We start from the raw sequence: 72,089 nt of genomic DNA on the forward strand, positions 1-72,089 counted from the left end.
CTTTCAAAAACAGAGGGTGTGACTTAAAAATGTCCCCATCAATGAAATCATAAAAAAAAAACATCGTTGCAGGACTCTGGCCCCTCATTGATCATTTCAAGAATTTTTGGATGTGAAAGCAGCTGCTCCAAACTTTTAACTAATGGTATGTAGTAAAAACAATGTTTTTTATGGCAAGAACTCTGGAATCTCCACGCTTCACATAAGACACTGTTTGTTTTGCAGTAACAATTTCTGGTTCAACTGGATGTAACAGTTCTTTGATGGTCCTGATTGATTGTCCTGCAAATGTGTTGTAGCAATCGGGCTAAAAGGGTCAACAAACTGGTCAAATACCCTCATTGCATGACTCTTTAGTTCATCCAGGTCTCCAGAATGACTCTCAAAGATGCTCTTCTTTTGGTGACTCAGGTGCTCCAATAATGCTGTTTGATATTGCTGGACTCCACTCACCATCTGGTTAACAGCTCTCTAGGGAGGTGGAAAAAGCATCAAATAAATGATAACAAAAAGTAAACAAACAAAAAATACTACACTACAGACTTCACACAAAAAAAATCTGCAGAGCTCAACCCTACATAATGTCTGGCACATGCATTTTTAAGACACAAATGCATACATTACAGTACCTGTGTCAGTCTCTGGGTTTCTCTGGCCTGGAGAAGAAATGCAGTTGCATGTTTAGAAAGGTTAGCCTTCATGCAACCATGGGCAGGTTCTTGCAATTCATGCTGAAACAGATTAACAAGAATCATATTATAAAAGGGAAAATGTTGACCTTGAAAATGTGTAAAAATGATATCCAGTAATTTGATAACTGTATTTGTCCTTAGTTCTATACACGTTTCAATTAAGCGTGGTGACTGAAAAATATATCACAAATTTCTGATTCATATAAAACAAAAATATCTTACCAAAATATTTGATTATGTTTTTCTAATATTGGCAACTGTAAGATGTGTAAACAGAATAACTATTAGATGCTCATTATTATTCTTATTATTATCATAGCATAAATAGCTATTTGCACAAAAATAAACACTTGTAGCCACGAGTGCTCTGTCTTTGGCTAATGAAAAAATACGGACTTAATGTTCCATGTGTCCCATCAACCTCGAATGCAGGATTATTATCATCAGTCCGGTTGGTTGTGGCTGTCCTCTCCTGTGCCTCTGGTAAACGCTGGCCAGACGATCCGACCTCCTCGGTTTCTTGAACTTGGAGAAGATGGTGCGCGTGCGTTCGCTTTACGTGATAGTAGAAGGAGTTATACACCCGGTACTCACTCGAGCAGCCATCAATCCCACACACTACGCGAAAGTCCGGGCTGCGACTGTGCATGGTATTAATGTGACTCAACAACTGTTTTAGAGTCAGCGCCACAAATATGTAACACAAGAAACAACGCCAAATCATGTTGGACAAAAAGAGGATTCGAAAAGACGATAGGAAGGTAAGGATGTGTTGCTGCGGCAATTCTGACGGCCGTAATCCAGTCGTTGCTATGGTAACTCCCGCCGGCACCACTTTGCAGCAGGTCAACCGAGATCAACCATGGATTTACGGCTATGTGCGTCACCTTACCTGCGCGCCATTTACGCTGTATCGACGTCCACTAATTTGAACCGTTGGAACCAGCAACACTTAATTGGATGAGTGTCTCCTCAAGTAAGTAACGACGCTATGTCCTGTATTGTCAATTCGAGTTTACGTCGCCATATATGTCGCCTTTTAACTCTTATGTATGACTATATTTTGTGTTACAGAGAACTTCTTGTGCGCAAGTTAAATTTAGCTAAGCGAACCAGCTACCTTAACCATTAGCATGGAGGGACTGGATAATGTCACCGCATCAGTTTTAAGAGGTAATGTATTTTAAGAGGTAATGTATTCCTCTCTGAGCTGCAACTCCTCTCTGAGCTGCAACCTTATCGTGGTAGAGGAGTTTGCGTGTCCCAATAATCCTAGGAGCTATGTTGTCCGGGGGCATAAAGCCCCCTGGTAGGGTCTCCCAAGGCAAAAAGGTTCTAGGTGAGGGATCAGACAAAGAACAGCTCGAAGACCTTTATGAAAAAGAAAAAGCATGGACCCAGATTTCCCTCGCCCGGACGCGGGTCACCGGGGCACCCCTCTGGAGCCAGGCCCGGAGGTGGGGCACGATGGCGAGCGCCTGGTGGCCGGGCCTGTTCCCATGGGGCCCGGCCGGGCACAGCCCGAAGAGGCAACGTGGGTCACCCCTCCAATGGGCTCACCACCCATAGCAGGGGCCATAGAGGTCGGGTGCAATATGAGCTGGGCGGAAGCCGAAGGCAGGGCACTTGGCGGTCCGATCCTCGGCTACAGAAGCTAGCTCTTGGGACGTGGAACGTCACGTCACTGGGGGGAAAGAGCCTGAGCTAGTGCGCGAAGTCGAGAAATTCCGGCTGGATATAGTCGGACTCACTTCGACGCGCAGCAAGGGCTCTGGAACCACTTCTCTCGAGAGGGATTGGACCCTCTTCCACTCTGGCGTTGCCGGCAGTGAGAGGTGACGGGCTGGGGTGGCAATTCTTGTTTCCCCCCGGCTCAAAGCCTGTACGTTGGAGTTCAACCCGGTGGACGAAAGGGTAGCCTCCCTCCGCCTTCGGGTGGGGGGACGGGTCCTGACTGTTGTTTGTGCTTACGCACCAAACAGCAGTTCAGAGTACCCACCCTTTTTGGGAACACTCGAGGGAGTACTGGAAAGTGCTCTTTACTTGTCCTACTGGGAGACTTCAACGCTCACGTTGGCAACGACAGTGAAACCTGGAGAGGCGTGATCGGGAAGAATGGCCGCCCGGATCTGAACCCGAGTGGTGTTTTGTTATTGGACTTTTGTGCTCATCACAGTTTGTCCATAACAAACACCATGTTCAAGCACAAGCGTGTCCATATGTGCACTTGGCACCAGGACACCCTAGGCCGCAGTTCCATGATCGACTTTGTAGTTGTGTCATCGGATTTGCGGCCTCATGTTTTGGACACTCGGGTGAAGAGAGGGACGGAGCTTTCTACCGATCACCACCTGGTGGGGAGTTGGCTGCGATGGTGGGGGAGGATGCCGGACAGACCTGTCAGGCCCAAACGCATTGTGAGGGTCTGCTGGGAACGTCTGGCAGAGTCTCCTGTCAGACAAAGTTTCAATTCCCACCTCTGGAAGAACTTTGAACATGTCACGAGGGAGGTGCTGGACATTGAGTCCGAGTGGACCATGTTCCGCACCTCTATTGTCGAGGCGGCAGATCGGAGCTGTGGCCGCAAGGTAGTTGGTGCCTGTCGGGGCGGCAATCCTAAAACCCCTTGGTGGACACCAGCGGTGAGGGATGCCGTCAAGCTGAAGAAGGAGTCCTATCGGGTTCTTTTGGCTCATAGGACTCCGGAGGCAGTGGACAGGTACCGACAGGCCAAGCGGTGTGCAGCTTCAGCGGTTGCGGAGGCAAAAACTCGGACATGGGAGGAGTTCGGGGAAGCCATGGAAAACGACTTCCGGACGGCTTCGAAGCGATTCTGGACCACCGTCCGCTGCCTCAGGAAGGGGAAGCAGTGCACTATCAACACCGTGTATGGTGCGGATGGTGTTCTGCTGACCTCAACTGCGGATGTTGTGGATAGGTGGAAGGAATACTTCGAAGACCTCCTCAATCCCACCAACACGTCTTCCTATGAGGAAGCAGTGCCTGGGGAATCTGTGGTGGACTCTCCTATTTCTGGGGCTGAGGTCGCTGAGGTAGTTAAAAAGCTCCTCGGTGGCAAGGCCCCAGGGGTGGACGAGATCCGCCCGGAGTTTCTTAAGGCTCTGGATGCTGTGGGGCTGTCTTGGTTGACAAGACTTTGCAGCATCGCGTGGACATCAAGGGCAGTGCCTCTGGATTGGCTGACCGGGGTGGTGGTTCCTCTCTTTAAGAAGGGGGACCGGAGGGTGTGTCCCAAGTATCGTGGGATCACACTCCTCAGCCTTCCCGGTAAGGTTTATTCAGGTGTACTGGAGAGGAGGCTACGCCGGATAGTCGAACCTCGGATTCAGGAGGAACAGTGTGGTTTTCGTCCTTTGTCGTGGAACTGTGGACCAGCTCTATACTCTCGGCAGGGTTCTTGAGGGTGCATGGGAGTTTTCCCAACCAGTCTACATGTGCTTTGTGGACTTGGAGAAGGCATTCGACTGTGTCCCTCGGGAAGTCCTGTGGGGAGTGCTAAGAGAGTATGGGGTACCGGACTGTCTTATTGTGGCGGTCCGCTCCCTGTACGATCAGTGCCAGAGCTTGGTCCGCATTGCCGGCAGTAAGTCGAACACATTTCCAGTGAGGGTTGGACTCCGCCAAGGCTGTCCTTTGTCACCGATTCTTTTATGGACAGAATTTCTAGGCGCAGTCAAGGCGTTGAGGGGTTCCGGTTTGGTAACCGCAGGATTAGGTCTCTGCTTTTTGCAGATGATGTGGTCCTGATGGCTTCATCTGACCGGGATCTTCAGCTCTCGCTGGATCGGTTCGCAGCCGAGTGTGAAGCGACCGGAATGAGAATCAGCACCTCCAAGTCCGAGTCCATGGTTCTCGCCCGGAAAAGGGTGGAATGCCATAGCCCCCAAATGGAGGAGTTCAAGTACCTAGGAGTCTTGTTCACGAGTGAGGGAAGAGTGGATCGTGAGATCGACAGGCGGATCGGTGCGGCGTCTTCAGTAATGTGGACGTTGTACCGATCCGTTGTGGTGAAGAAGGAGCTGAGCCGGAAGGCAAAGCTCTCAATATACCGGTCGATCTACGTTCCCATCCTCACCTGTGGTCATGAGCTTTGGGTCATGACCGAAAGGATAAGATCACGGGTACAAGCGACCGAAATGAGTTTCCTCCGCCGTGTGGCGGGGCTCTCCCTTAGAGATAGGGTGAGAAGCTCTGCCATCCGGGAGGAACTCAAAGTAAAGCCGCTGCTCCTTCACATCGAGAGGAGCCAGATGAGGTGGTTCGGGCATCTGGTCAGGATGCCACCCGAACGCCTCCCTAGGGAGGTGTTTAGGGCACGTCCAACCGGTAGGAGGCCACGGGGAAGACCCAGGACACGTTGGGAAGACTATGTCTCCCGGCTGGCCTGGGAACGCCTCGGGATCCCCCGGGAAGAGCTAGACGAAGTGGCTGGGGAGAGGGAAGTCTGGGCTTCCCTCTTAGGCTGTTGCCCCCGCGACCCGACCTCGGATAAGCGGAAGATGATGGATGGATGGATGGATGGATGGATTTCTTTTAAACATGGAGTTGTATTTCAAGTCAATATCCTCTGCTAATAACAAGAAAGCTATCAAAACGATAAATCTATGCTCCCACTTTAATATATTTGATTCACTTTAATTTTCATTGCCCATGTCCCCTGGTGTATCTTACTTTTTTAATTTCCATCCATCCATCATCTTCCGCTTATCCGAGGTCGGGTCTTTTTTAATTTCTTTTTTTTAAATTATCATTATTATTTTTTATCTCTATCTCTTAATTATGTATGTATTTATTTTGTTGTTACATCTATCTGTTATCCAATTGTTATTAATGTGATGCTCATCATATGGCTTGTTGCACTGTTACTATTACTGTATTTTGTAAATCAATAGTAAAGTTGAAAAAAAAGTATTACTTTTAAACATATGTCTACAAGCTTTTAAGGTAAAATGCACAGTTAAGATGCTTTAGTATGATTAGTCGACCGACTTAAGATTAAAAAGCATAAGGCAAAATTATGCCGTTTTATTAGATTTTTTTTTTTAGATTCAACATATTGTCATATATGTACATATTTCGGGGCACTGATTCATTTTAATATGTGCTTTCCAATGTAGCTGCAAACATCAGCGAGGAAATGCTGAGCACCTTGTCTCGAGAAGACTTGCGGGATCTGTTTCCAGGCCCAGAGAACTTTTTTCGGAGAAAAGCAGTGTGGAGTTTGTGTCATGATGTGTCAGAGGATGTCAGTTTCTTAGTCATATGACTTAAAATAATCACCAATTATTATTCTGCATTGCTGTTCATCGTAACACAATTAAATTGTGCATTTTCCACTTCCACATTATCTTTCATGTTGCAGCAAACTGTCCAAGAACACTCTGGAAATTCCTCGATTAATGATTCACCAATGCAAAAAACATTGACTCCTTTTATAAGCAAAGCCTGCAAAGTACACAACCCCTGAAAAAGTTGTGAAGTTATCATTCCCGGAATATGTGTTGCACACCGACACTGAACTTGAGCAAGTCCGAAAACAGTACTTCGAGTTGTCTAAAACGGGCTTAGAAAGCACCTGCCATATGTCAAAGGAACTCAGATGCAGACTCATCCGAAACACCATGACCAGTATGATGGCAATTCTGAGGGCAAGAGGGGATGAAGGATCCGACAGATACCCATCAAAACCAGAAATTACAGCAATGGCAAAAAGAATAGTACAATATTACCCAATGCTGCAGGATAAAGGCCTGAAGAATACATGGGTATGTGACACACATTGAATTGATGACCAAAGAGACTCCGCCTGGCCACTTAATGTAGCAATTTGATGAACGTTTTAATTGTGTCTTGTCCAGGTCACTGTGTTTACACAGCTGTACAAACGACTGCAAAATGTGAGATCTCCCCAAAAACGCAAAAAAGATGGGAGTCATTCAAAGAGGTAAGACTGTAACTAATCATTATTTCTATTGAGGATGAGTCTACTTGTCCTTGTCTTAATTATTTGATTATTTCTGAATAATGCCTTGAAATTGTTCAACTTTTTCTCAAAGCTCAAGTGACATCCTCAGGTCTTACAACTTATTATGGAACATGTTGACTTTAAATTTAAAACAACAGTTGAAATTTAATCAATTAATTGGATAATCTTTGCAGCTCTACAAAGAGGCGTCATCTTGAACACCCAGATGACACTGATGAAATTGCTTCAAACGACTCAACAGTGATTCTGGATCTCTCCACGGAGGGTAGTAGCAGTTCAGACCCCAGCAATAAAGAAAGAGGTGATTCTCTTCTTAGGATTGAGACAATTATACAGCATGTGCCAGGTGCCAGTCAACAGTGTATTGGCCTATATGCTCTGCATCAAAACAAAATGAAGGCTGAGTCTAGTGGAAACCTTTTTATGACCCTCCATAAGTAACATTCAGCTGCTTCACTACTTAATATTTTGATCCAAATAATGCATTTCATTGTTTAATTTGGTTCCAGAAGAGTGAACTTATTCTTAAATTCTATTAGTCTGACAGCATGATGTTATTTGTTTTAGGAGCGAAAAACCCCCAATTGCTGCTTGAAGAAGTGACCCGTCTTACCTCCAGTCCTGAATGTGAGTATATCTGTCTGTCTCCCCCTTCACTGTGTGTGGTGACTTGTTATAGTAGACCGTACTTGCATGCAGTTCAATGTGATTGATTATATTAGCCAATAAATAATGGAATTTTGTATATACATTCTGTAAATGGTTGAAATACTGATATATGAATGATTATAACATAATGATCAGGGCTGAATGTAAAAGATTTACAAGGTGTACAATATTAATGGATGACATTCATTTGTAATTTGAAAACATCTTAATGACAGTATATCACTTTGTGCCTTACAGCTAACAAGCCTGCTGATAGTGCCAGTCCAGATGCAGCCAGTCAAGCAACCTTGGCCAAGCACTACAAGGCCCTACAGGCTTTGTTTAAAAGAAAAAATCCAAACTACCAGGATGTTTCTCATCTTCTGGATTTGAAATTTGCAGCCAGAAGATTATTCATTGACTCGGATACCATTCGTGAGGAGGACAGACCTGAAAAGATTCTCGAAGCTTATCCCTGTTTTAAGGACATTGGACATGTAAGTCATTATTGACTGTGCATAGTCAATACACAGTACTACACACTCACTGTGTTAGATTTGGATTCCCACCTCGAGAGCGATTTATTCATGTCAGTTTTGATACAATATTTTATAGGTGATGGACGAGCTTTGACGCATTTTGGACATGAGAAACTGCAAATTCATCAGTGAATTAAAGGAAAGATGGCATGACTTCTGCCAGAAGGTGCAGTTTTTTGGTGTGTCCAAAAACATGCTGAAACCACCAATGGGAATAGACAAAGGGAAAAAATTATGTTTTTTACTTAGTGAGGATGAAGCTTCGGGCTTGTTAATTATCAAGTTCATGCACTCATTTCTAGTCCTTTTTGTAAACTATTTTCTCCAACCTCCTCAATCCTATCCCAACTCAATTCTCTATTCTGCCCTGAACTGTGTGAACAGTCTCACTGATATAGTAGTATTAGGTTGATGTTATCCTTCTAGTTAGGGGCAAGCCAAAGATGGGGACATTTTCCTCAATAATTGTGCATGTTGTTCATATTTGAATACTGAATCTCTTTTTCAACAGTGCAACAGGCTGTCGAAATTCTGCGTGTGCTGCCATCACTGTTCCCCTCCATGTCTGGTCTGCCCGGCGAAAGTCAGAGATCTAAGTCAGGCTCTGGTGCATGTCCTTGAGGTGAGCAGTGCAAAATATACTGGACCATTTTGACTGCATTATTTAAAAGTTAAAACTGAAGGTGTATCCTCTGCCTGCTCCAAATGAGTTTCCTATTTATATGATTTTTCTTTCTTTTTTTTTGCATTTGGTATGGTTTAAAAGTTAAGATATAGCTTTCTGTATGCTGTAACCTTTATTATTTATTCGATTGCAACCAACCTCTTTGCCTTAAAGCCAATGTTCCAGAGATGTATAACTATTATCGTGACGGAAGGATGTCTTATGTGTTTTAGGAAAAAGAAGACCCCAATTCCTACTTGAGGAAGCGCCCTCTCACATGCCCGTCCAACTGCCTTCTAGCGGTAGGAAATGTGCCGATAACTACCTTTCCCAAGGACAAGGTCACCGAGGGTGCTTTATACCTGATGGCATACTACTACACCCTACATCTTACATACCCAAAGTGTGTCGCAACTCTGATGTCACTCATACAAACAGAGGTCCGACTGGACAACATTCATGAGAGTGATCTCACATCATGGTACAAAAAAAGCATGGCTGAGTGGAAGGCTTTTATTGGCCAGTAGGCTTGTGGTATGCAAAATAGCACCCACTTCTTCCCGAGGCTGCTATCCACATACAATGGTGGACAAGTTGGTCATATGTTAAGTTTGTGAGACCTTTTCAATGTTAAGCACTTGGCAAATGTTATGGGCTGAGCAAGTGTTTGTGTGATTTGTATATTTTATGTGTTTTGAAAATATTTTTTGTGATATACTGTTGTGCATACAGTGAGCCGTAAAGAGCTCCCCCCACAAAAAGCATGCCAGTGCAAACATTTATTGACGAATAAACGTTGAATGCGAGACTAATTCTCATTTACTTGCCTTATTTTGAGCTGATAATGTCTTAAATTGAGAACAATATTGCTAATAATTATGACTCAAAAACCCCTAATTGTAGTCTGTTATGCTAACTTCAAGAAATATTGTCTCAGAATGCCTCTTTCTAATCTCACTTCAAGTACAAGGCATTCTTAAATCTAGAACAATTTCTCAAATATCAGACTTAAAATAAGTGAAATACACTTGAAATGAAAAGAATGGTACCAAAATACATGCTGGCTTTCAGGATAAAAATACCACTTTCAAGCATCACAACCTTATTATGAGACAGAAAAATCTTACTATCCAAGTAAAATATAACTAAAAATGAGTTATTAAAACTTATTTTAAGACCTTTTTAGTCATGTCAGTCTTAGAAATTCTGTCTTATTTCAAGAAATCTTGTTGAGACAATTTTCACTTGTTCCATTGGCAGATTTTTTTGCTCAATTCAAGCAAAAATGTCTTGTTTCATGTTTTTTTTTACTCATTTTTAGATCAGCATTTTTTCCAGTGTATGAGACAGGTTTAAACAACTCTGTGAGTGGTAAAGGTGGCCAACCTCTGATGTAATTCAGCAGGCGGTTGGCGGGCGGGTACGGTCCTAATAGATCGTTGGTTCGGGTGGACGGCGGGGTGATGACGATTTTGGTGATGAGGATTCGGATAATATAATTGCCTATCCGCGCATCTCTAATATATATATATATATATATATATATATATATATATATATATATATATATATATATATATATATATATATATATATATGTATATATATATATATATATATATATATATATTTATATGTATATATATATGAGAAATACTTGAATTTCAGTGTTCATTTATTTACACATAAACACACACATAACACTCATCTACTCATTGTTGAGCTAAGGGTTGAATTGTCCATCCTTGTTCTATACTCTGTCACTATTGTTCTAACGATGCTGAACACCCTCTCTGATGATGTATTGCACAAAAGTGCTTTCATCAAATGCACTACTCTGGAATCTTCCATCTCTCCATAGCATGGCCCAAAACCGGTCAATCTTTGCTTCCTGAGGAAGATCTTCACTGCCAAGCAATTGGTAGTCCACTACTTCTTCCCGGAGGCTATTCAGGTCCAATCGCAGCTGTGGCTTGGAACTTACAAGCGTATTTCTTCATCTTACTCGTCGTCGGTGTCGCCATGGCTGTATCTGCCTCGTTCTTCTGCACTCTCTAAAAGCTGAAGATGTTATTGTCACATATGCATGTACAGTAGATGGCAGTATTGTCCTGTTTAAGAGTGTCACAACATTGCTGTTTATGGCAGACGAACTGCTTTACGGTAGACGAAAACGTGACTGCTGGTGTTGTGTGTTGTTACCGCGCTGGGAGGACGTTAATGAAACTGCCTAACAATAAACCCACATAAGAAACCAAGAAATTACTTCGATCATTGGGCAGGCTCGCTGATTATATCGTGGGAAAGCAGACGTGAAAACAGGCTGTCGACACGTTACTCAGCTGCGCCTGAATTTCCAGAGATTTTTAGGAGAAAATTTGTCCCGGGAGGATTTCGGGAGAGGCGCTGAAATTCGGGAGTCTCCCGGAAAATTGGGGAGGGTTGGCAAGTGTGCACTAAATCAGGGGTAGGGAACCTATGGCTCGAGAGCCAGATGTGGCTCTTTTGATGACTGCATCTGGCTCTCAGATGAATCTTAGCTGACATTGCTCAACACGATAAGTAATGAATAATTCCGCTGGTAATCACAGTGTCAAAAATAACGTTCAAAATATAAAACATTCTCATGCATTTTCATCCATCCATCCGGTTACTACCGCACCTGTTCAAGAAGTCGCATTAATAGTAAGAATCATTTTATTTATTTTTGGTTAGCCTCAGAATAACTATGTTATTAAAAAGAATAAGAGACTTTCTATACTCTAAAAGTGTTGGTCTTTCTTAAAAATGCACGCATATGGTTGTATTTAGTGTTAAAAAAAAAAATTATATTGCTCTCACGGAAATACTATTAAAAATATTTGGCTTGTATGGCTCTCTCAGCCAAAAAGGTTCCCGACCCCTGCACTAAATGGTCCCTAGTGTGTGAATGTGAGTGTGAATGTCTTCTGTCTATCTGTGTTGGCCCTGCGATGAGGTGGCCACTTGTCCAGGGTGTACAACGCCTTCCACCTGAATGCAGCTTATATAGGCTCCAGCACCCCTGCGACCCCGAAAGGGACAAGCCGTGAAAAATAGATGGATAGATGGGTATATGACATAGTTCCACTCCAGTCCTGTGGGTGGCGGTATCTAGGGTTGTGAACTGAACGACAGTTTAAAATATCCGCGATTTTAATGCATCATCCAAGACTTAAGCTGCGCTACAAACCCTCTCTTAATTTTGTGGTAATTGTCATGACTGGTCAGACTTTGTATAATATACTTCCTTTGCCAAGTCTGGAGCGCTGATTGAGTAACACATCTGTCGCTGTTTGGTGATTGGGAGACTCACCTGTGGACGATCACTAATTAGAGGGGTGTATTTGCCAGCACAGCATCTCAGACAGCGCTGATGATGCATTGATGAGTGTGCAACTTAGTTGTGTAGTTCATGTTAGTATTTCCTCTCATGTGTATTGCTGTCTTTTTGCATTTTAACCCCCGTGGTTGATTGCTTGTTTTTTATATATATATATATATATATATATATATATATATATATATATATATATATATATATATATATATATATATATACTGTATATATTAACATGACCTGTGCAGCCACTCAGGCAAATCAAATAGTTGATGTAGATCCTCATATCTGCTGTACACAATTGCTTTACAAAAGAGAAGTGGGGGTTACTTCACTTGTTGCCTTATTTACATTAGACTTTATTAAATGGATACAATTAATGTTTTGTGCAGTCGGACTGGTGCCAGTGGGGATGAAAAAATAAAAAAACAAAGACAGGGGGAATTTTCAGGAAGAGAAACAGAGAGACAACACTGCCCCATCAGATGGCCCCCGTGCAACACTGCAGCATGCCACACCACAGACGAGACCCAGCAGGCCCCACCGATGGGGGCCTACGGAAGTGGGCGGGTGGCGGGCCCCGAGCAAGCAGCCAGGCTACAGCAGGAGACGCTGGCCCCCTGTGGAGCAAGCAGGCTCCGAGAGCTAGACCAGTCCCCAACGCCCCAAAATAAATAAATACATAATTATATAAATACAATTTTAAAATCCATCCATTTTCTACCGCTTATTCCCTTTTGGGGTTGCGGGGGGGCGCTGGCGCCTATCTCAGCTACGATCGGGCGGAAGGCGGGGTACACCCTGGACAAGTCGCCATCTCATCGCAGAGCCAACACAGATAGACAGACAACATTCACACTCACATTCATACACTAGGGACCATTTAGTGTTGCCAATCAACCTATCCCCAGGTGCATGTCTTTGGAGGTGGGAGGAAGCTGGAGTACCCGGAGGAAACCCACGCATTCACGGGGAGAAAGCTCTCCAGCCGAGGATTGAACCCAGGACTGCAGGACCTTCGTATCTTGAGGCAGACGCACTAACCCCTATCCCACCGTGAAGCCCACAAAATAATGAATAAAAATGTAATAACTACATACAGTAGACACACACACACACACACACATATATATGAACAAAAAAATATATACATAAGCCGCGCACAAGCTTCCCCCCCAACCCCCTGCTCCGGGTACAACCCCCAACATGCAAATGGCCGCTGCGGCCGACTGGGAAGTTGTGCCCGGGCCGACACCCGACAAGCCAACCAACAAAATGATAAACGAAAACGAGCCGCAAATTCTGCCAGCCCCCCACAACCACCACGCATGCAATGGACCACAATAGCGGCCACCCTCTCACAACAGACTCAGAAGCAACGAGCGCCCGCACCACAAACAACCGGCAACCAAGACAACCGTCTCAAAACCCTCGACGGCCAGCCCCACCGCACCAAATCAGCCGCGACCGACAATCACACGCCGAAAATACCATAGAGACCAACCAGCGCCAGTCCGCCAGCCAGTGCAAATGGCAACATGTAAACAAACTGGCAAAAACTCACCACCGCCCAAACACATGAGCTACAGCACCCGCACCAAAATAAGGGCTGTGCTGCCCCGAACCAGGCCACTGATACAACCCCCACAGCTCGAAGACAAAACAGACGGACACAAATCCCGCCCAACAGGAAGAAAACCCACGCACCGCTACATAATCCAGAAGCAAACCACCCAATCTGTTGTGATCCGATATCCGGATCATACCATATTTTTTGCTTTGTTCCATTTGTGTATTATAGTCTGCCAATGTTTGCATTAGTTCCTTTCTGTATCACTCCCTGTCATTTGACTCCTTAGTTCCTGTTTAGTCTGTCACCATTGTTTCATATTATTTCCTCCTGCTACTCTCGGTTCCCGCAAAGCTGTTTCTCGTATCCACCATCCTTATATAAGCCAGCCCTTTCTGTTCACTCATCCTCGGACTCTAGTTTGCTTTCACACAACTGCTGATGACTTGTTTCTCATGCTTTTTCTCGCTAGCTTCCACGCTAAGCTTTATTTTATTCCTAGCTTTCATGCTAGTTGTTTTGTTTTTCCCTTTGTGCCTTTGTGCCAAGTTTAGTGTATCCGTTCGTTTTCCTAGCTTTTCATGCTAGCGCTTTTATTTGCCTTTCTGTTAGCACCAGTGTTTTTGTTGTAGCCTGTTTTATTACTTATATAAAAACGTATTTCTTACCTTACGCTGTGTTTTTGCCCGACGCATCTACGGAGGAACAAATCCGACATCGTTATGCCACACAAGCTTCACACGATCCACGTCCATCAGAAAAAAACACTCCAAAACTTCAAAAATCAAAACAAAAGAAGACAAACAATTCCAAACACACAAACAAAAAACACCACGGTCCCCGTAAAACCAGAACACCTGATGAGCCCTCTGCCAAGAAAGCCCAGCACGCGGCCTTCCAGCCCACTCATCAAAATAGGAAAAAATAAAACACTAACAAAAATAACACACAGCCCGCCTAAGAGATACTCTGCATTGTATCTGATAAAGACACCTTCTTCTTGCACACCACCTGCCTTCTCTGCACCTGTGGATCACGCCAACAACCGCAACAATGCTCCACCGTGACAGATGTTCCATTGACCAAATAAATTGCTTACGATATAACTGAAAACCTGTTTAAATGATATTTTTTAAATGATTAATGTGACGTTTTAAACTCAAAGAATTGTATTTTTCAAAAGATTTGTAAGAGTTTTGGACCGTAGGGGTTCCTCTGTTCTCTATCCTCAAGTTCTCTAAATCCTACTTCCTTATTCCAAAGACTCGGTTTTGAGATGCGAATCAAAAAAATCTCTCATCATAAAGGTTCTGTCAGCGCAAATACGTGGAAGGTGATGATGTCGACAGAAAGTTTTGCTGGAGGGAATATTGCGTCTCTTACCTTCATTTACCCCAACACAAAAAGAGCATTTAGTGGATTTACGAGGAGCAGCAGCTCCTTCAAACAAAAACTGCTTGGAGATTGCAGGTGGATTATGTTACACTAAATCCAAAAAGTGGCATTTTGAAGGTCCGGCCTTTTCTGGAAACAACGTTTATCTCTTCTATGGCATGTGTGTGGGAGGCAGCTTTCCATCGTGTCTCCAGCCAGACATTGTTTGCAGCTCCTGGAAATGGCAGCTGATCTAAACACTGACAGTATATAACGTGCGGTTGTTCGATAAGAAAAGAACCGATTCCATGGACTCAAATCCTGAACGTTCGAGAACCGTGGCGTGTCTTCGACAGTTGGAGAAGCAGCAACCTGCATCCCCAGTTCTAGTGATAGTGCCGGTGAGTAACTAGGGTTAACTGTTGCTGGTTCATTTCTACATTTGCTCACTTGTAGCCATCCATCCATTTCCTACCGTTTATTCCCTTTTGGGGTTGCGGTGGGCGTTGGCGCCTATCTCAGCTACAATCAGGCGGAAGGTGGGGTACACCCTGGACAAGTCGCCACCTCATCGCAAGGCCAACACAGATAGACAGACAACATTCACACTCACATTCAAACACTAAGGCCAATTTAGTGTTGCCGATCAACCTATCCCTAGGTGCATGTCTTTGGAGGTGGGAGGAAGCCGGAGTACCCGGAGGGAACCCACGCATTCACGGGGAGAACATGCAAACTCCACACAGAAAGATCCCGAGCCTGGATTTGAACCCAGGACTGCAGGAACTTCGTATTGTGAGGCAGACGCACTAAGCCCTACACACTTGTAGCCTTTAGGCTAAAATATTGTTACCTCTTATGTCAACCAGGACTGCAGTAATGTTAACTAGACTAATGTTACCTAAGCATAGTCAGTGGCTAAAGGTAACATTATCGTTAGCCTTTTTGTATGTGTCTGATCAATCAATCAATCAATCAATCAATGTTTACTTATATAGCCCTGAATCACTAGTGTCTCAAAGGGCTGCACAAACCACAACACAAACCACTACCACATCCTCGGTAGGCCCACATAAGGGCAAGGAAAACTCACCCAGTGGGACGTCGGTGACAATGATGACTATGAGAACCTTGGAGAGGAGGAAAGCAATGGATGTCGAGCGGGTCTAACATGATACTGTGAAAGTTCAATCCATAATGGATCCAACACAGTCGCGAGAGTCCAGTCCAAAGCGGATCCAACACAGCAGCGAGAGTCCCGTTCACAGCGGAGCCAGCAGGAAACCATCCCAAGCGGAGGCGGATCAGCAGCGCAGAGATGTCCCCAGCCGATACACAGGCAAGCAGTACATGGCCACCGGATCGGACCGGACCCCTTCCACAAGGGAGAGTGGGACATAGGAGAAAAAGAAAAGAAACGGCAGATCAACTGGTCTAAAAAGGGAGTCTATTTAAAGGCTAGAGTATACAAATGAGTTTTAAGGTGAGACTTAAATGCTTCTACTGAGGTGGCATCTCGAACTGTTACCGGGAGGGCATTTCAGAGCCGATAGGATGGAGCTAGACCGTGTAGTATTTTATACGTAAGTAGTAAAACCTTAAAGTCACATCTTAAGTGCACAGGAAGCCAGTGCAGGTGAGCCAGTATAGGCGTAATATGATCAAATGTTCTTGTTCTTGTCAAAATTCTAGCAGCCGCATTTTGTGCCAACTGTAATCTTTTAATGCTAGACATGGGGAGACCCGAAAATAATACGTTACAGTAATCGAGGCGAGACGTAACCTGATAACGTTAACGGTATCTTGTAGCCTACACCACTCCAGTTTGCAGGTCTGTCTCATAAACTAGTGCTTTCTTTACAAACCCCGTTTCCATAAGAGTTAGGAAATTGTGTTGGATATAAATATAAACGGAATACAATGATTTGCAAATAGTTTTCAACCCATATTCAGTTGAATATGCTACAAAGACAACATATTTGATGTTCAAACTGATAAACGTTTTTTTTTGTGCAAATAATCATTAACTTTAGAATTCGATGCCAGCAACACGTGACAAAGAAGTTGGGAAATGTGGCAATAAATAATGATAAAGTTGAGGAATGCTCATCAAACACTTATTTGGAACATCCAACAGGTGTTCAGGCTTATTGAAAACAGGTGGGTGCCATGATTGGGTATAAAAACAGCTTCCCAAAAAAAATGCTCAGTCTTTCACAAGAAAGGATGGGGCGAGGTACACCCCTTTGTCCACAACTGCGTTAGCAAATAGTCAAACAGTTTAAGAACAACTTTTCTCAAAGTGCAATTGCAAGAAATTTAGGGATTTCAACATCAAAAGGTTCAGACAATCTGGAGAAATCACTCCACGTAACCAGCAAGGTCGGAAACCAACATTGAATGACCGTGACCTTCGATCCCACAGACGGCACTGTATCAAAAATCAACATCAATCTCTAAAGGATATCACCACATGGGCTCAGGAACACTTCAGAATATGTCGCTACATATGTAAGTGCAAGTTAAAGCTCTACTATACAAAGCTAAAGCCATTTATCAACAACATCCAGAAACGCCGCCGGCTTCTCTGGGCCCGAGATCATCTGAGATGGACTGACAAGTCCACATTAGAAATTGTTTTTGTAAATATTTGACACCGTGTCATCTGGACCAAAAGGGAAGCGAACCATCCAGACTGTTATCAACGCAAATTTTAAAAGAAAGCATCTGTGATGGTGTAGGGGTGCATTAGTGGCCAAGGCATGGATAACTTTCACACCTGTGAAGAAACCATTAATGCTGAAAGGTACATACAGGTTTTGGAACAACATATGCTGCCATCTAAGCGCCATCCTATTCATGGACGCCCCTGCTTATTTCAGCAAGACAATGCCAAGGCACATTCAGCACGTGTTACAACAGCGTGGCTTAGTAAAAGAAGAGTGCGGGTACTTTCCTGGCCCGCCTGCAGTCCAGACCTGACTCCCATCGAAAATGTGTGGCGCATTATGAAGCGTAAAATACGACAGCGGAGACCCCGGACTGTTGAACGACTGAAGCTCTACATAAAACAAGAATGAGAAAGATTGCCACTTTCAAAGCTTCAACTATTAGTTTCCTCAGTTCTCAAACGTTTATTGAGTGTTGTTAAAAGAAAAGGTGATGTAACACAGTGGTGAACATGCCCTTTCCCAACTACTTTGGCACGTGTTGAAGCCATGAAATTCAAAGTTAATTATTATTTGCAAAAAAAAATAAAGTTTATGAGTTTTAACACCAAAAATGTTGTCGTTGTAGTGATTCAATTGAATATGGGTTGAAAACGATCTGCAAATCATTGTATTCCGTTTATATTTACATCTAACACAATTTCCCAACTCATATGGAAACGGGGTTAGTAGTTTATTTCGTACATGAACACACTTACAGCATAACACATCACAGTTTCATATAATTTCACTTTACATCATGTCCGAAAAGGAGTAGGAAGAAGTAAAGCTTATTTAATCCTACCCCTTTCCCACTACAGAGCGTTTACAAATATATACATCATTACTGACCTTTTTATAATAAAAAAACATCTGTGAATTAGTATAGAAAACAGTTTTGTAATACAGTATGTGATTAAATAATTCAGTCATTATTAAATATACTGAGATGAAAAATATCTTATTTTCAATAAGGTTGAAAGTATTCCTCATAATTCTTCTTTGTACTTTGTAAACACTATTAATTTGAACAACCTCTTATAGGCCTACTGGAATGAGATTTTCTTATTTATGTGTCATACTTAATCATTTTGCGATATTGCCATATTTTTGCTGAAAGGATTTAGTAGAGAACATCCACGATAATGTTTGCAACTTTTGGTCGCTAATAAAAAAGCCTTGCCTGTACCGGAAGTAGCAGACGATGTGCGTGTGACGTCACGGGGTGTGGAGCACCTCACATCTGAACATTGTTTACAATCATGGCCACCACCAGCTATAGCGATTCGGACCGAGAAAGCGACGATTTCCTCATTAATTTGAGGGAGGATGAAAGATTTGTGGATGAGGAAAGTGAGAGGGAAGGACTAGAATTTTTTTTTTAAAAGACGAAGGTAGTGGGAGCGATTCAGATGTTATTAGACACATTTACTAGTGTAGCCGAGTGTCCTGGGTTCGCCGATACAGTGTACTTATATAATAAAATAATAAATGGGAGACATTAGAGCAGGTCCTGTTGCCACCGCTTCTTTAATGTGAACTCCTTTACACCTCTCTCTCCACAACCACACACCCTACGTCACAGCCCCACGGCAACTCTGAAAGGACAAAACTCCTCCTCCTCCTCCTCCTCACACTCTCTGTTAACTTGGGACATTCTGAACTGTTTGTTGCACTAGGATAATTATCTGGAAAATCCCTTATATGCTTATTGTGTTACTAGTGTTTTAGTAAGATTATATGGTGGTACCTGAAAGTCGGCGGGGTGTGGCCATGGGTGTGGTGCCCGCCAGTGTCTCCGAGGGAAGCCACGTTTCTCGACGAGGCAATGCAGCCGGGCTCAGATTTTTTTTTTTTTCCTTCCTCCACAGTGTAAGCATCCGACGGTCGGGGGCGGCTGTTGGGAGGAGGCAAAAGAGTCCGCAGCTGCAGGAAAAACGACGCAAACTCTCCGCTCATGTCGACGGTAAGAACCGACTTATTGCCACCATTTTCTCACCAAAACCTGCCGGTTGACATGTGGTAGGGAACCATGTTCGCTTGACCGCTCTGTTCCATAGTAAAGCTTCACCGTCAGCTTTCGGGAATGTAAACAAGGAAACACCGGCTGTGTTTTTGTTGCTAAAAGCAGCCGCAATACACCGCTTCCCATCCACATCTTTCTTCTTTGATGTCTCCATTATTAATTGAACAAATTGCAAAAGATTCAGCAACACAGATGTCCAGAAGACTGTGTAATTATGAGATTAAGCAGACGACTTATAACTGGGATCGGTACTGGATCAAAATGTCCGCTACAATCTGTGACATCATGCGCACGCGTCATCATACGCCTCATCATACCGCGATGTTTTCAGTAGGATAATTCGCGCAAAATTTTAAATTGCAAATTAGTAAACTAAAAAGGCCGTATTGGCATTTGTTACAATTTTAAGATTTCATCGTTGATGTATAAACTATCAGACTGCGTGGTCGGTAGTAGTGGGTTTCAGTAGGCCTTTAGAGTGGATCATATCAATACAATGTTTAACTTCATTACTTAATCCATTCCATCATTTAATTCCACATACTGATATGCTAAAGACTTAATAACAGACCTCCTAGTCTTCACATTCAGCTAATTTCCCCCCTAATTCTATGCTATGTCTGTCCCTCATTTTCCCTCCAGGGCAAGGACTTGCAGTCATCCCTGGAGGAGGCCACACCGATGGAGCCCTGAAGGATGTTCCAATAGCAGCATAAGTGCACTTTTTGGAGAGCTGGATTATTTTCAGTTTTGTGCCCAAGTGACTAATTTTATTTAACACTATTATTATTTATACACCTATAGTGATCACAGAGACAGGTTTTTTTGTGTTACTGTATATATTTGTTATTCTGAAAAATCCCTCTTAATATACTTTGGGTGACAACAGTCAATATGTATTTATTTTATTTTTTTACAGAGGTAACAACAGTCAATATTGATTTATTTTATTTTTTTCTTATAAAATAAAAGTGACCATTCGTTAAACTAAATATTGTGTGTTTTTTTTCCATGTACAACAATCTATCTGGATTTCGATAAGAGAATCGATAAGGAATCGGTTCGATAATGGGCTCAAACTCAATCATTTCTTATCAAACATCATCCCTAAAGAAATGTACACACCAAACACATACAGTGGGGCTAAAAAGTATTCAGTCAGCCACCGATTGTGCAAGATCTCCCACTTAAAATGATGACCGAGGTCTGTAATTTTCATCATAGGTACACTTCAACTGTGAGAGACAGAATGTGAAAAAAAAAATCCTTGAATTCACATTGTAGGAATTTTAAGGAATTTATTTGTCAATTATGGTGGAAAATAAGTATTTGGTCAACCATTCAAAGCTCTCACTGATGGAAGGAGGTTTTAGCTCAAAATCTCACGATACATGGCCCCATTCATTCTTTCCTTAACACGGATCAATCGTCCTGTCCCCTTAGCAGAAAAACAGCCCCAAAGCATGATGTTTCCACCCCCATGCTTCACAGTAGGTGTGGTGTTCTTGGGATGCAACTCAGTTTTTTTCTTCCTCCAAACACGACGAGTTGAGTTTGTACCAAAATGGATACATGGATCATACAGCAGAGGATTGGGAGAATGTCATGTGGTCAGATGAAACCAAAATAGAACTTTTTGGTATGAACTCAACTCGTCGTGTTTGGAGGAAGGAGAAGAGACAAACCATTAAGTGCTTTAATATAATTTATGTGTAATAAAACATGTTAATTTGGATCAATTGGCACTTGAATGAAAACAGAATGGCAGACAAAAGAAGTGTTTGATGAAATATGAATGTTTAAATCCCACAAAATAATAAGATTAATTCCTGTGAGAATCACGGTTGGCAGGGCACATCGACTCACACCTTCTGACTCCATGGGGATCATCACAAAGACAAAGCATATGTTTCTATAAAAGGACAGCATGTGTCAGTAATGTTTGGGATGAAAAAAAAAAAAGTATGATTTTATTATTATTTTGTTTTATATTTTTAGGAGTAACAAATATTTAGGTGTTTAGGGCGCGTCCGAACGGTAGGAGACCATGGACAACACTAGGACATGGTGGAGAGACTATGTGTCCGGCCTGGGAACGCTTCGGGATCTCCCGGGAGGAGCTGGACGAAGTGAGAGGGAAGTCTGGGTTTCCCTGCTTAGGCTGCTGCCCCCATGACCAGATTTTGAAAATAGGATGGATGGATGGATGGATAGAACAAATGTTTATGAACTTAATTAAAAGGAAATATACATACCTTAACCAAAGGGTTGGAAACCCCAAAATTTGAAACAGCCATACTGGACTAAAAATACAAAAAAGTAATCTGTCTGGAACCGCAAAAAATTAAAAGATTGTGTCGCAGGCTGAAGCCAATCTTCGTTGACAGAAATGTTGAAATGTAATATTTATTCTACACATTTTTACAACATTAGAAACCATTAGTAAATCAGAGGCTACTCAGCAGGTGAGATAACTCCTGGAAATCACTGGCTTTTAATGGCCAAAGGTATAAATGTGTGTGTCCAAGTTAAAGGAAACGGCAGGCTGTTTTCTTTTAGTAGATTTATTACAATCTTTGGCAAGCTTGGTAATGTTTGCTGTGGTCTGGAACAACATGGCACACAAGCAACTATCTGAAATGCAGCCAATATTACACACAGATAATGTGTCATGAGACATGCAAAACTATATTACATACAAAGAGGATTAAAGTAAAGGATATTAAATGAGCTCAAATTTGCCTACAAATGAGGCATAATCAAGCACTATGTACATACAGCTAGCCGAAATAGCATGTTAGCATTGTGTAGCTTGTAATCATGTACTGACCAAATATGCCTCATTAGCACTCCAACAAGTCAATAACATCAACAAAGCACATTTGTGCATTCACACACAGCATAAAATGTTTGGTGGACAAAATGCGACAAAGAAGGAGTGGAACATTTTACATGTAAACAAACTGTTGCATCACAGTCCACACTATGGTGAGTTCAAGAACCGCCAAAATTTTTAGGAAAAACGATGTATACCAAATACTCTAATCAGTGAAGGCACACTGTGGACTTTCTAACAATTGGGAAGGTTTGTGTCATGTTTGTCCTCAAACAAAAAACATACTAAAACAAAAATAATATTCCCACCCTCCATCTTTTTTGTATTTTCAATCCTTTTTTAAAAATGCTCCAGGGAGCCACTAGGGCAGCACTTAAGTGCCGCGGGTTGCTGACCCCCGCTAACCTAACATAAATAAGAGGTAAAATTGTGTTTTGTTGAAACCATGTAAATAAAAAACAACAACAGAATATTAAACATGACAAAACATACGTGTGGGAACGTACATATTTATTTATTTATATTTCTTTTTGCCTCACCAGTAGTTTTTACAGCGCTCCACTTTTTCCACGTTTTCATGTCACACCCTTATTTCAAAATGCAATAAATCCATTTTTGTCCTTAAAATGCTACACACAATTTCCCATTATGGCAAGTGTATTGTGTTTTTCTTTTTTTAATTCAGTAAATGTATTTAAAAAAAATAAAATAATTACAAAAACACAAATACATAAGCAGGTTTGCCCCTAAACTGCCAAGATACCTGTGACGGTGGATGCGTGGTTATGGGTGTGGTCACCATGACGTCATCAAGTGGTTTGCATAATTTGCTATGATGATGTGATTTTCTTTAAAAAGGCTAAAAAAAATGTATACATACATTTAAAACAAATCTGTTTCTATTAATTAGTATTATTATTATTTTTTTTTTTTATCATTTTGCCTTATTTTCAACTGTTGCTGCTTTTTGTACTATGTACTTTGTTGAGATTTTTTTGAAGTGTTAACAGATTTTTTTATGACTTTTTTTACAGCTTTGTTGATGGACCTTTGGCAGCAATTACAGCCTCAAGTCATTTTGAATACGATGCCACAAGCTTGGCACACCTATCTTTGAATAGTTATACCTATTCCTTTTTGCAGCACTTCTCAAGGTCCTTCAGGTTGGATGGGAAGCGCTGGTTTTAATCCAGGATGTCTCTGCACATTGCTGGATTCATCTTTCCCTCTATCCTGGCTACTCTCCCAGTTCCTGCCACTGAAAACCATCCCCACAGCATGATGCTGCCACCACCTTAATTCACTGTGGAGATGGTATTGGCCTGGTGATGAGTGGTGCCTGGAATTCACGCCAAAGAGTTCAAGAATTGTCTCATCAGACCAGAGCATTTTGTTTCTCATAATGGCAAACTTTTTACTAAGAAATGGCTCCTGTCTCGCCATTATACCATACCGGTTTGAATAGTGGATTACTGCAGAGATGCTTGTCCTTCTGCAAGGTTCTCCTCTCCCAACAGAAGAATGCAGTAGGTCTGACAAGGTCAGGCGAAACATTACATCCATCCATCCATCCATCCATTTCTACCGCTTATTCCCTTTCGGGGTCGCGGGGGGCGCTGGCGCGTATCTTTATAGTCATGTTAAATATGTTACGGAATTGGAGAGTGGATCCCAAGGATGCAGAGACGTAGTTTGGTTATAGTTAAGTTCTTCCTTTATTTTGGTGGAAGTGGAACGTAGCCAAAACAAGAGGCGATGGTAGAAATACAAAAACACACCATGAAGAATAACTATATCAAACAACCAAGAATAGAACAGAAAACGCTAGACAAAGCTAGGAACAATACAGACTGGGAAAAATACAAAACAGGAGTACAAAGTACAAAATAAGGACGCTAGACGAAGCTAGGATAATTTACTTCAAAAACGAAGTAAAACAAAGAAACAAAATGTTAACTAAAGGCGCTAGACAAGGCTAGGGTATAAATAGGCAAACCTGAGAGGTGCACAAGACAGACTAGAAAGAATGCGAGTGTGAAGGAGGCCAAGACACATGCGAGTGAACTTGCAGTGGACACAAAGTTCCGGCACTGACAGGCCGTCAGCACCCAGACTAAATAGGCCACCTTAATCAACTTCAGGTGTGCAAGATTGCCCAGCGTCAGCTGCACTCCAGACTGTGGGCGGGAGCGAGAGTAAACATGACGTGCAAACCAACACAGAAAAACATGAAAAATTCAGTTCACCACAAAATAAATGTTACTCTGGCATTTTGTTACATTATCGCTTCATAAGGTGTAAAATATAATTGCATAAAAACACAGACATTAAAGCAAATATTGACAAAGCAGGGCTGAAAAAAGGAAACACAGCACATGAGAAAGACAACCTGGGGACATACGGAAAGATTGGACAGTACTAAGTACTGAAGTGCTTGTTTCAGTGGGTTCTTGGCCAAGTCCCTGACTAGACTAAGATGAATGCAGCAATGTACAGAGACATTCTGGATGAAAACCAACGCTTCCTATCCAACCTGATGGAGTTTAAAGGCCTAGTGAAATTAGATTTTCTTATTTAAACGGGGATAGCAGGTCCATTCTATGTGTCATACTTGATCATTTCGCGATATTGCCATATTTTTGCTGAAAGGATTTAGTAGAGAACATCGACGATAAAGTTTGGGAATTTTCACCCCGAAAATCTACCATCCCTGATTTTTTTCATTACAATTTAACCCTCGCAAGATTTCAACTTTGTTCTCGTTCTATGAATTATTTTGAATAATATTTTACAAGTAAATACTAAGAACACAGAAGCCTGCGTCAGGGTTTGGTCAGTGATAAAAATACAAGAGAAAGCTGGAAGAAGAGCTCTGTTTTAATGTGCAGGATCACAATGGGAGTTTCATATAACACATTTATATAAAGATACACTAGATGCACTATTGCACTATTGAACTCTTAAAGCAAGTCCTTCCAACTCCGGAATGGATTGTGTTGCGCAACATGACTGAAAGCGTCCTACATACATATATATCTATATATATATATATTAATATATATATATATATATATATATATATATATATATAGAGAGAGAGAGAGAGAGAGAGAGAGAGAGAGATATAGAGATATATACTGTATACATATTTCTTTGCTCTTCATTTATTCCCCCAGTCACATTCACTGAGCACAAACCCATAAACAAGCAGAATTTAATAAGCTTAGACCAAACCGACAGAAGGAAGATTTATTCATCAGGCCAAATGGATTCAAGACAAATGACTGTCCTACATTAGCGTGTGATTTTAAAAACAGTAGCTGTGCACAGCAATATGGTCACTGCATGTTAAAATGTGACTGATTGGAAACATAACTCAGACAAAACCAATAAAGTTTTTCTTTGAATATGAGACAACAGACCCTGAGATGTGGAAGACCAGGCAGGACTTAAAGAAACGTTGTATTTTAGTACTGTGGTCAATGTTGTGTTTTGTCTCTTCCCTGCCTTTTCCTTTTTTTTTTTTATGGTGTCTGTTTTCTTTAGTTAATTAGTCCCCAGAGAGGCACACCTGCTACTAATCCCTACTGAGGTGTATTTAAGCTCGTCACCGACAGCTGGGTCCTGCCGGTTATTGCATCCTGTACCTCCCACGTGCAGGCGCCTGTTTTACCTTTTCAGTCTTGGTACGTTGTTTTTCCTTATTCCTGTAATTCCTCACCTATTTGTGTTTACTTCCTAGCCTCCCTGAGGTAAAGAGGATTTTTGTATTGGACCTTTTTTGTGCTCAAGTGCGCCCAGGCCTATTCCCCTGCCGACCACTGAGGGACCTGTTTGTGTTTGTCAATTCATGGTGTGCACTTCTGCCCCATCGCCTTTTGTTACACTTTTTAGACTCATTAAATTTTCCTTTTGTTGTAATTCTACCTGGTCTCCTGTTTCTGGATCCTGGGGTCACCCCCACTTGACCCATTCCTAACAGTCACATGAAAATTCATATATGACATTAATTGAAAAATATTCAGATATAGTCCGCCAAACCTCAGTTTTTATTAGCAGTAACTGTTCCAAAACGTCTAACCAAAAGGAATTCTTACAAGAAACAACTTAACAATATTAAGACAAAAAACATTTCATACGGAATATTTGTCGTTTTACATGCAGAAAATACTGTAAAACACACAAATGATGGATGAAATGGAAACATTTAAATATTTAACTAAAGCTGCAGCTATTATTATAGTAATCAAGTAATCTAGCGATGAGTTTGGTCGATTAATCAGATAAAACACACTTGATATACTCAATGCGTATTTTGGGGAAAATAGTTGAAATAAACATTTTTCTGCTTGTCATAACGGTCATTCTTTTTTTCCGAAAAAATGCACATCATCAACATTGAAATTGCACTTTTAATATGTGTGCAATTAGTAAAAATACAAAATCTGTTCACTGCCACACAGATCACGCCAACCACTTACCACCGTTCTTAAGGGCTACACATTGCAGTGTCCGTGTGGAAACTATGTCCACCGATTTGAAGTTCCGAGCAGTCCATGCGAACAGGGTTTTATCATTTTGTTTTAGTTACACTCATTAAAAAATTAATAACAGCCGCAAGATTTTTTTTTAAGGAATTAATTGAATCAATGCACCCCAACATTTATAATCACTTTGCCATTTTTGAAGACGTGCGAACCCCACCTTCATATTTTGCTTCAAGTTTATTTCTTGAATTCAAAAGTGTTTCTCACTTTCTTCATCAACTATCACAACTTTCTGTCATGCCTGTTACTCTGGTTTTATGTTTGATCAAGTTTTTTTTTGTTTTCTGGACTCTTGTTGCGTTTGCACTTCCTTGTTTTCTTAGTCACCATAGCTACTCATTAGTTTCCACCTGGTTCCCCTGGTCACGCCCCGATTCCCAGCCTCTCACACCTGTTCCTAGTTACCACGGCCACTATTTATGTCACTTGCTTTCTGTTCATCGTTCTGGGTACTTTGCATTCTGCCTTATGCCTTCATGCCTGCATTTTGCGTACAAACCTTCACGCCTTGCCACGCTGTTAACCATTTGGACCACGGAAGATCTTTGTATTTTTTGCCTCAGTGCAAGTTTTTTGTTTATTGAATATCTTTGATAGCATCTTTTGTTAATTCATAGATAGCCATGCCATTGTGCTGTTTTTGTTGAAGTTTATTATTAGCCACCACCGAGCGCGTCCTTTGTTTTGCTTTTTTTTGTATTATAGTGTATTAATAAAAAATATGTCCTCACATCAATGCCTGACTCGTCCCACATCATCTCTGCATCGAGGAAACAAAAACAATCCTAGTCCCGGCATGACGGGAAGTACCCAGCACGAGGGCTTCCTCGCAGAAGATGTGGAAGAAATATTCCTTACGGACGCGGACAAGCAGGAGATGTTCCTTCAGCTCGTCGCGGACACCCAGCCATGGGCGTATGAGGAAGATGACGAATAGGAGTTGGTGGATGAAGACCTGCCTCCCGGTGCTATGTTCGCGTGGAGCCAACTGTTGGCGAAAATGGCGGATGCAGAGGACCGATTCCGCCCCCAGTCGCCTGACACCCGGATGTCCTCCTCAGCGTTCTTCCCATCGCGCGGTGGAGGCACGCCGCCTGGGACGCGAGCGCCCCAACGGCGGCCCAGAGCAGCGCACAAGCACGCGCAGAAGAAAGGCAGGACTTGCCCCTCAACGCTGACTGACAGGCTCGTCCCGTGCGGCTTTTTCTCCCCTCCCAAGGCACAAACATTTTTTTTTCTGCAGATAATCAAAATAAATCCTAAATTCATGCCACGCCCCCACGACTCAAGCCCACCCACCCCACCACCCCCCCCACCCCCAAGCCACAATATTTTTTTTCAAAGAATCAAACCAAGACAAATAAAAAAAAAAAGACTATGGAGAATTTAAAGGGGAAGATTCTGCCCTCCTCCTCACTGCCCTGCACCCACCCCAAGAGACTGTTCCGTGTCATGGTGAGAGAGTCTGGGAGCCACTCCTTGAGGGGGGGCCTGGGGCTGGGAGCTTGTTGGTTGGTTCTGCCCAGTGCAGTTCCAAGCCACAGCGACCAGCACGTCCCCCACCTCCAGTTTTTCGGCCGGCTGAGCCGCGGCTTCCAGCGAGGCCACCTCCACCAGCACCAAGTCTACCAAGTCCAAGTCCAGCACCAGGTCCAAGTCCAGCACCAAGCCAAAGACCAAGTCCGATTCTAGCACCAAGTCCAGGTCCACGGCTTGTTCCAAGTTCAGGTCTGATGCTAGAACCAAATTCAAGTCCAAGTCCAAGGCTAGCACCACGACCTACGCCACGGCTAGCGCCACAACCTGCTCCACGGCTAGCGCCAAGTCCACGACCAAGATCAAGTCCAGCTCCAAGTTCAAGTTCAGCACCACGTCCACGGCTAGTACCAGTCGCAGCTCCACGACGCCAAGTGCCGCCAATCGCAGCTCCACAACTCCAAGTGCCGCCAGTCGCAGCTCCACGATGCCAAGTGCCGCCAGTCGCAGCTCCACGACGCCAAGCGCCGCCAGTCGCAGCTCCATGTCGCCAAGCGCCGCCAGTCGCAGCCTCACGACGCCAAGCGCTGCTAGTCGTAGCTCCACGTCGAACTCCAAGTCCAAGTCCAAGTCGAACTCCCAAGTTCCAGTCGAATTCCAAGTCCAAGTCGACCGCCAAGTCCAAGTTGACCGCCAAGTCCAAGTCGACCACCAAGTCCAAGTCGGACGCCAAGTCCGAGTCCAGGTCGGACGCCAAGTCCGAGTCCAGGTCGGACGCCAAGTCCGAGTCGAGGTCCAAGCCGAAATCCAAGTCCACGCCGAGCGCCAACGCCTGCCACGATGACGACGCGTCCACCTCTTTGTCGGCCACAGATGTGGCTGCTACGTGGGCGTCCACCACGCCAAGGATGCCGACCTCCTCGTCGGCCACAGTTGTGGCCACTATGTGGTTGTCCGCCACGCCCTCCTCGTCGGTCACAGTGGTCTCTACATGGTCGTCCCCCACGCCAAGGGGGTCGGCCACGGATATGGCCGTTCCCGGGTCGCCAACCTTGGTCCTCTACGCGTCGCCGCCACCTGACTCTGCCCCGATGGATAGGGGGACACGTGGTTTGGCGATCCACCGCCATGTCCCCCTCCCGCCCTCCCATGACTCTTGATCATTGTTGGACATCTGGAAGCTGTCCTTATTGGGGGGGCTCTGTCATGCCTATTAATCGGGTTTTATGTTTGATCATGTTTTGTTTTGTTTTCTGGACTCTTGTTGCGTTTAAACTTCCTTGTTTTCTTAGTCACCATAGCTACTCATTAGTTTCCACCTGGTTCCCCTAGTCACGCCCCGATCCTCAGCCTCTCACACCTGTTTCTAGTTACTACGGCCACTATTTATGTCACTTGCTTTCTGTTCATCGTTCTGGGTACTTTGCATTCTGCCTTATGCCTTCATGCCTGCGTTTTGCGTACAAACCTTCACGCCTTGCCACGCTGTTAACCATTTGGACCACGTACGATCTTTGTATTTTTTGCCTCAGTGCAAGTTTTTTGTTTATTGAATATGTTTGATAGCATCTTGTTGTTAATTTATAGATAGCCATGCAATTGTGCTGTTTTTGTTGAAGTTTTAGTATAGATTATTAGCTGCCACCGAGCGCGTCCTTTGATTTGCTTTTTTTTGTATTATAGTGTATTGATAAAAAAATATGTACTCACATCCATGCCTGACTCGTCCCACATCATCTCTGTATCGAGGAGGCAAAAACAATCCTAGTCCCGGCATGACACTTTCTTTAGTCCCATGGTGACTTATTTTGCAGACTGAGTACACAAAATGATATGCAAACAAACGTAAAAGTGTTTTAATTGCTCTGTTGATTGCTATTCTGAATGTTGCTGGGCTGGGTTTGGTTTTGGAATTGGAATTGTTTTATTATGGTGTTATTGTGTATTATTCTGTTGGACTGATTAATAAAAGAAAAAAAAAAACAATCAGCTAAAATGCGCTAAACATGGTAACAAGTATGGAGAGAGTGTTTTGCATTTTTCCCATCTTGCATTGTAATAGATTTAAATGGGGGTAATTTTCAATGTTTTATGGCATTTAGCTGTTTTTTGTAAAATCCACAAAAATAAGTGAGCAGGGTGTTATGTATGGCCATGTGTTTTGGTTGGATTTTCTTTGCGCCATGATGAGGGAAGGTTGTTTGGATTGGGTCATACAAGTACATGCTTAGCGTTCTTCAAAACATCCATTTTCTACCGCTTATTCCTTTTCGGGGTCGCGGGGGGTGCTGGAGCCTATCTCAGGTACAATCGGGCGGAAGGCGGCATACACCCTGGACAAATCGCCACCTCATCACAGGGCCAACAGAGATAGACGGACAACATTCACACTCACATTCAAACACTAGGGACCATTTAGTGTTGCCAATCAAACGATCTCAAGGTGCATGTCTTTGGAGGTGGGAGGAAGCCGGGGGACCCGGAGGGAATCCACACAGTCACGTGGAGAACATGCAAACTCTACACAGAAAGATCCCGAGCGCAGGATAGAACCCAGGATTTTCGTATTGTGAGGCAGTCGCACTAACCCCTATTCCACCGTGCTTCAAAACAAATTTAAAAAATAAAGTGTTTAACGCGCAATGTCTGACTGTTGCGATAACTATAAGGTGTGAATTATATTTATATAGCGCATTTCCCTTGTGACTCAAAGCGCTTTACACTGACAAAAACATCCACATTCAGCTATAATTACACCAAGTGGGTATGGCACTGGGAGCAAGATGGGTGAAGTAAAGACACAATGGCAGTAACTAGGATGGCATAAGCAGAATTCCAACCAGGAACCCTCAAGTTTCAAGCCAGTCGCAGTACCATCTGAGCCGCTTCGCTTGGAACTGAGATGGTAGAAAGAAAAAGAAATAGGGCAAACTAAGCGTATAAAAATTGTAAATATAAAACGCCACAGTATTGTTTTTTTCCCATCGATGGAACGAAATCTTAGAATTTTTAACAGCAAATGAAAATTGTGACTTTGAGAAACAAGTGGCTGTTTTTTGTTTCCAATGTGTGAGCTTGTTATTGTTGAAGAATAAAGTACAAATAATGATTTGAGCCTAGGGCTGGGGGATATGGACTTTTTTTAATATCTCAACATTTTTAGGCCATATCACGATACACAATATATATCTCCATATTTGGCCTTAGGCTTGAATGAACACTTGATACATATAATCACAGCAGGATGATGATTCTATGTGTCTACATTAAAACATTCTTCTTCATACTGCATTAGAATATATGCTACTTTTATACTTTCATGCAGAGAGGGAAATCACAACTAAGTCAATTGACCAAAACTGTATTTATTAAACAGTTACTAAGCAGTGGCACAAACATTCATGTCATTTCCAAAACAGAAAGTGCAAGATTGTCAGAGACATTTTAAAACAAGCTATGAGTGCACTTTTGTGCATGATGTCACCATGATGACATAACAAAACAATACTAATTTAAAGTGCACTTTTTGTACAGAACGCCACTACAATAGTTTAAAAAAAATAAAGTGCACTTTTGTGCAAAATGTCTCACAAGACATTTCAATAAGTGTCAAAAAAAATGAGCTGCATATCAAATAGTTTATGTCCTACGGTGTTGATGTGGAAATTGTTGCTTCGGCATTTTGTTGGTGTAGCACCGTACAGAGATGTTGACATGCACAGTTTGAACTACTCTTCATTCTCTAGCGGGTGACTTTACAAATGATGCTACATATTAGCAGTGCTGCTACTTTTGGTAGCAACGCTTCTGCTGTATAAATGTTCTAACAAGTTCTCACTTGAAGCCAAACCACCGCCAGACTATGGACCCCATGCTGTTTTTCTTGGGAATTCATTCTTCCTCCGTTTGTTACCAGATTCACACTTTTTCTTTCTCGTATTACCACTCGCACTGCACCGTTAGCATCACAGCTAATGTTACCCATGCCGCTGCCTCTCTGCTCGGGGAGAGTGTGTGACATTGCACGCGTGACGCATGTAAGAAGGTGTGATTGTTTTAAAGGCCTACTGAAACCCACTACTACCCACCACACAGTCTGATAGTTTATACATCAATAATGAAATATTAACATTGCAACACATGCCAATACGGCCTTTTTAGTTTACTAAATTGCAATTTTAAATTTCCCGGGAGTTTCTTCTTGAAAACGTCGCGGAATGATGACGCGTACGCGTGACGTCACAGACTGTAAGGAAATATTAGCGCTGCGCACACACACAGCTAAAAGTTGTCTGCTTTAACGGCATAATTACACAGTATTTTGGACATCTGTTTAGCTGAATCTTTTGCAATTTTTTCAATTAATAATGGAGAAGTCAAAGTAGAAAGATGGAGTTGGGAAGCTTTAGCCTTTAGCCACACACACACGGTGGTTCCATGTTTAAAATTCCCGGAGGTGAAGCTTTCCTATGGATCAGAGCGGTCAAACAAACATGGATCCCGACCAAATGTCAACCAGCAATTTTCGGTGAGAAAATTGTGGTAAAAAGTCGCCACTTACCAGAGATCAGCTGCCGTCGACTTCCATCAGACACTGCCTTCAAGACACCCGTGGACAAACCCTTCCGACTATCAGGTACTGTTAAACTCACTAAAACACCAGCAACACAATAAAAAGATAAGGGATTTCCCAGAATTATCCTAGTGAATGTGTCTAAAAACATCTGAATCCGTCCCAATGCAATCGCGTTTTTTTTTTTTTACTTGATTTTTTAAATTTTTTGTTTATAGTCCGTCGCTAACAATATCCTCAAACACAAATCTTTCATCCTCGCTCAAATTAATGGGGAAATTGTAGTTTTCTCGGTCCGAATAGCTCTTTTTGTTGGAGGCGCCCATCAAAAACAATGTGAGGATGTGAGGAGCCATCAACGGGTGACGTTATCGTCTGCGACTTCCGGTACAGGCAAGGCTTTTCTATTAGCAACCAAAAGTTGCGAACTTTATCGTGGATGTTCTCTACTAAATCCTTTTAGCAAAAATATGGCAATATCGCGAAATGATCAAGTGAGACACATAGAATGGACCTGCTATCCCCGTTTAAATAAGAAAATCTCATTTCAGTAGGCCTTTAAGTATCTGTGTGAAGGAAAGACAAGAAAGAGGAAGAAACGCATGCAGTTTAATGCCTGCAGCTAAAATCAACTGCGTGAGAGCAAATTCTCAAATATCGCGATATAGTCATTTTCTATATCGCACAAAGACAAACCTGCGATATATCGAGTGTATCGATATATCGCTCAGCCCTACTTAAGCCTCTTTAAGTCTGTGCTAAGTTGTGGTCCAGACTGAAATATCAACAGGGCGAGTTGCATATAAATTCATGATGTTTCAGGATTTTTCTGGAACGTTGGTCATAATGTTTTTCCTTCTATTGGAAAAAAAATGTGTTAAAAAAAATGCATAAAAAGTAAACTGCCTAAGGGTCGTCTGTGGAAATTTTCTGGCGTCAGTAACATGAATCTTTGCTGCAATGAGTGGTAGCTTCCCTTCCTTCAACTCACATCAGCGTGCCAGATGACATTTATTCCTTCATGGTTAAAATGTTCCCAAGCCTGTTCTGTGTATCCGAGTTTTCTTGGAGTCAAAATGCCGTAACTATCTTGTCACTGGTATTGCAGGTGTAATGCGGGAGCTTGACTCCAAAAAGCAGCAAAACGGCCCCCTCCTCTCAAACACATTTACAGTTGATCATTGATGCCAAATGCACTTTTAATCACAGGCTTTTTCCCAGCTCAATATCGTTGCCAGTCTTTTAAAAAACGAAATCATCTTCTCATGCAAATGTGCCCTTGAGATCAGTTTATTGTGATACAACGGCTGTCAGTCAATTTGCTACTAATTAACACAAATTCAGGTAGGGACAACTACCAGCACATTGGATATGCATGAGCTTTATTCCCAGCTTCTTTTCATTTAATGTGATACAATTGTGCTACAAAGCAAAAATGTTCAAATGTTCAATCAATCAAACAGCGTTTATTTATGTAGCTGAAAGGGTTGCACAAGCTACAATGACAACTTCGGGTCAGATCACACATCAGGGCACGAAAAAACTCAACCCAATGGGAACAACGAGAAACCTTGGAAGGGACCGCCCCCCCGGGTGACTGGTGTAACAGATGCTGAGTGGATACAGTTGATAACGTGAGAGTCCAGTTCATAATGAGGTGAGCAATGGATCCCTTTGAATGGAGACAAGTCAGCAGCGCAGAGACATCTCTGACTGATGCCAAGAGAAGTGGTCCATCCTGGGTACCAACTTGAAACAGCTAGGACATCCTGCATGGAAACTGGTCCATGGCCACCTGATAAGCTCTCCACGCAGGAGAGCGGCCCATAGCAGAAACGAGAGACGGCAGATCAACTGGTCTAAAAAAAATGGATCTACTTAGATTTTTGGCCAAGACATATGGGACGATACAAGATAAGATGGAGCTACACTGTCTAGTATTTTATACGTAAGTAGTAAAACCTTAAAGTTACATCTTAAGTGCACAGGAAGCCAGTTCAGGTGAGCCAGTATAGGCGTAATATGATCAAACAGCCGCATTTTGTACCAACTGTAATATTTTAATGCTAGACATAGGGAGACCCGAAAATAATACGTTACAGTAATCGAGACGAGACGTAACGAACGCATGAATAATGATATCAGGGCCGGTGGTGGACAAAATGGGCCAAATGTGTGCAATGTTACGAAGATGAATGAAGACTGTTTTAATAATCAATCAATCAATCAATCAATGTTTATTTATATAGCCCCAAATCACAAATGTCTCTAAGGACTGCACAAATCATTACGACTACAACATCCTCGGAAGAACCCACAAAAGGGCAAGGAAAACTCACACCCAGTGGGCAGGGAGAATTCACATCCAGTGGGACGGCAGTGACAATGCTGACTATGAGAAACCTTGGAGAGGACCTCAGATGTGGGCATCCCCCCCCCCCCTCTAGGGGCCGAAAGCAATGGATGTCGAGCGGGTCTAACATGATACTGTGAAAGATCAATCCATAGTGGCTCCAACACAGCCGCGAGAGTTCAGTTCAAGCGGATCCAAGACAGCAGCGAGAGTCCCGTCCACAGGAGACCATCTCAAGCGGAGGCGGATCAGCAGCGTAGAGATGTCCCCAACCGATACAGGCGAGCGGTCCATCCTGGGTCCCGACGAGCAGTCCATCCTGGGTCTCGACTCTGGACAGCCAATACTTCATCCATGGTCATCAGACCGGACCCCCTCTACAAGGGAGGGGGGACATAGGAGAAAGAAAAGAAGCGGCAGATCAACTGGTCTAAAAAGGAAGTCTATTTAAACGCTAGAGTATACAGATGAGTTTTAAGGTGAGACTTAAATGCTTCTACTGAGGTAGCATCTCGAACTGTTACCGGGAGGGCATTCCAGAGTACTGGAGCCCGAACGGAAAACGCTCTATAGCCCGCAGACTTTTTTTGGGCTCTAGGAATCACTAATAAGCCGGAGTCTTTTGAACGCAGATTTCTTGCCGGGACATATGGTACAATACAATCGGCAAGATAGGATGGAGCTAGACCGTGTAGTATTTTATACGTAATTAGTAAAAACTTAAACTCACATCTTAAGTGCACAGGAAGCCAGTGCAGGTGAGCCAGTATAGGCGTAATATGATCAAACTTTCTTGTTCTTGTCAAAAGTCTAGCAGCCGCATTTTGTACCAACTGTAATCTTTTAATGCTAGACATGGGGAGACCCGAAAATAATACGTTACAGTAATCGAGACGAAACGTAACAAACGCATGGATAATGATCTCGGCGTCTTTAGTGGACAAAATGGAGCGAATTTTAGCGATATTACGGAGATGAAAGAAGGCCGTTTTAGTAACGCTTTTAATGTGTGACTCAAAGGAGACAGTAGGGTCGAAGATAATACCCAGATTTTTTATCGAGTCACCTTGTTTTATTATTTGGTTGTCAAATGCTAAAGTTGTATTATGAAATAGAGGTCGGTGTCTAGCAGGACCGATAATCAGCATTTCCGTTTTTTTGGCGTTAAGTGGCAAATAGTTAGCGGACATCCATTGTTTAATTTCATTAGAGGGCCAAGGACCGAAGCCTGGGGAACTCCACACGTTACCTTAACATAGTCCGAGGTCACACTGTTATGGGAGACGCACTGCATCCTATCAGTAAGATAAGAGTTAAACCAAGACAGGGCTGAATCTGACATACCAATTCGTGTTTTGATACGCTCTAATAAAATATTATGATCGACGGTATCGAAAGCAGCGCTAAGATCGAGGAGCAGCAACATAGATGACACATCAGAGTCCATCGTTAGCAATAGATCATTAGTCAATTTTGCGAGGGCTGTCTCAGTCGAGTGATTTGCCCTGAAACCGGATTGAAAGGTTTCACATAGATTGTTAAACGCTAAGTGTTCATTTAGCTGCTCTTCAACAATTTTTTCGAGGATTTTCGAAATAAAGGGAAGCTGAGACACCGGTCGGTAGTTTACCATGAGGTCAGGATCGAGGTTAGGTCTTTTAAGGAGAGGATGAATAACCACTTTTTTGAATGCTAGGGGAACAGTGCCCGAGGAAAGTGATAAGTTTATAATATTTAGCACTGATGGACCTAATAATACAAAAATCTCCTTGATAAGTTTCCCAGGAAGTGGGTCAAGTAAACATGTTGTTTGTTTTATTCCATTTACACGTTGTAACAATTCTTCTAATGTTATTTCATCAAAACGAGAGAAACTATTTTGGATATTTGCAGTATCCGCCGTATATACAGTCGTATCTGTGTTACTATAACCCAGTTGTAGCTGGGACGCATTGTCTTTAATCTCCTTTCTAATAATAACACTCTTAATGTGTGACTCAAACAAGAGAGTTGGGTGGAAGATAATAGTATAGAATAGAATAGATCTTCATTGTCATTGCACAAGTACAACGAGATTGATTTGTTGGTACAAGTCCCGCTAAAGCATACATACGTTACAAGGAGACAAGACGGGACCGCCAACGGATCAGCCATTTTTCCGGCACTCCTTAAAAAGGTGAGAAAAGGGTAACATTGGGTGAAAGGAGGGGGAGTAAAAAAATATCAATCTAAGGCTAGACCCTCAGGAGGGGTCCAGACTAAGTCCAAGGAAAACAAACCTCACATAGCATGGCACACATTTAGACATGGTACGTATATCACACCACTTGAAACTGAAGGAGGGAGCGGGTTTGAGGAGACTCTCTGCCGCAGTATAGCGCTGCTCAGCCATCCACAGCCCCAGAGGAATTAAGCAGTGGTGAAGGCGTTGATTTCAAGGGTGGGGGTCATGTGTGTGCGTATATACCCAAATAACTTTGGGAGAGATGATGAATGTTTTTGTATGCCTGAGGCCGATAAAGTTCAGCTACAGGTGTTGTTGACAAAACGGAAGGTCAAAAGCGTCCATCTTTGAGGAGGCCTCGGGATATTATCTTCAGAACAGCCCGTTCCCATGCCAAGGCCATTCAAGGGAGTCCCAATCGTAGATTAAGAAGTTGTTTTCCTTCGAGGAGACAAAAATACTGACTTATCTCTCTGTTGTCCATGCTGGATTTTCTTCATTCCAATTAATTATTCCTTCTCTGCAAACTTTTCCAAGATTAGATCCATTTCGCGATTCAACTCAGAAATCGGCCCAGTCTTTGTTCCCACAGCCCGACCCAATCCTTCCATTGCGTTGAACAGCCGTTGGGCCCCTTGAGTGGCTGTCATTGTCTTCCGAATTTGTTGATACACCAGAGCAATGCCCAGCCCAATCAGCAAGTGCTCACAGCTCCAAACAGGTAGATGTCGTCGACGTCCTCGATGGAAAGGGCTGAGAGGCACATGATCCTCCATTTGTTGCAGGATTCTCTCACGTAACCCGCAGCGATGGTTCCATCAGGGCAGCTAGGCTCCCTTGAACCTCTTTTCCTTGTCGAAAAGACTGTGTCAATTGCGTCAACAAGAGTCCAGCTGATCATATTCATATTGAAATTTGGATTAGAGGACAGCGCAAAGAAAAGACGATTTAAAAAATTTCAGACAAGACAAAGACAAAGAGAGTGCGACTGCCCTCACCAGAGACTAGAGTCAAGAAGGAGCTAGAGTGAAGAAGGATAATAATAGCGGGATTTTCGTTTTATTCGCGTTAAGATGCAAAAAGTTAGTGGACATCCATTGTTTGACTTATTTGTTAGACTTGTTGATTTATTTGTGAGACACCGGCCAGTAGTTTACCATGAGGTCAATATCGAGGCTAGGTTTTTTTAGCAAGGGGGGAATAACCACTTTTTTGAATTCTAGTAACAAAAATACAAAGCATTGCCAAACAATGACATTGCCAACATAGAGCATGCAACTCTTAAAATCCTCCAGCATTGACTCCCGGGCAGGCTGGCATTTAAACATGCCTGATTGGCAACCACGAACAGGAACGCTCAGGTTGCCAATCAGGGACAGGTGAGGGGAAACAGCGTTAAGGCCTGGGCAGTGGAACCAAACAGGAAGTGAACATCAATAATAGTGCTGGTGAATACAGAAAATAAGGAAACACACAAAATATACCAGACAGGTCGTGAAATAAGTGTAAAAGTGGTGCAGACCACCCCATTTAAAAGAGAATTTGGGGTGTTTATACTGGCTGTCACCATGGAGACACTAATTCACCCCCACATTTCTGGTATCATATGGTCCAAACTTTGGCGTTTTATCATGTTGCTGAAATGCAGCAGACAAATATAAAAAGAACCACCTTTTCTAGGCTTTATTGAAGCGCGGTCTAGACAACAGAACTTTTTTTTAGTGCACTGAAGTTACGCTGTAGTAGGTGCAGGTATGATGGTGCGCCTGGAATGATCGAGTCGCAAGAAAATGCATATTGCAAGACATTTTTTTCGAGCTCTCGAAAAACAACCCAGCGAGAATTCACAAAAAATTATATGTACCGTATTTCCTTGAATTGCCGCTGGGGCGCTAATTAATTTAAAACCTCTTCTCACTCCTGCGCTTACCAAAGGCATGCGGTAAAAGTAAGCATGCGCTAATTATTTTAAAACCTCTACTCGCTCCGGCACTTACCAAAGGCATACAGTAAAATCTGAGCGTGATGTATAGCTCTTAATCTTCTTCCCTTTATGCGATTTCGAATTACTGGTATTGAAATCAGCCTCCCACATTTTGAAAATGATGACAGGGGACGTTTCACTTGTGACGTCACGAGTTTGACCAGGCAGTAATACTAAGCATGTGCTAATTATTTTGGGAAGCGAGTTTGATCCGGCAGTAATTCAGGGCAGGCGCATACTGTATGCCCTGCGGCAATTCAAGGAAATACGGTATATATATTTGTGTGTGTGTATGAGGTATGAGAAATATTTTAAATATGCCAGTCATCACCATTTGGACATGCTGTAGCAGTTTTCATGTAACACAGTCTTATTTCCCTCCCCCTCCATCAGCACTTGTGAATCTGGCAAAAGACACATGAAACATTTAATGGCAGCTTGCAACATTCAGTCAGAGTTACAACATTTGGCATGGTGACCTCATCTTTAAGTAAGTAATTGGCAATGGCTTACAGGAACTCTCTGACATGTTTTCCTTTCGTTACTAATTGGAGGATTAGAAAAAGTGAATCAGCAATATTGTGAAGAAAAACAGTAGAAATTATGTTGTTGTATGGTGCAAAAGGATAAAGTTCTGATAGGAAATATATTTTTTCATGGGGGGATGTATAAAGGCCATTCCATCAAATGGGGGCCATTAGTTTGGTGGAACTTTCCAAGTAAACATCATTTTCTGTCTTATGTCTTTTTTTAACTGTAAATCTGATAATACTCAGAATGGGTCCATTACAGGTAACTTCATTTCATTTTTGCATAGGGTTCTTAAACAGAAGACATTTGAGTAGCAGGATTGAAAGTAATAGGAGTGAGTTTTTAGCATAGAATTAGCAAATACTTGTACATGAAATATCGCCACTTGGCATATATGCTTAAAAGACATTAACACTAGTTCAATAAAACGTTTTACTCTTTAAATAAATAAAATCAAGAAAATATTCAGATAACAGGATTGTGTTAAGATTTTAACCTACTCTTTGTTGTGATCCGCTTCTCGGATCACATTTTCCCATTTTTCAGTTTTTGAGGCCTTTTGTATTCTTCGTTTGTTTTGGAATAAAGTTTGTTAAGAAAATAAAATGTATTATAAACGAAAATACCTCCCACATTTCCTGGACTGTAAAGCACACTGCTATAGAAGCTGCACCCACAAAATTTTAAAAGAAAAAAATTTATTTTCCATACTTTAGCTGCACTGTACTACTATAAGCCGCATATATATATATACGTCGTGAAATGAGTTATTTACACAAAAATATTTATTGACATACAAAACCCAAAACCAATCAAGTTGGCACGTTGAGTAAATGGTAAATAAAAACAGAATACAATGATTTGCAAATCCTTTTCAACCTATATTCAATTGAATAGACGGCAAAGACAAGATACGTTACGTTGGAACTGGAAAATGTTGTTATTTTTTGCAAATATTAGTTCATTTGGAATTTGATGACTGCAACATATTTCAAAAAAGCTAGCACAAGTGGCGAAAAAGATTGAAAAAGTTGAGGAATGCTCATCAAACACCTATTTGGAACATCCCACAGGTGAATAGGCTAATTGGGAACAGGTGGGTTTGATTGATTGATTGATACTTTTATTAATAGATTGCACAGTACAGTACATATTCCGTACAATTGACCACTAAATGGTAACACCCCAATGAGTTTTTCAACATGTTTAAGTCGGGGTCCACGTTAATCAATTCATGGTACAAATATATACTATCAGCATAATACAGTCATCACACAGGTTAATCATCATAGTATTTACATTGAATTATTTACATTATTTACAATCCGGGGGGTGGGATATGGAGGTTTGGTTGATATCAGTACATCAGTCATCAACAATTGCATCAACAGAGAAATGGACATTGAAACAGTGTAGGTCTTACTTAGTAGGATATGTACAGCCAGCAGAGAACATAGTGAGTTCAGATAGCATAAGAACAAGTATATACATTAGAAATACATTTGATTATTTACATTAGGTTGTTTATAATCCGGGGGGATGGGATGTAAATGGAGGAGGGTATTAGTAAAGGTTGAAGTTGCCTAGAGGTGTTGTTTTAGAGCGGTTTTGAAGGAGGATAGAGATGCACTTACTTTTACACCTGTTGGGAGTGCATTCCACATTGATGTGGCATAGAAAGAAAATGAGTTAAGACCTTTGTTAGATCGGAATCTGGGTTTAACGTGGTTTGTGTAGCTCCCCCTGGTGTTGTGGTTATGGCGGTCATTAAGGAAGTAGTTTGACATGTACTTCGGTATCAGGGAGGTGTAGCGGATTTTATAGACTAGGCTCAGTGCAAGTTGTTTTACTCTGTCCTCCACCCTGAGCCACTTTGGAGAAGTGGGTTGGAGTGAAGTGTGATCTTGGGTGGAGGTCTAAAACTAACCGGACTAGCTTATTCTGGGATGTTTGGAGTCTAGATTTGAGGGTCCTGGAGGTGCTGGGGTACCAGAAGGTGCAAGCGTAATCGAAAAAGGGTTGAATGAGAGTTCCCACTAGAATCTTGATAGGGTATAAAAGCAGCTTCCATGAAATGCTCAGTAATTTACAAACAAGGACGGGGTGAGGGTCACCACTTTGTGAACAAAGGCGTGAGCAAATTCTCCAACAGTTGAAGAACAACATTTCTCAATGAGCTACTGCGAGGAATTTAGGGATTTCACCATCTACGGTTTGTAATATTATCAAAAGGTTCAGATAAATGCACTTAAGCAATGATATTAGGGACCTTCGATCTCTCATCAAAAAGCGACATCAGAGTAAGTGCAAGTTAAAACTCTACTATGCAAATCCAAAGCCATTTGTCAACAACACCCAGAAACACCACCGGCTTCGCTGGGCCCGAGCTCAACTAAGATGGACTGATGCAAAGTGAAAAATTGTTCTGTGGCCTGAGGAATCCATATTTTGGGAAACTGTGGACATTGTGTCCTCCGCAACAAAGAGGAAAAGAACCATCCAGATTGTTATAGGCGCAAAGTTCAAAAGCCAGGATGGTATGGGGGTATTAGTGCCAAATGTATGGGTTACTTACACATCTGTGAAGGCACCATTAATGCTGAAAAGTAAATACAGGATTTGGAGCAACATACTGCATGTTGCCATCCAAGCAACGTTATCATGGGCGCCCCTGGACAATGGTGGCAGCGGCGGCGGCGGCGGCGGCGGCGGCGGCGGCGGCGGCGGCGATGACCAAGAAGAACGTGGAGTATGTACATATTTATATACATATTTATAAAATATTTACATATTTATATAATATGTAACTACAAGCTCCATTCACAGACAGAGTCCCATTGCTTTTATGAGCGGTCAAGCAAGTCAAAAGCCGAAAAAAATAAATAAATAAATAAAATAAAACATTTGTTTTATTTTTATTTTTTTATTTGTGGCGGCTGTAATTCTTTCGTGGCGGGCCGCAACAAATAAATGAATGTGTGGGAAACCCTGATATATAAAAAATCGGTATTTCTGTCTGTCATTCCTTCGTACATTTGTTTTCCTTTTACGGAAGTTTTTTTGTAAAGAATAAACGATGAAAAAAATACTTAATTGAACGGTTTAATAGAGGAGAAAACAGGAAGAAAATGAAAATTTAATTTTGAAACATAGTTTATCTTCAATTTTGACTGTTTGAAATTCAAAATTCAACCAAAAAAAAGAAGAGAAAAACTAGCTAATTCAAATCTTTTTGGAAAAAATAAAAATTAAAAATTATGGAACATTATTAGTAATTTTTCCTGATTAAGATTAATTTTCAAATTTTGATGACATGTTTTAAATATGTTAAAATAAAATCTGCATTTTCTTAGAATATACAACAAATTGGACCAAGCTATATTTCTAACAAAGCCAAATCATTATTTTTTCTAGATTTTCCAGAACAAAAATTTTAAAAGAAATTCAAAAGACTTTGAAATAAGATTTAAATTGGATTCTAAAGATGTTCTTGATTTGCCGGAATAGTTTTTTTTAATTTTAATCATAATAAGTTTGAAAAAATATTTCACAAAATTCTTTGTCGAAAAAACATAAGCTAGAATGAAGAATTAAATTAAAATGTATTTATTATTCTTTACAATAAATGTTTTTTTTTTTAAATTACTTGAACATTGATTTAAATTGTCAGGAAAGAAGACGAAGGAATTTAAAAGGTAAAAATGTGTATGTGTTTAAAAATCCCAAAATAATTTTCAAGGTTGTATTTTTCCTCTAGAATTGTATTTCTGAAAGTTATAAGAAGCAAAGTAAAAAAAAAAAAAAAAAAAAGAATTTATTTAAACAAGTGAAGACCAAGTCTTTAAAATATTTTCTTAAATATTCAAATTCTGTTTGAGTTTTGTCTCTCTTAGAATTAAAAATGTCGATCAAAGTGAGACTAGCTTCCTAGTAAATAAATGAAATTAAAAAAATAGAGGCAGCTCACTGGTAAGTGCTGCTATTTGAGCTATTTTTAGAACAGGCCAGCGGGCGACTCCTCTGGTCCTTACGGGCGACCTGGTGCCCGCGGGCACCGCGTTGGTTGACCCCGGCTGTAGACGTTCAATCCAAAGAACCTGCAGTGAGCAAACTCATCCAAAAGATGGCGCTATAGGACAAACAATAACACACCTTTTCGGTGTCTGTGTTTTATAAAAACTATTTGTTGAAGACAAAATATTAAATCCATTATTTTGCCACACTGTTTTGTAAGCAGCAGGTTTCAAAGCCCCAGGTAAAAAGCAGCAGCATGTAGTCTAAAAAATCCCTGAATAAATTATTGTAATACCAACTTTATTCTTATCATTCTCTGACTTTTTCCACTATTTTTTTTTTTCGTTTTTTCCAGTACAATGTTTAAATATGACTTGCTTTACAAATATTTTAAAAAGCTTGCCCTTTCCACAGCAACCCTGGGCTCTGTGGGACACATCAGAATGCTTATTAAGTGGGATAACGACTTATTAGGCTCGCTGTTTCATTGCCACGAGCTAATATTGCAGCTCTTAATCGGACTCCTTGGGGTTTCTCTATGGCCTAATTCTGTCTGCTTCACACAATGAGTTGACTCACTCCGGTGTGGAGCCATGCACCGAGGCGTCTCATACGACTTGTACAAAACTACAGCTCTGTCATTTTGTCCATTATGGTCCACATTGTACCTTTTTTATATAACTGCAGTTACCCTGAACTCCACCCAAAAATAATAAGTAACGTTTTACTGAATAATTATGTTTTCATGTTCCCTACAACACACGCGGCACAACTAATGTTACATACATAGAGCATATAGAGAAGATGAACAGGAATGTGTTAACCTTTGCAACACAATTAAACTGAGATGTGCCTCCGACTATTAAAGCCTATTTAAATGGTGAATTTATAAACATCTTAGAAATTGCAATCATGTACAAAATTGAGCAAGCATACTGTTGTCATTTACTCGCTATGCACGTACAATACTGTGCTATTGTCACTGATAACAACACAGGTGTCTAACCTGGTATTTCAATACAAAAAATTAAAATCAACAACCTGCGATGAGGTGGCGACTTGTCCAGGGTGTACGCTGTCTTCCGCCCGATTGTAGCTGAGATAGGCACCAGCGCCCCCCGCGACCCCAAAGGGGTTAAGCGGTAGAAAACAGATGGATGGATGGAAAATCAACAACGCAATCAAAATAAAGGACCCCAGTCTACCACAGTATCACTACCTCGTATACATGTTATCTAATACAAATACTTACAGAGGCTATAGTCCTATTAATCAGATGCGTTGCACTAATTCAGTAGAAGCATTTAAGTCCCTCCTTAAAACTCATTTGTATACTTTAGCCTTTGAATAGACTCCCTTTTTAGACCAGTTGATCTGCCGTTTCTTTTCCTTTTCTGCAATGTCCCACTCTCCCTTGTGGAGGGGGTCCGGTTCGATGGCCATGGATGAAGTACTGGCTGTCCAGAGTCAGGACCCAGGATGGACCGCTCGTCCAGAGTCGGGACCCAGGATGGACCGCTCGCCTGTGTATCGGCTGGGGACATCTCTACGCTGCTGATCTGCCTCCCCTTTGTATGGTTTCCTGCTGGCTCCGCTGTGGATGGAACTCTCGCTGCAGTGTTGGATCCGCTTTGGACTGGACTCTCGCGGCTGTGTTGGATCCACTATGGATTAAACTTTCACAGCATCATGTTAGACTCGCTCGACATTCATTGCTTTCGGTCCCCTATAGGGGGGCGGGGGGGTTGCCCACATATGTGGTCCTCTCCAAGGTTCTCATAGTCATCATTGTCACCGACGTCCCACTGGGTGTGAGTTTTCCTTGCCCTTATGTGGGCTCTACCGAGAATCTCGTAGTGATTTGTGTTGTGGTTTGTGCAGCCCTTTGAAACAGTAGTGATTTAGGGCTATATAAGTAAACATTGATTGACTAATTATTCTCTGTAACAATGTCACATTACCGCCAAAAGTACCAACAATTTAACTGTAAATGACTGGAAATGACACTCCTTCAACTATTGAACACTGTCTTTACAAAACAACGCATTCAAAATGCACAAACACACATTAAAAAGTGATAGTCGTGCTTTAATTTACAAGACAAATTGTTTCTGTGACAGAGTTCTTAACTCAATACACTAGTATCTAAAACCAACTCGGCTATCACACTACCTTTCTTCTTTCAAATATTTGGAAACAAAGTTATGTCCGGACCCCCTTTTTTGACCAGTTGATCTGCCGTCTCTTTTCTGCTCAGCCCTCCTCTCCTGTGTGGAGAGGTTATTAGGTGACCACAGATGATGCACTAGCTGTTCAAAGTCGGGACCCGGGGTGGCCCACTCATCTGTGCATCAGTTGGGGACGTCTCTGCGCTGCGGACTTGTCTCCATTCAAGATGATCCTCTGCTGGCCCCACTATGGACTGGACTCTCACACCATTAACTAGATCCACTTGACGTCCATTGCACCAGTCGCCTAGGGGGCAGGGGAGGTGCCCACATCTGCGGTCCCCTCCAAGGTTTCTCATTGTTTCCCATTGGGTTGCCTTTCTTTGCCCTGATGCAGGATCAGAGCAGCCCTTTGAGGCACTTGTGGTTAAGGGCTATATAAATAAACTCTATTAATTGGTTGAATTAGCAAAGAGACCGTTCGTATCTCAAAACACTCTTAAGTTGGAGCACTCTTAAGTTGAGGTATGGCTGTAATTGTAACAACAGCAAGGTATGCTGGGAAACACTTGCTTCTAGGGCGCATCACAGACTTGCCAACTCTTACAGATCCTGCAGAAGACTCACAGAAATTACCCGAGTCTACGACATCCTAAATAAGGTTGCAAATCTCCCGGATTCTTACTACGAAGACAAATAAGGAAAAACAACCCGATGGCCCTCCGAGAGGCGGGGTGGAAGAAGGGCCAAATCAGACGGATTTCTTGGTAACGACTGGAACGGACACCGACAAAGAGTATAGGATCATGAGAAGATGCAGGTGTGGGTGGGAGAGGGTGACCACCTTCAGAGGTTTGCGTATCCATCAGGGAAGGAAAAAGTGCAAAGAGGTAGGCCATCAGCAACATTGCACTGCAACCGCAGGTCAGACAAGAGGAACCCAACACCAGGTGGCAAACCACAGTGCTGAGGGATCCACCGTTGCTGAGGAAAGGCAGGCGGAGGACACAGGAGGGCCCTTGGTGGACACCAATGCCTCTGAGAGTGGCACTGACGAAGACGCACACAGAACACAAAGCAACCCCAACAACGAGGAGCAAAGCCAGTGAACAGAGAGGAAAGAACCTGGAAGGAGGCAGCTGGTCAAATGGCCTAAAGCAAACGAACTTGCGGTCTGGCAGAAGCTGGACAAGGACTTCAGCCTTATCCTGGAGCACTCACTGCGTGGCCAGGTGGAAACCAAGCTGAACCGCATTGGAGACATCCTGTACGACGAATGCAGGGGCAGATTTGGAAAAGCTGCTGAAAAGCGGGAACCTGGCCCAATGCAGAAAGGAAGGAGAGAGAGAAAAATCGAGCAGTTGGTGAAGAGGCGGCGTCAACTCCGGAGACAGTGGAGGAAGGCAAGCAAGAAGGAGAAGGGGGGCCTGAAGCCACTGTGGGATGAGGTGAGGAAAGATCTTGCCGGCCTACGGAGGGCAGAGCGCATTCGCAAACGCAGAAGGCGGAAGGAGGAAGAGAGGAGCAACGTCTTCAAAAATCAATTCAAGCATGCCAGACAGCTGTTAGAAGACAAGAGAAGCGGAAAGCCGGTTATTACCAAACCTGAGCTGAAAAATTACATCAAGGAACAGTACAGTGACCTAGTAAAGTAAACTCCGCTGGGATCCCCTGGTTATGTTCCTCACCCAGGGCCCCCAGCCTTCCTCTTTAATGCTGCCCTCCCCAAACTCAGCGAGGTGGCAGAGGTTGTCCGGAAAGCAAGAGCTGCCTCAGCCCCAGGCCCCAATGGGATACCATACAAGCTGTATAAGTACTGCCCAGGGGTCCTGAGACATCTCTGGAACCTGCTGAGAGTGGCCTGGGAAAAACAAGTCATCCCTTCAGAATGACAAAGAGCAGTTACAGTTTTCATCCCAAAGGAGCAGAATTCCAGTACGATCAGCCAGTTCAGGAGCATCTCCCTCCTAAATGTCGAAGGAAAGATTTTCTTCTCCATCCTGGCCAAGAGGTTGACCAGCTACCTCACAAGCAACAGGTACATCGACACCAGCTGCCAGAAGGCAGGCGTGCCAGGCTTCCCAGGCTGCGTGGAACACTCTGCAGTAATATGGGAGCAGATCCAAAGGGCGAAGAGAGAGCGAGGTGACCTGCATGTCGTGTGGGTGGTCCTTGCCAACGCATACGGGTCTGTCCCCCACCAACTCATCGAGTTTGCCCTGGACTTCTTCCATGTACCAGTCTCCATCAGAGGCCTGGTAGCCAAGTACTTTGGAGACCTCCAGTTGTGCTGCACTCATCAGGACTTCACAACAGGCTGGCAACAGCTGGAAGTAGGCATTGCCATGGGATGTTCAATCTCGCCCATCCTGTTCATTGCAGCCTTCGAGATCATCCTCATAGGGGCTAGGAAGATGGTCGAAGGAGTAAAACTGCCTTCCGGAAAGAGGCTACCAGCAGTGAGAGGCTACATGGATGATATCACCACCATACTTCAGACAGCAGCATGTACAACAAGACTGCTGAAGAGGATCGACGAGCTTATGGGCTGGGCGAGGATAAAGATCAAACCCCCCAAATCACGTAGTCTGTCGATCAGGAAAGGAGTCAGAAGTGAAAACACCATCTTTGTCGCAGGCGGTGAGAACATCCCATTGCTGGCAGATAAACCTCTTCGTAGCCTGGGTCGCACCTACACAGCAGAGCTCTCTGACAGGCAGATGGGGGAGACGGTGAGGAAGCAGCTCGCAGATGGCCTGGTCAAGATCAACCAAAGCCAATTCCCTGGGAAGGTATGATGTTACCAGTTCATTCTTTACCAAAGGGTGATGTGGCCACTGAAGATGAGCGAAATCCCCTCCTCAGTGGTAAGCAAGATGGATGGGCTGGCAAACCCGTTCATCAGAAAGTGGCTGGGACTACCAAGGTGCCTCTCAGACGTAGGCCTCTTTGGTAGGAACTCGCTTCAACTACCACTGCGATCCATCAGCCTGGGATACAAGTAAGAGAAGGCTCGGCTGGTGCTGGAGCTGAGGGAATCCACTGACCAGCTGGTGAGAGCAGCGGGCACCCAGATAAGAACAGGGAGAATGTGGAAAGCCCAGGAAGAGGTCGACACGGCAATCTGCAGGCTGAAGCACTGTGAAGTGGTTGGCAGAGTTCAGGAAGGCCGAGCAGGCCTTGGTAGTGGCAAGGCTCCCTTGTTCTGGTCAAAAGCTTCCAAAAAAGACCGGAGAGCCATGGTGGTGGCAGAAGTGGCAAGAACAGAGCAGGAACGCCTAAACATCAAAGCGGTGTCCCAGGGCCAGCAAGGTCGTTGGACATCGTGGGAAGGTCTCACAGACAGGTCTATGTCCTGGTCTGACCTGTGGAAGATCCCCCAAGCCAGGCTCAGCTTCCTGATCAGAACAACATACGACACATTGCCTTGTCCCCTCTGCAACACCATCAATGCAAACCTCCAGCACATCCTGTCAGGCTGCATGACAGCGTTGTCGCAAGGCCGCTATAGATGGCGACACGACCAAGTCTTGAGGAAGCTGGCAGAGGTGTCAGAGACCTGCAGAAAGGAGGCGAATAGCAGACCTTCCGTTCCAGCCAAACATTGGATTCAGTTCGCAAGGGCTGGAGAGGGTGCCAAACCCCCCCCCCACCAGAGATCTACAGCGAGACTCCTCTCACCAGGAAATGAGTGGAGCATGAGGGTCGACCTGGGGAAGCAGCTCCGGTTCCCCAGGGAGATCGTCGAAACATCGCTACGGCCAGACCTGGTCTTCTGGTCAGAGGCTCGCAAGACAGTTCTTCTGGTCGAGCTCACTGTCCCATGGGAGGGAGGGTTGGAGGCTGCTTATGAGCGGAACCGAGCCAAGTACTCTGACCTGGCAGCAGAGTGCAGGGAGGCTGGCTGGAAAGCCATCATCTGCCCTGTGGAAGTGGGGTGTAGGGGCTTCGTTGGTTCCTCAACTGCCCGCCTTCTCCGAGACATTGGATGCACAGGTGCGGGGCATCGGAAAGCCATGAAAGAGCTGGCGGAGGAGGCGGACAAAGGCAGCTTCTGGCTGTGGCTAGGGAGGAACAATAAGAGTTGGGGTGCAAACAACTAGGGCATCAGCAGGGGGTGGCAGAGAGACATCCCTGCCATCGCTCCGCCACCATGAGACGTTCTGGGGTTAAAGGAGCGAAACGTTGATGAATGGTGGTCTCCAGCTGATGACCCGTTTATGCCCACAGAGGTGTTCAGTGGGGTGTCACAGCACACCTGTCAAAAGGCACTGGAGGAGGTGCGTCAGGCAGCAATGTCCATCAGGAATTCCATCACCTATATCTTAATATTAGTGTGTGCATATAAAATATTGCAGCTTTCGCCCGGATATTAGAACATACTTGCCAACCTTGATACCTCCGATTTCGGGAGGTTGGGGGTGGGGCGGAGGCGTGGTTGGGGGCGTTGTTGGGGCGGGGGGCGTGGTTAAGACGGGTGGCGTATAATTCACCAACTCGAGTATTTCATATATATATATATATGTGTGTATGTATATATATATATTTATATACATACACATATGTATGAAATACTTGACTTTCAGTGAATTATAGCTATATATATTGATTTTGTTATATATATAAATAAAATAAATAGTTGAATTTCCGACGGCACCTATCAAATACACAGTAATAAAAACACAGTTGTTCTACTAACTGTACTGTGCTTGCTGGTTAGTAAAAAAAACAACAACACTTACCTTTCACTATTTGAGAAACCTTTGTTCTGCCATTTGCGTATTGGCGAGCAATCTCCGAATCCGGGAACATATCCTTCACGGATTTGTTGTAGACATCCGCAAATGAGAACGGGATGTTGCTTCCAGCTATCAGCATAGCCATCTTTGTCTCAGCATAAGATACACCATCGGGTCTCCATTTTGCAAGATGGGCCATAATACAGGGTTGTGAACGATGCTGAGCTGCGGACGCTTTGTGCTTGGCTGACCGTTCATGGCTGAATATCCTTTTGGCCGCCGTGTTCAATGGAGAAGTCTGTTCTACAAAATTTACAGGCAACATACCCCTTCTCCTTCGAACTCTCCTGGATAAACTGAAATTCTTGTTTCCAATCGTTCTGGAACTTGCAAGCGTATTTCTTCATTTTACCTGTATATTACGGTGTAATATATTGGATTGGAGTCAATAACCGGGCGACGTGATGAAGTTACGTCTCTTTACTGTGGGCTTCAGAACAAATGTAGAATATATTTACATTCCATTCTATGTACAGTATATGGCAGTATTGTCTTGTTTAAGAGGGTCAGAACACTGAGTTCGGTCTGACTCAATGTTGGGGGGCGTGGCCTCCAGTTCCGCTTGAATTTTGGGTGATTTTCGGGAGAACATTTGTCCCGGGAGGTTTTCAGGAGAGGCGCTAAATTTCGGGAGTCTTATGGAAAATCCGGGAGGGTTGGCAAGTATGTATTAGAATGATAACTAGGAGTTGGTCGATCAGTTAATTAAAAAGTGCAACCACAGCCGTCTAGTGTGCACACAAAAATGGTTCATTCCCATAATCTAGTGATGTTCGGATCGATACTGAACCATCATTACCGCTGACACCAGAACTGTATTTTCTAGGATCAATTCTCAAATAAAAATATCAATACTTTTGATCGATTTGTTATTTGACATAATGTATATCATTAACAGAACGCCAGTGTGAAGTAACTATATCAGTGATAGCTTGTCTAAATGAAGTAATTTACGGTAGGTTGGTAGGTACGTAATGCACGAGCACACACATTCAGTCTGTAGTTTGTTTCTTTAAAAAATGACTGGCAATTAAAATGAGTCACTCAGTAGTATAAAACAGAAAGTAAATGTATCCTTATATTGTCGGATATTTGCAGACACTACATTCAGAGTATGATAAATAAATAAGATAACATTCAGTGCAGCCTAAAGTTAAAGTTCCACTAATAGTCACACACACACACACTAGGTGTGGTGAATTACCTCGGCATTGGACCCATCCCCTTTTTTCACCCCCTGGGAGGTGAGGGGAGCAGTGAGCAGCAGCAGTAGCCATGCTAAGGAACCATGTTGGAAATTTAACCCCCAATTCCAACCCTTGATGCTGAGTGCCAAGCAAGGAGGTGATGGGTCCCTTTTTTAAAGTCTTTGGTGTGACTCTGGAACTCTAACCAGAAGGCCACTGAGTAGGATATTAAGGATATTTAACACCATCATTAGTGACTTTATAAATATATTCTAAAACCTTCCATATTATACATATGTTTATTAATATGTGCTGTCCCAATTTTTTAATTTATAATACATTGAAATTTATACAGTATATGTATATTGTGGCAAATGCAAGAAACACAGCGTTGTTTCTCTCAGGTCTTTATTATAAGACTGCCAAGATGAGGAGGAATAATAATACCACAATATGCACTTTAACAGTGTGCCCAACAAGACATATAAAACCACACCCTATCTGCTGAGTGTGAGCATGGTCCTAGTGCCCCCCCAACACCCAAACAGCAAGTTATGGGGAAAAGGTGAACCTCTCAGGGGGCCTCACTTGCCTGCCGTAACGACGACAATGCCCATCCCGTGGAGGAGCAGGTGTGACCTGTGGGGAAGAACAGATACCAGGGTCCAGTGGAGGTGAAGGACATTCAACCATAACAAATTTTGGAGGGCGACCTTGGCGGGGGTCTTGGCCGGGGTAGTAGTTCTTCACCTGCAACACAATGCGCCGGTTTAAGCCTGTCCAGAGAAACGCATTCCCTGCGCCCGCCTGTATACAGCACACAGATATTAGGACCGCATTCCAGCACCCTAAATGGGCCATCGTAAGGGGGTTGGATGGGCAAACAGTGGGTGTTGGATGGGCAAACAGTGGGTGTTGTGATGTACAAAGATAAAACGGGCAGGCTTAAGCTCCGACGGCACAAATGATTTAGGCAAACAGTGGTGGACCAGGCCAGGAGCCAAGGACCCCCTCGACAAAAAGGGAAAAGGTCGCGGGGTGCAAACCTCAGATAAAAATTCCCCCGGAACGAAGAGTGGCTGACCGAACACCAATTCAGCGCGGGCCGCTGCGAGATCCTCTTTAAGGGCTGAGTGCAACCCGAGGATAACACAAGGTAAACGGTCAACCCAAATGCTATCAACGAGCGCCTCACGCAAAGCCGCCTTAAGCGACCGTTGAGAACGTTCAGATAAGCCTTTAGCTTTGGAATGGTAGCCTGTAGTACGGTGCACCAGCACACCCAAGGACTGCGCCATTGCTGACCAAAGCTTCGACAGCAAACTGGGATCCCATGTCCGAGATGATATCTGACAATGTGCAAAAACGCGCAGAGTTGTAATATTGTAATGTTGAGTGTATTTATACCTTACGCGCCTTTACATAATAGTTGTAAATAGCGGTCAACTCACGTCATTGTGTGTGGACTACCGTGACGGGCAGTTTCATTGACGAGTGAACTGATAGTCGAGTGTGGCTCACCCTGGGTCTTAAATATATATATATATATATCTCCGTCACCGCCCACATGCCGAATGTCCGTAGTGAACTCAGAGATGGCCGACAAGTGACGCTGCTGACGGGCTGAGCAAGGCGCTGTGAACTTTGACATAGCAAACGTCAGAGGTTTGTGGTCAACAAAAGCCGTGAAGGACCGATTCTCCAACAGAAAACAAAAATGGCGTGTTGCAGATACAGTGCCAACAACTCTCGGTCAAATACACTGTACTTCCGCTCGTTATCTTGCAGTTTACAACTGAAGAACGCAAGGGGCTGCCACACATTTGCCCACACATTTGCTCAGCCACAGCGGCAATAGCGACATCGGACGCTTCCGTTTTCAAAGCCACAAGCGCTGCGGATATATATATATATATATATATATATCTATATATCAATCAATCAATGTTTATTTATATAGACCTAAATCACAAATGTCTCAAAGGACTGTACAAACCATTACGACTACAACATCCTCGGAAGAACCCACAAAAGGGCAAGGAAAACTCACACCCAGTGGGCAGGGAGAATTCACATCCAGTGGGACGCCAGTGACAATGCTGACTATGAGAAACCTTGGAGAGGACCTAAGATGTGGGCAACCCCCCCGCCCCCCCGACACCCCTCTCTAGGGGACCGAAAGCAATGGATGTCGAGCGGGTCTAACATGATACTGTGGAAGTTCAATCCATAGTGGCTCCAACACAGCCGCGAGAGTTCAGTTCAAAGCGGATCCAAGACAGCAGCAAGAGTCCCGTCCACAGGAAACCATCCCAAGCGGAGGCGGATCAGCAGCGTAGAGATGTCCCCAACCGATACACAGGCAAGCGGTCCATCCTAGGTCCCGACGAGCGGTCCATCCTGGGTCTCGACTCTGGACAGCCAGTACTTTATCCATGGTCATCGGACCGGACCCCCTCCACAAGGGAGGGGGGGACATAGGAGAAAAAAGAAAAGAAGCGGCAGATCAACTGGTCTGAAAAGGAGGTCTATTTAAACGCTAGAGTATACAGATGAGTTTTAAGGTGAGACTTAAATGCTTCTACTGAGGTAGCATCTCGAACTGTTACCGGCAGGGCATTCCAGAGTACTGGAGCCCAAACGGTAAACGCTCTATAGCCCGCAGACTTTTTTTGGGCTTTAGGAATCACTAATAAGCCGGAGTCTTTTGAACACAGATTTCTTGCCGGGACATATGGTACAATACAATCGGCAAGCTAGGATGGAGCTACACCGTGTAGTATTTTATACGTAAGTAGGAAAACCTTAAAGTCACATCTTAAGTGCACAGGGAGCCAGTGCAGGTGAGCCAGTACAGGTGTAATATGATCAAACTTTCTTGTTCTTGTCAAAAGTCTAGCAGCCGCATTTTGTACCAACTGTAATCTTTTAATGCTAGACATGGGGAGACCCGAAAATAGTACGTTACAGTAATCGAGACGAGACGTAACAAACGCATGGATAAAGATTTCGGCTTCTTTAGTGGACAAAATGGAGCGAATTTTAGCGATATTACGGAGATGAAAGAAGGCCGTTTTAGTAACGCTTTTAATGTGTGACTCAAAGGAGAGAGTTGGGTCGAAGATAATACCCAGATTTTTTTACCTAGTCACCTTGTTTTATTATTTGGTTGTGAAATGCTAAAGTTGTATTATTAAATAAAGGTCGGTGTCTAGCAGGACCGATAATCAGCATTTCCGTTTTTTTGGCGTTAAGTTGCAAAAATAGCGGACATCCATTGTTTAATTTCATTAAGACACGCTTCCAACTGATTACAGTCCGGCGTGTTGGTCAGCTTTAGTGGCATGTAGAGTTGGGTGTCATCAGCATAACAGTGAAAGCTAATACTGTATTTGCATATGACGTCACCCAGCGGCAGCATGTAGATGCTGAAGAGTGCAGGGCCAAGGACCGAACCCTGGGGAACTCCACACGTTACCTTAACATAGTCCGAGGTCATACTGTTATGGGAGACGCACTGCACCCTGTCAGTAAGATAAGAGTTAAACCAAGACAGGGCTAAGTCTGACATACCAATTTGTGTTTTGATACGCTGTAATAAAATATTATGATCGACGGTATCGAAAGCAGCGCTCAGATCGAGGAGTAGCAACATAGATGACGCATCAGAATCCATCGTTAGCAATAGATCATTAGTCATTTTTGCGAGGGCTGTCTCAGTAGAGTGATTTGCCCTGAAACCGGATTGAAAGGTTTCACATAGATTGTTAAACGCTAAGTGTTCATTTAGCTGCTCTGCAACAATTTTTTCGAGGATTTTCAAAATAAAGGGAAGGTGAGACACCGGTCGGTAGTTTACCATGAGGTCCGGATCGAGGTTAGGTCTTTTAAGGAGAGGATGAATGACCGCTTTTTTGAATGCTAGGGGAACAGTGCCCGAGGAAAGTGATAAGTTTAAGTCTACAGTAAACTATGGCGTACGCCTTTTTGGAGTCTTTTTTAACTTCAGCGGTGCTATACTATCAATGGTTTCGCGCAGGGCGTTGTTAAAGTTGTTAGTGAGGTTATCAATAGAGCCCACATACTTTGGGAATGGTGCCATTACCGAGGGCAGTAGGCCAGCAAGAGTCGTCGTTGTGGCAGCATTAATGTTGCGGCTGCTATAGCAGTTATTATTATTATTAGCTTGCCAAACATGAGTCTGAACTTCGAATTTTATAAGGTAATGATCGGACATTACTTTAGTATACGGGAGTATCATAACTTTGGAAACGGTGATACCTCTGACAAGCACTATGTCTATCGTATTACCGCTGCGATGCGTCGGTTCATTTATTATTTGTGTAAGACCACAGCTATCAATTATAGTCTGGAGCGCCACGCACGGTGGGTCCAATGGGGTATTCATATGGATATTAAAGTCCCCCATTATAATTATATTATCAGCGTGCGTCAATAGATCAGCAACAAACTCTGAGAATTCACTGATAAAGTCCGAATAGGGCCCTGGGGGGCGGTAGATAACAGCCAGGTATAGAGGCAGCGGTGTGGCAGACTTCATAGATAGCACCTCAAACGATTTATATTTATTATTTAAGTTAGGACTAAACTTAAAGTTTTCGTTGTATATTAGTGCGACCCCCCCTCCCCTTTTAAGGGGACGGGCAATATGCGCATTCGCATAGTAAGGAGGAGATGCCTCATTTATCGCAAAAAAGTCCTGGCTCCTCTCTGAGCTGGCACCTTATAGTGGTAGAGGAGTTTGCGTGTCCCAATGATCCTAGGAGCTATGTTGTCCGGGGGCTTTATGCCCCCTGGTAGGGTCTCCCAAGGCAAACAGGTCCTAGGTAAGGGATCAGACAAAGAGCAGCTCGAAGACCTCGATGAAGAAGACAAAACATGGACCCAGATTTCCCTCGCCCGGATGCGGGTCAACGGGGCCCCCCTCTGGAGCCAGGCCCGGAGGTGGGGCACGATGGCGAGCGCCTGGTGGCCGGGCCTGTTCCCATGGGGCCCGGCCGGGCACAGCCTGAAGAGGCAACGTGGGTCAGCCCTCCAATGGGCTCACCACCCATAGCAGGGGCCATAGAGGTCGGGTGCAACGTGAGCTGGGCGGCAGCCGAAGGCAGGGCACTTTGGCGGTCCGATCCTCGGCTACAGAAGCTAGCTCTTGGGATGTGGAACGTCACCTCACTGGGGGGGAAAGAGCTGGAGCTAGTGCGCGAAATGGAGAAGTTCCGGCTAGATATAGTGGGACTCACTTCGACGCACAGCAAGGGCTCTGGAACCACTTCTCTGGAGAGGGACTGGACCCTCTTCCACTCTGGCTTTGCCGGCAGTGAGAGGCGACGGGCTGGGGTAGCAATTCTGGTTGCCCCCCGGCTTAAAGCCTGTATGTTGGAGTTCAACCCGGTGGACGAAAGGGTAGCCTCCCTCCGCCTTCGGGTGGGGGGACGGGTCCTGACAGCAGTTCAGAGTACCCACTCTTTTTGGGTACACTCGAGGGAGTACTGGAAAGTGTTCCCCCGGGTGATTCCGTTGTCCTAGTGGGGGACTTCAACGCTCATGTTGGCAACAACAGTGAAACCTGGAGAGGCGTGATTGGGAAGAATGGCCGCCCGGATCTGAACCCAAGTGGTGTTTTGTTATTGGACTTTTGTGCTCGTCACAGTTTGTCCATTACAAACACCATGTTTAAACATAAGGGGGTCCATATGTGCACTTGGCACCAGGATACCCTAGGCCGCAGTTCCATGATCGACTATGTAGCTGTGTCATCGGATTTGCGGCCTTATGTTTTTGACACTCGGGTGAAGAGAGGGGCGGAGCTTTCTACCGATCACCACCTGTTGGTGAGTTGGCTGCGATGGTGGGGGAGGATGCCGGACAGACCTGGGAGGCCCAAACGCATTGTGAGGGTCTGCTGGGAACGTCTGGCAGAGTCTCCTGTCAGAGAAAGTTTCAATTCCCACCTCCGGAAGAACTTCGAACATGTCACGAGGGAGGTGCTGGACATTGAGTCCGAATGGACCATGTTCCGCACCTCTATTGTCGAGGCGGCTGATCGAAGCTGTGGCCGCAAGGTAGTTGGTGCCTGTCGGGGCGGCAATCCTAAAACCCCTTGGTGGACACCAGCGGTGAGGGATGCCGTCAAGCTGAAGAAGGAGTCCTATTGGGTCCTTTTGGCTCATAGGACTCTGGAGGCAGTGGACAGGTACCGACAGGCCAAGCGGTGTGCGGCTTCAGCGGTCGCGGAGGCAAAAACTCGGACATGGGAGGACTTCGGGGAAGCCATGGAAAACGACTTCCAGACGGCTTCGAAGCGATTCTGGACCACCCTCCGCCGCCTCAGGAAGGGGGAGCAGTGCACTATCAACACCGTGTATGGTGCGGATGGTGTTCTGCTGACCTCAACTGCGGATGTTGTGGCTAGGTGGAAGGAATACTTCAAAGACCTCCTCAATCCCACCAACACGTCTTCCTATGAGGAAGCAGTGCCTGGGAAATCTGTGGTGGACTCTCCTATTTCTGGGGCTGAGGTCGCTGAGGTAGTTAAAAAGCTCCTCGGTGGTAAGGCCCCGGGGGTGGATGAGAGCCGCCCGGTGGATGAGAGCCGCCCGGAGTTCCTTAAGGCTCTGGATGCTGTGGGGCTGTCTTGGTTGACAAGACTCTGCAGCATCGTGTGGACATCGGGGGGGGTTACCTCTGGATTGGCAGACCGGGGTGGTGGTTCCTCTCTTTAAGAAGGGGGACCGGAGGGTGTGTTCCAACTATCGTGGGATCACACTCCTCAGCCTTCCCGGTAAGGTTTGTTCAGGTGTACTGGAGAGGAGGCTACGCCGGATAGTCGAACCTCGGATTCAGTAGGAACAGTGTGGTTTTCGTCCTGGTCGTGGAACTGTGGACCAGCTCTATCCTCTCGGCAGGGTTCTTGAGGGTGCATGGGAGTTTGCCCAACCAGTCTACATGTGCTTTGTGGACTTGGAGGAGGCATTCGACCGTGTGCCTCGGGAAGTCCTGTGGGGAGTGCTCAGAGAGTATGGGGTACTGGACTGTCTTATTGTGGCGGTCCGCTCCCTGTACGATCAGTGCCAGAGCTTGGTCCGCATTGCCGGCAGTAAGTCGAACACATTTCCAGTGAGGGTTGGACTCCGCCAAGGCTGTCCTTTGTCACCGATTCTGTTCATAACTTTTATGGACAGAATTTCTAGGCGCAGTCAAGGCGTTGAGGGGTTCCGGTTTGGTGACCGCAGGATTAGGTCTCTGCTTTTTGCAGATGATGTGGTCCTGATGGCTTCATCTGACCGGGATCTTCAGCTCTCACTGGATCGGTTTGCAGCCGAGTGTGAAGCGACCAGAATGAGAATCAGCACCTCCAAGTCCGAGTCCATGGTTCTCGCCCGGAAAAGGGTGGAATGCCATCTCCGGGTTGGGGAGGAGACCCTGCCCCAAGTGGAGGAGTTCAAGTACCTAGGAGTCTTGTTCACGAGTGGGGGAAGAGTGGAACGTGAGATCGACAGGCGGATCGGTGCGGCGTCTTCAGTAATGCGGACGTTGTACCGATCCGTTGTGGTGAAGAAGGAGCTGAGCCGGAAGGCAAAGCTCTCAATTTACCGGTCGATCTACGTTCCCATCCTCACCTATGGTCATGAGCTTTGGGTCATGACCGAAAGGATAAGATCACGGGTACAAGCAGCCGAAATGAGTTTCCTCAGCCGTGTGGCGGGGCTCTCCCTTAGAGATAGGGTGAGAAGCTCTGCCATCCGGGAGGGACTCAAAGTAAAGCCGCTGCTCCTCCACATCGAGAGGAGCCAGATGAGGTGGTTCGGGCATCTGGTCAGGATGCCACCCGAACGCCTCCCTAGGGAGGTGTTTAGGGCACGTCCAACCGGTAGGAGGCCACGGGGAAGACCCAGGACGCGTTGGGAAGACTATGTCTCCCGGCTGGCCTGGGAACGCCTCGGGATCCCCCGGGAAGAGCTAGACGAAGTGGCTGGGGAAAGGGAAGTCTGGGTTTCCCTGCTTAGGCTGTTGCCCCCGCGACCCGACCTCGGATAAGCGGAAGAAGATGGATGGATGGATGGATGGTTTAAGCCAGGTTTCGCTAAGACCGATGACGTTAAGGTTGTTGTCTCTAATGACCTCATTAACTAATAACGTTTTGGGAGACAAAGATCTGATGTTTAGAAAGCCCATATTATAGGTAGTGGGCTGTTTTAAGGAGTTGTTGATAAAATTTTCCGTAGTAGCAATATTAAAAATGTTGCGTTTATTATGCGCAGTGCACTTAAAATAATTACGACCATATCTAGGAATTGATATGACGGGAATTTTCAGATTGTTTACTTGGTGCTGCGATAAACTGAACGCATCATAATTTGCCACCTCAGTAGAACGCATGTCTAACTCTGACGTAGTCATAGTCATAGCAGAAAAAACATTATGTGAGTTGTGTATTATTCTATGAAAATTGCTATGTGTACAGGGATTATCCAGCCTGGCGCTGGCTAGTTCTAATTTAACTGACTCCACACCCAGGCTAGCAGGCTCTGTAATTGCCTGTGGCCAGGCTTGCTCTAGTGCAGTTAGTCAAATGCGGCTCAATGCGAAATCTATGTTCCGAGACAAGAGGATAGCGCCTTCCTGGTTAGGGTGAAGGCCGTCTCTCCTCAGCAAGCCAGGTTTGCCCCAGAAAGAGGGCCAATTATCAATAAACGTAAATCCCTGTTGTCTACAGAAGCTATCCAGCCACTTGTTAAGAGAGACTAATCTGCTATATCTCCCATCATTGCCTCTCCCAGGCAGGGGGCCAGAGACAATTACTCGATGCCTGGACATCTTTCTAGCGAGATTACAAGCGCTGGCTATGTTTCTCTTTGTAATCTCTGATTGTCTCATCCTAACGTCATTGGAGCCAACGTGTATTACTATATTCGCATAACTAGTGGTGCGGTTAGCCTGTCGTACGTGTTTACTAGACCTGTTGCGAGTTAGCTCCCTAAGATTAGCTTCAATGTCAGGTGCTCTGCCCCCGGGAATACACTTAATTGTGGCTGGTTTGCTAAGCTTTATGTTTCGGGTGATGGAGTCCCCTATGACTAAAGTATGGTGCCCGGTAGACTGGGGTGTAGGACTAGCTAAAGGGCTAAATCTGTTATGCGTCTCAACCGATACACCGTAGCTTGTAGGCCGCTTAGGGCTACTACAAGCTGGGCTAGTTAGCTCGCTACAGCTAACGCCAGCAGATGTGTCCGCAACATCTAAAGTTACAAAATTACACTGCTCTAACTGGCGGACACGGCTCTCTAGCAAAGCCAACCAATCCATGAGTAAAGTGCACGAAGCGCAGGAAGCCATACTCACAGAAACTTTCCGTCGCCGAGTGGAGTGCCAGCTGTCTTAGGGAAGTGGTGGTCACGGAGGTGGGGGAGCCCTTATATATACATAAAAGGGCTGCAAATCTTTGGGTGTCCCACAATTCGATTCAATATCGATTTCTGGGGTCGCGATTCGATTATAAAATGATTTGTTCCATTCAATGCGATTCTCGATTCAAAAACGATATTTTTCCGATTCAAAACTATTCTGTATTCATTCGATACATAGGATTTCAGCAGGGTCTACCACAGTTTGCTGACATGCTAGCAGAGGAGTAGATTTTTTTCAAAAAGCTTTTATAATTATAAAGGACAATGTTATATCAACTGATTGCAAAAATGTAAATTTGTTTTAACCATTAAATGAACCAAAAATGTGACTTACTTTATGTTTGTGAAAATATTGGACACAGTGTGTTGTCAAGCTTATGAGATGCAATGAACATTTATAAACATTTATAAATGTCTAATGATAATGTCAATGAGGGATTTTAATCACTGCTATGCTGAAATTATAACTAATATTGATACTGTTCAACACAGTAGCTCAGTTACAATGATGCAAAGTGTAAGGATGGAACAGTGCAGGTATAAATAGACTAAATATAGCACTTTAAGATATAACATATATGTGAATATATACACTATATACTTAATATGTGTACAGTATATTATATATACAGAAATATTTTATGTCTATAACATATATACAATATATACCAATTATCATGTACAATATTATAGTATATGTGGCAGCCGCAGCATAAAATAGAGAGTAAATCCAGCAGAAAATAGAGTATAGACATTAAAAACAAAGAGAAGTAGCTGACATAGAAGGTGTCAGGTAATAGACGGATATTATCTGTTGCTGTATGGGGAGTGATTATACAGCTGGATGGAGTGTGGAATGAAGGAGTTCTTGTTCACAGTGCGGGAAGGAAGCTGAAGGAGCCTGTTGGAGTATGAACTCCGCTGTCCCTAAATTGTCTAGTGGAGTGGGTGGGCAGGATTATCCATGATGGCCAGCAGTTTGTCCAGTGTCCTCCTGTCCCTCACTGATACAAACGCCTCCAACTGCGAGCCATTAGTTTGACCAGCTTTCCGGATCAGTTTATCAATCTGGTTTGAGTCCCTTTTGCTGGTGCTGCTCCCCCAACAAACCACAGCGAAGTGCAGGGCACTGGCCACAACACACTGATAAAAGATCTCCAACAGCTTGCTGCACACATTAAAGGACCTAAGCTTCCTCAGGAAAAAAGAGTCTGCTCATGCCCTTCTTGTAAACAGCATTGCAGTTGTCCTTCCAGTCCAGTCTGGTGTTCAAATGGACTCCCAGGTACTTATACTGCCCCACTACTGTCACCTCCCGGCCCTGGATCTTGATGGGCTCCATCGGGGTCATACTCTTCCTGAAGTCGATGACCAGCTCCTTGGTCTTGTCCACATTAAGGATCAGATGGTTCGCCTGAGACCACTCCACAAAGTCAGCGATCAGTGTCCTGTACTCCAAATCCTGTCCCTCTCTGATACACCCGACCACAGCAGAGTCGTCAGAGTATTTCTGCAGGTGGCAGAACCTGGAACTGTACTGGAAATCTGTGGTGTACAGGGTGAACAAGAAAGAAGACAGTCGCACAAACTGGGGCCTCTCAGACAAGTAATCAGTGATCCAGGAGACAATGGATGAACTGACACCAATCCTAAGCAATTTGTCACTCATCAGAATTGTCTGAATGGTGTTAAAGGCACTGGAGTAATCAAAGAACATGATCCTCACGGTGCCCTTCCCACCATCCAGGTGAGAGTGACCATGATGCGGCAGGTAGATAACAGCATAATCCACTCCTAGATGGGGCTGATCTGCAAACTGTAGCGGATCCAGGGAAGGAGCCACCAGAGGTCTCAGCTGATCCAGTACAAGTCTCTCTAGGACCTTCATGAACTGGGACATCAGTGCAACAGGTCTGAAGTCATTCAATCCCGATGGGATGGGCTTCTTGGGCACCGGCACTATGCAGGATGTTTTCCATAGCACTGGTATCTGTTCTAGCTTCAGACTCAGGTTGAAGATGAAATGCAGGACCTCAGTCAGCTGAGCAGCACAAGTCTTCAGGACTCAGGGCTTGACTCGGTCAGGGCCTGCTGACTTGGCTGGATTGACTCTCTCCAGCTGTCGTCTCACATGTCCAAGTGTCAGACACACCGGGCTGGCTTTCTCAGTGTGTGAGGGAAGGGGGGGGGCAGCGTTGGCAGGTAACAGAGAAGGAGTTTCTGTAGAGATGTTCAGGGGAGGTGTGACGACAGGAGTAGTGGGGGGTGGGCCAGTAATGAGTGCCTTGCTAAATCTATTGAAGAACAAATTCAGCTTGTTGGCTCTATCTACCCCCCCATCCAGCAGTTTGGCTTTGTTGTTGAAGCCTGTGATGGCTTTCATGCTTTTCCACACATCACAAGTGCTGCTCTGCTGGAGTTTAGCCTCTAGCTTCCTCCTGTAGGCATCTTTCTCTTCTTGCAGCTGGACGTTAAGCTGCCACTGTATCCTCCTCAACTCGTCCCGGGCACTGGATCTGAAGGCTAGCTTCTTTTTATTCAGCAGCACCTTTAGCTGGCTGGTGATCCAGGGCTTGTTATTTGCGTAACAATGGACAGTTTTGTAGGGATGATAGAGTCCTCACAGAAATTTATGTAATCTGTGATGCAGTCTGTGATGCTGTCAATATCTGTCCCGCGTGGCTTACAGAGTACTTGCCAGCCTGTAGTCTCAAAGCAGTCCTGCAAGGCAATGCATGCCTCCTGGTTCCTCCTCTGCACTGATTTTGTTGAGATGGGCTGCCTACTCACAGCAGGAACATAATGAGGTGTTAAAAGCACCAGATTGTGATCAGACCGTCCTAAGGGGGGCAGGGCAGTGGCTCTGTATGCATCTTTTGAATTAGCATACAGTTAGTCCAGAGTTTTATGATGCACAGTGCACATATTGATGGAAAGTGGGTAAAATATAGTCCAAAGAAACATGATTAAAGTCACCCGAAATGAGAATGAGGGCATCGGGATGTTTGGTCTGTTGCTTAGCAACAGCAGCACGAATGGTGTCACAAGCAACAGCTTCGTCAGCAGAAGGATGGACGTACACTCCGATGAAAATAACAGAAGTAAACTCCCTTGGCTAAAATTATGGTCGAATTCCAACAGCTAGAAGTTCAATGTTCGGCATGCAAACACACTCTTTAACAGTAATATGTCCAGGATTACACCTGCTCTCGTTCACCAAGATGGCAATCCCGCCACCTTTTTTCTTACCGCTCAGGAGTGTGTTTCTATCTGCCCGTGAGGTTGTGAAGCCGGGTAGAGACGCGCTGTGGTCCGGGAAGTCCGTGTGTGACCAGGTCTCCGTAAAGCACATGATGCTGCACACGGTGTACTCCTTTTGAGTTCGGATTAGCCCGAACAATTCATCCATTTTGTTCGTCAGAGACCGCACGTTCCCCATGAGGACAGAGGGAATTGCAGGTTGAAATTTCCTTCTCTGCTCCCTCATGTTTATGCCGGCACGGCGTCCCCTGCGCTTTTTCCGTAGTTCCACGGGAAGATCCGGTCGCGTTCCCCATAGCGCTGGTAAGAAGAGCGCAAACAGCTCCTCGCGTGTGTAAACAAAAGGCCTGCTGCTCCGTTGATCAAAGGCACACACAAAACGGCCCGAAAAGAAAAAGGGACGAGCCCAAGAACTATAATTAGTGGTTTATGGAAAGGTAAGACATGAAAAAAAAAGCAAGAAAAGTTGAGAAAATACCAAAAATAAAGTAAAAAGAAGGAAAGCTACTGTGTTATATATATATATATATATATATATATATATATATATATATATATCCTTGAATTGCCGCAGGGAATATAGTATGTGCCTGCCTTGAATTACTTCCCAAAATAATTAGCGCATGCTTAGTATTACTGCCTGGTCAAACTCGTGATGTCACGAGTGACACTTCCCCTGTCATCATTTTCAAAATGGAGGCGGCTGAGTTCAATACCGTTAATTTGAAATCGCATAAAGAGAAGAAGATTAAGAGCTATTTAATAGGATTCAAGGTCCAAGCTTACATCAAACTCAAATTTTCACTGCATGCCTTTGGTAAGTGCCGGAGTGAGAAGAGGTTTTAAAATAATTAGCGCCCCGGCGGTAGTTCAAGGAAATACGGTATATATATATATATATATATATATATATATATATATATATATATATACATATATATATATATATATATATATATATAAATGCTGTTTGGTGTGCCTGAAAGAGTGACAGCACATCACAATTCCTTCTTTTTACTTTATTTTTGGTATAATCTCAACTTTTTTTGCTATATATATATATATATATATATGCTATATATATATATATATATATATATATATATATATAGCATATATATATATATATATATATATATTCTACCGCTTTTCCCTGTTGAGATTTTGTATTATAGGTGAAAACTGTAATGTTATATCTAATATTCCTCATTAATATTGAATTATTTTAATTTTCAGAATATGTTGAGTGCCAATAAAAACTTACCACAGGCTGAACATGTCCACTTTGGGTTAGGGTTAGGTTTAGGTTTAGGGTTGGGGTTAGGATTAGGGCCCACTGTGGGACTTGTTGGTAAGTAGTTTGTTTCATTGTTTGGATGTGGTGAGGGGCAACAAGAGTGTTAATTCTATAAAAATGCTTGTGTCTGACACATTATGTTCAGGAGTTGAGGTACTTCAAAGCAAACATTTTGCTGCTTTGTTTGGACACCCCGATATTCAACGGGGTGTTTGTGCTCTATGTGATGCACATAATATGTCGTTTTGGTGCATCACATAGGAAGGAGTGAATTTTGAGAGTTTAATAACTCCACTGCAGTTGAGAGCACATAAGTCCCGCCCACTGCAGCACTCATATAAATCCTTCTCCTGCCAGAGCGGCTCATTCCCTCTCCAGCAGTAGATGAGGGGACATCCTGCTGTTGAGATACTGGGAATTCGCCGGGACCAGCCAGGGGATTAGAAGTGCCCCACCTACTGGAGAACCAGGTGAGTCCCAGTAGGCATGGCTCAGCCAGCCTGATGAGGCCTGAAAGGCCAAAACGCGTAGCTGGATATTATCCGCATGTGTTTGACGCTGCATCTAACGCCAACTCGGACTGCTCTCTTTCAGGTTCCTCGGGGGGTCCTGCGTTTGGCGTGGACGTTGCCTGGACAGGTTGTAGATGGACAGTGCCTACCCTCCACTTCCCCTAACCCTAACCTCAACCCTAATCCACCAGTGCCTCCAGCCTGCTGTCGGGCAACGTCCTGCCTTCGTGGGCCCACTGGGGGACTTGTTGGTGAGTAGTTTGTTTCATTGTTTGGATGTGGTGAGGGGCAACAAGTGTGTAAATTCTATAAAAATGCTTGTGTCAGACACATTATGTTCTGGAGTTGAGGTACTTCAAAACAAACATTTTGCTGCTTTGTTTGGACACCCCGATATTCAACGGGATGTTTGTGCCCAATGTGATGCACATAATAATTCGTTTTGGTGCATCACGTAGGAAGGAGTGAATTTTGAGAGTTTAATAACTCCACTGCAGTTGAGAGCACATAAGCCCCGCCCACTGCAGCACTCATATAAATCCTTCTCCTCCCAGAGCGGCTCATTCCCTCTCCAGCAGTAGATGAGGGCATATCCTGCTGTTGAGACACTGGGAAGCCGCCGGGACCAGCCAGGGGATTAGAAGTGCCCCACCTACTGGAGAACCAGGTGAGTCCCAGTAGACATGGCTCAGCCAGCCTGATGAGGCCTGAAAGGCCGAAACGCGTAGCTGGATATTATCCGCATGTGTTTGACGCTGCATCTAACGCCGACTCGGACTGCTCTCTTTCAGGTTCCTCGGGGGGCCCTGCGTTTGGCGTGGACGTTGCCTGGACAGGTTGTAGACGGACAGTGCCTACCCTCCACTTTCCCTAACCCTAACCTCAACCCTAATCCACCAGTGCCTCCAGCCTGCTGTCGGGCGACGTCCTGCCTTCGTGGGCCCACTGGGGGACTTGTTGGTGAGTAGTTTGTTTCATTGCTTGGATGTGGTGAGGGGCAACAAGTGTGTAAATTCTATAAAAATGCTTGTGTCTGACACATTATGTTCAGGAATTGAGGTACTTCAAAGCAAACATTTTGCTGATTTGTTTGGACACCCCGATATTCAACGGGGTATTTGTGCCCTATGTGATGCACATAATATGTCGTTTTGGTGCATCACGTAGGAAGGAGTGAATTTTGAGAGTTTAATAACTCCACTGCAGTTGTGAGCACATAAGTCCCGCCCACTGCAGCACTCATATAAATCCTTTTCCTGCCAGAGCGGCTCATTCCCCCTCCAGCAGTAGATGAGGGGACATCCTGCTGTTGAGACACTGGGAAGCCGCCGGGACCAGCCAGGGGATTAGAAGTGCCCCACCTACTGGAGAACCAGGTGAGTCCCAGTAGGCATGGCTCAGCCAGCCTGATGAGGCCTGAAAGGCCGAAACGCATAGCTGGATATTATCCACATGTGTTTGACGCTGCATCTAACGCCGACTCGGACTGCTCTCTTTCAGGTCCCTCGGGGGGGTCCTGCGTTTGGCGTGGACGTTGCCTGGACAGGTTGTAGACAGACAATGCCTACCCTCCACTTCCTCTAACCCTAACCTCAACCCCAATCCGCCAGTGCCTCCAGCCTGCTGTCGGGCGACGTCCTGCCTTCGTGGGCCCACTGGGGGACTTGTTGGTGAGTAGTTTGTTTCATTGTTTGGATGTGGTGAGGGGCAACAAGTGTGTAAATTCTATAAAAATGCTTGTGTCGGACACATTATGTTCAGGAATTGAGGTACTTCAAAGCAAACATTTTGCTGATTTGTTTGGACACCCCGATATTCAACGGGATGTTTGTGCCCAATGTGATGCACATAATAATTCGTTTTGGTGCATCACGTAGGAAGGAGTGAATTTTGAGAGTTTAATAACTCCACTGCAGTTGTGAGCACATAAGCCCCGCCCACTGCAGCACTCATATAAATCCTCCTCCTGCCAGAGCGGCTCATTCCCTCTCCAGCAGTAGATGAGGGGACATCCTGCTGTTGAGACACTGGGAAGCCGCCGGGACCAGCCAGGGGATTAGAAGTGCCCCACCTACTGGAGAACCAGGTGAGTCCCAGTAGGCATGGCTCAGCCAGCCTGATGAGGCCTGAAAGGCCGAAACGCGTAGCTGGATATTATCCGCATGTGTTTGACGCTGCATCTAACGCCAACTCGGACTGCTCTCTTTCAGGTTCCTCGGGGGGTCCTGCGTTTGGCGTGGACGTTGCCTGGACAAGTTGTAGACGGACAGTGCCTAACCTCCACTTCCCCTAACCCTAACCTCAACCCTAGCCTTAACCACAACCCTAACCCTAACCCAGACACTTCCCACTACTTACCTGAGCAGCCAGCGTCATCCCCTGACACGCCTCCAGGTTGGTCCCAACTGCCCTGTGACACATCTCCTAGTTGGTCCCAACTTTATTCTGGCCGACCGAGACCACCCACGCCTCCAACTTTGTCGCAGTGGTCCCAGCTCAGTTCTGACCAACCGAGACCACCCTCGCCGACTTCCTCTCTTCCGGACGCGCCCCTCCCGGACGCGCCTCTTCCGGACGTGCCTCTCGTGGACAGTTTTCCCCCATGCACGCCTGTTCCGGACGCGAGTCCAAGCTGTTCCCAATTTTTTGCTGGAATTCGGAAAGGGCCTAGAACTGTCACTTCGGCTTCTCAGTCGACAGAGGGCACAGACACAACACAGTTAGCCACACCAACGAGTCAACGCAGGAGGCCTACCAGGCACATCAGCATGACTCGGAAGTTGGTGGATTGGCACCTGTCTGTCGACAAGAAGGTCCTGGTGATTGGTGACTCTAACATCAGTCGTCTTCCACCCGTCCGTCTCCAGGACCTCCAGATGGACAGCTACCCAGGGGCCAACTTTCGCCATGCAGAGGCCATCCTGGAAAAAACCAAAGCGAGTGTCGAGGTGGAGATGGTCATTTTATCTTTTGGCATCAATAATAAAGAGCAAAACCCTAAGGCCACCACCTTCAAGCAGCTCCAAAAGGCCCTCAAGATGGCCAAAACAGTCTTCCCTAATGCCGAAATTTTCATTGCCCTCATCGATTTCTCGGATGCCCTGCCCGAGGAACACAAGAACAACCTCCGCAAAATAAACACATTCACAAAAATTACCACTTCATCCCGGCACTCGCCAGTGATGAGTTCGCTATGGGGAGGGACAACCTCCACTGGACCGAGGAAACTGCCAAGAACATGCTGAAGCACTGGCTTCGGCATTTAAACTTGGCGTCCCCAAAAACCCGACCTCTCGGGGGGGAGAAACAAACACAAACAACAACAACAACACCACAAACAACAACATTGTAAATTTATCGAAACACTTCATACTCACCTCCTCGCAGCGCTCCCTCCTCGACAAAGGCCTCACTTTCGTCCCATCCACCAGCCTCAGTCCCGAGTGGCACCATCAAGTCAAATTCGACCTGCAGGAATACCACAGGAGTATTAAACTTGCAGTGTTTTATGAAAAACAAGGGTCCCTCGGGCCGCGACCTTTCACCTCGAGGTCCGAATGGAAGCCCTCACCGGGTTTGCTACCTCCGGAGGTCCACACACTGGTCCAGAAGGATGAGCACCCATCGCTCCTGTCGGGTTGCGCCCTCGCGGTAGCGCCCAACCTTACGCGGGACGAAACTGAGGCCTTCCACAGCCTCAAAAACAATAAAGACATAGTTATAAAACCGGCAGACAAGGGAAGTGCAGTGGTGATCATGGACAGGTCTCAATATGTCTGGGAGGGCACCAGACAGTTGAACGACACGACTTATTACTTACCCTTGACCACACCCATTTACGCCCAAACTATCCCCATGACAGACAACATCATTAAAAATTTGCTTAAAAAACGTTTCATTAACGACAAACAAAAGACTTACCTTTAGGGCGAATCGGACCCACGCCCCCGCAGGTTCTACTTGCTCCCCAAAATACACAAAGAGCCACACAAGTGGAGCCGACCCTATGTAATTCCCCCAGGCAGACCCATTGTTTCCGACTGCGGCAGCGAGACTTACAGAGCGGCAGAATATATTGACTTTTATCTTACCCCACTCTCTATTCGACATGACAGTTACCTTAAGGACACATACGACTTCATTGAAAAAATTAAAAACATAGTTATTCCCCAAGAGGCCATTTTATTCACTATTGACATAGACAGCTTATACACCAATATAGACACCGACCAAGGCATCCAAGCAGTCAAAAACATTTTTCACAAATATCGAGATGTTAGCAGGACCGAGAAAGAACTCCTGCAGCTTCTCGATATCAACCTCAGAAGATATGACTTTGAGTTCAACAGCCGTTTTTATTTACAAATTAAGGGCACGGCCATGGGGAAGAAGTTTGCCCCAGCATACGCCAACATTTTCATGACCGAATGGGAGACTTCTGCCCTCGCTGCCTGCACCATTAAGCCCCTACATTATTTCCGCTACCTTGATGATATCTGGGGGTGTGGACCCACTCCATGGAGGAGTTTGAGGTGTTCCTCCACACCTTGAACACTCACAACCCCAGCATCACCATCAAGTCCACCACTAGCCCTACGTCAGTGGACTTCCTTGACACTACCACCTTCAGGGGTCCCGACTTTGCCTCCACACACCACCTGGACATCAAAGTCTATTTTAAGCAGACTGACACCCATGCCCTCCTCCACAAAAGGAGCTTCCACCCCCGACACACCTATGCAGGGTTGGTCAAGTCTCAGTTTCTGAGATTTCACCGGATTTGCACCAGGCCGGAGGACTTTGTGGCGGCCATGGGGGTCCTGTTCGCTGCCCTGAGGAAGAGGGGATGTTCTAGGTCATTCCTCAGGGAACAGTACAGGTGCTTCCTGGACCCGAAGAAGCCTCCACCTGGTCAACCCATGATCCCACTAATCACTACCTTTTCACGTGCGGCGGTACAGGTGGCCAAAAACATCAGGGACAATTTTAGGGCCTTCGTGGAAAAGAGCGGCAGACTGAAGGACCACTACTTGGTTTCGGCCTACCGCAAAAATCCCAGCCTGGGTGATTTGCTGGTTAGGGCTCGGGTCCCCTCTCCCAGAGATCCTCCCCCGACTCAGAGCAGTGCTCCCCTGCGGCACATCCCCTGGATGCTTAACCGCCAGAACGGCAAGATCTTCCGGCAGCTGTACAGGGGTGACGCGCACACCAAAAACTGCTTGTATGTCATCCTCTGCTAGCGATGCCATATAATGTATGTTGGTGAAACGGGTAACACATCGCCACCCGTTTTCACCAGCATAAACATAACAT

General features: G+C 44.4%; 1 protein-coding gene across 2 annotated transcripts; it reads left to right on the plus strand.

Moving 5' to 3' along the window:
* The first annotated feature begins 998 nt into the window (after positions 1–998).
* LOC133536600 (uncharacterized) lies at positions 999–20,681 on the plus strand. 2 transcript variants are annotated; one of them, XM_061877233.1, is made up of 10 exons: positions 999–1,668; positions 1,767–1,865; positions 5,831–6,478; positions 6,572–6,657; positions 6,873–7,000; positions 7,267–7,326; positions 7,606–7,844; positions 8,398–8,508; positions 8,784–8,852; positions 20,229–20,681. In XM_061877233.1, exons 3-10 carry the CDS (start codon positions 6,296–6,298, stop codon positions 20,277–20,279), a joined length of 927 nt encoding a protein of 308 aa, XP_061733217.1. In that variant the 5' UTR covers positions 999–1,668; positions 1,767–1,865; positions 5,831–6,295; the 3' UTR covers positions 20,280–20,681. The 2 variants fall into 2 exon arrangements, with proteins under 2 accessions (XP_061733217.1, XP_061733216.1); XM_061877232.1 differs by lacking the exon at positions 20,229–20,681 and having other exon boundaries at positions 8,784–9,424.
* The last annotated feature ends 51,408 nt before the right edge of the window (positions 20,682–72,089 follow it).

Source organism: Nerophis ophidion, linkage group LG17 (assembly GCF_033978795.1).
Source record: "Nerophis ophidion isolate RoL-2023_Sa linkage group LG17, RoL_Noph_v1.0, whole genome shotgun sequence".
NCBI lineage: Eukaryota > Metazoa > Chordata > Actinopteri > Syngnathiformes > Syngnathidae > Nerophis > Nerophis ophidion.

Excerpts from the sequence above, each read along its gene's own strand:
- LOC133536600 (XM_061877232.1), top strand. The coding sequence starts at position 6,296 with ATGTCAAAGGAACTCAGATGCAGACTCATCCGAAACACCATGACCAGT. Across the intron at positions 7,001-7,266 it reads CCCCAGCAATAAAGAAAGAG|GAGCGAAAAACCCCCAATTG; the intron begins GTGATTCTCTTC and ends TATTTGTTTTAG. Across the intron at positions 7,327-7,605 it reads TCTTACCTCCAGTCCTGAAT|CTAACAAGCCTGCTGATAGT; the intron begins GTGAGTATATCT and ends TGTGCCTTACAG.